At 33.5% G+C, this 72,089-nt stretch overlaps 1 protein-coding gene and 1 long non-coding RNA gene across 2 annotated transcripts; one reads left to right on the top strand and one right to left on the bottom strand.

Annotated features, from left to right (window-relative positions):
• Positions 1-37,913: 37,913 nt before the first annotated feature.
• Positions 37,914-69,968, bottom strand: NIP7;1 (NOD26-like intrinsic protein 7;1). The gene is made up of 5 exons (XM_020671574.2): positions 69,760-69,968; positions 39,364-39,570; positions 38,991-39,185; positions 38,364-38,425; positions 37,914-38,268 (listed from the first exon to the last, which is right to left on the bottom strand). The coding sequence occupies exons 1-5, from the start codon at positions 69,817-69,819 to the stop codon at positions 38,037-38,039; spliced, it is 756 nt and encodes a 251-aa protein (XP_020527233.1). The 5' UTR covers positions 69,820-69,968; the 3' UTR covers positions 37,914-38,036.
• Positions 45,733-48,506, top strand: LOC148781295 (uncharacterized). Its single transcript, XR_016058904.1, has 2 exons — positions 45,733-45,903; positions 48,101-48,506. It is a non-coding gene; the product is annotated as an uncharacterized LOC148781295 (long non-coding RNA).
• Positions 69,969-72,089: the final 2,121 nt, after the last annotated feature.

The raw sequence follows: 72,089 nt of genomic DNA, 5'->3' as shown, positions 1-72,089 counted from the left end.
GACAGGCAAAACGGAACTAGGAGACTTTTGCGAACCGAACAGTTCGGCTATAATAAATACTTTACCTATATCCAATAAACCTGAGAAAAGAAGATATAAAAATAAAAAATATAAGTCGAGCCAAAAAAGAAGTAATAAAGAAAATTTACTAGGAAGTTTGCGCCAAAACATAATTTTAAAAAATCAAAGGGCAAAAGGAGAATACCAGTATGTTATAATTGCGGAAAAGTAGAACACTACAAAAATAAATGTAAAATAAAAGCGAAAATCAATGCATTACAAGTAGAAGAAGAAATTAAAAATCAGTTATACCAAATATTACAAATAGAAGAAGAGTCTGATAGTAGCTCATCAGGCTCTGATACCGAACCCCTTGTTGGGGAAATAGAAGACAAAAATTTAATATTTAGTAGTTCAGACTCAAACGAGCAAATGGAAGAATGTTTCTGTAATACCCTTACTGAAAAAGAGAATTTGATAATAGAATTAATAGACAAAATAACAGAACCAAAAGCTAAAAAAGAAGCTTTAACCCAATATATTTACATAGCCAAAACAAAAAAGAAACCTTCTCCTCTAATAAAACCTCAAGGAGAATATAGCTTAGCAGAAATTCTTAAAAGAATCAATAAGAATAATGTCCAAAAAGAACCATCTATTGCTGACCTCAAGCACAAGATAACTGAGGCAAAAAATGAATTGATAATTCTTAAGAATAGAATACAAGTTTTGGAATTAGCATCTAATCTCCAAAATACTCCGGATAACACAGATGAGGAAGTAGAATTTGATAATATTATAAGAGACTATAAAAACCCTTTATCTCCGATAGAAGAAATACCCGAATCTTCTAGTTCTGAAGAGACTACTTCTAATCTACAAATTAATAATTATGTAAATACACTTGATAAAGTTATTACACAAAAATGGTTTACCGTAATAAGAATAATTGTTAATAAAGAATACAGTTTCTAGTCTTTAGCATTCATAGACTCTGGAGCAGATCTTAACTGTATAAATGAAGGACTAGTGCCTACAAAATATTTTAGCAAGACAACTCAAATATTAAATACAGCTGATGGTAGTAGATTAATAATAAATTATAAATTATCAAACGCAGCAGTATGTAATAATGGTAACTGTTTTGAAATGCCATTAATCATGGTCAAAGGTTTAAGCCAAGCAATAATACTAGGAACCCTATTTTTAAACCTATTAAATCCTTTAAAAATAGATAGTTCAAGAATTGAATCAAATACAGAAGGACACAATGTAAAGTTTGAGTTTATTGACAAACCAAAAATAAGAAAAGTAAATAATGTCAAACAAATTTTATCCAATAAAGAAAACTTCCTGTGTCATTAAAAGAAGAATAGAAATACAAAATAATAGAAGAAAACTCTCTCTACCACAAAATTTAAATAAAATTTTAGAAATTAAAAAGACAATAGAAAAAGAAATTTGTGCTGAGTTACCAAGTGCTTTTTGGAACAGAAAAAAGCATATAGTAACTTTGCCATACGAAGAAAACTTTAATGAAAATAAAATACCTACAAAAGCTAGGCCAATCCAAATGAACCCTCGATTACTTGAAATATGTAAAAAGGAAATTGATTATTTGTTACAGAAACAGCTAATTAGAAAAAGTTCATCTCCATGGAGCTATTCAGCATTTTACGTCAAGAAGCCCTCAGATAAAAAAAGAGGAGCACCCCGACTGGTAATAAACTATAAACCTCTCAATAAGGTATTAAAATGGATAAGATATCCAATCCCTAATAAAAAGGATTTATTGGAAACACTGGTAAATGCCTGTATATTTTCCAAGTTTAATTTAAAATCAGGTTATTGGCAAATACAAATTTCTGAAAAGGTTAGATATAAGACTGTTTTTAATGTCCCATTTGGACAATATGAATGGAACGTAATGCCTTTTGGGCTTAAAAACACTCCTTCAGAATTCCAAAATATTATGAATGATATCTTCAACGCTTATATGAAATTTATGATTGTCTACATAGATGATGTTTTAATAGTTTCCAACAACATTGAGCAACACTTTAAACACATAAATGTTTTTTATAAACGTAATAAAAGTTGCAAGCTTAGTAGTGTCAGCTAAGAAAATTAGTCTTTGCCAAACCAGAATAAGATTTTTGGATCACAATATCTACCGAGGCTGTATTATTCTAATAGATAGAGCAATAGAATTTGCTAACAAATTTCCAGACATCATATTAGACAAAACCGAACTACAAAGGTTTTTGGGCTGTCTAAATGATATTTTTGATTTTTATGAAAATCTGGCCATTGATGCTTATTTGATAAATTGAAAAAGAATCCACCAAGTGGGCTGAAGAACATACTATGGCAGTTAGAAAAATAAAGCTAAAAGTTAAATAATTACCTTGTCTTACACTTTCTAACCCCAATGCCTTTAAAATTATTGAATGTGATGCCACAGAATTAGGGTTAGGAGGAATTTTGAAACAACAAATATCCGATAAAGAACAATTAGCCCGCTTTACATCAAAAGCTTGGATCAAAACTCAGCAAAACTATTCAACGGTTAAAATAGAGATTTTAGCCATTGTCTACTGTGTTACAAAGTTCCAAAGTGATCTTCTAAATCAAAAATTTCTTATAAGAACTGATTGCAAAACTGCTAAAGATATTCAGCTAAAAGATGTTAAAAATCTTGTCTCTAAACAAATTTTTGCCCGATGGCAAGCAAATCTTACCCTCCACGTGAATATTATTATTATTATTATTATTATTATTATTATTATTATTATTATTATTATTATTGTTATTATTATTATTGTTATCATTGTGATTATTATTGTTATTATTATTGTTATTATTATTGTTATTATTACTGTTATTATTATTGTTATTATTACTATTATTATTATTGTTATTATTACTGTTATTATTACTTTTATAATTACAATTATTATTACTGCTATTATTACTGCTATTATTACTGCTATTATTAATGTTATTATTATTCTTATTATTATTCTTATAATTATTCCTATTATTATCTTATTATTATTGTTATTATTATTGTTATTAGGGATTGGATGTCTAATCCATTTAAGTACCTGATTCAAAGGCTTATAGTTTATTACCAATCATGGTGCTCCTCGCTCCTTTTCAGAGGCTTTTTCAACAAAAAAAGCTTAACAACTCCAAGGGGATGAAATTTTCCTAATTAGTTCTTTCTGGAGTAATTCATCAATTTCTTTCTTACATATTTCAAGGCGTCTAGTATTCATTTGAATTGGTCTAGGTTTAGTAGGTATTTTATTTTCATTAAATCCCTCCTCATAAGGTAAACTTACCACATGCTTTTTTCTATTCCAAAAAGCGTTTGGTAGATCATTAAAAATTTCTTCTTCTATTTTTCTTTGAACATTTTCAATATTCTTCTTATTCTCTGGTAATGAAAGTTTTTCACTTATTATCCTATGTTTTACTTCTTCTTTTAGATGACATAGAAACCTTTCTTTATTTTCTATAGTTTGCTTAATGTTATTAACTTCTCTTATTTTTGGTTTATCTATAAAATAAAACTTTACCTTATGTCCTTCTAAATTTGATTCAATTCTTGTGCTGTCTATTTTTAAAGGGTATAATAAATTTAAAAAAGGGGTGCCAAGAATAACAGCTTGGCTTAATTCTCTTACCATAATAAAAGGCATTTCAAAGCAATTGCCATTATTACATATTGCAGCATTGGACAATTTATATTTAATCATTAACCAGCTACCATCTGCTGTGTTAAGTATTTGGGTTGTCTTACTGAAATATTTAGTAGGAACTAGTCCTTCATTTATACAATTAAGATCTGCTCCTGAATATATTAATGCTAGAGATTGAAAGCTGTATTATTAATGTACTATATTTTTTATTAAAGTAAACTTTGTCTAATAAGTTTACCTAATTATTTTCTTGTATAGGTTTATCTGCTGAATTAGATGATTATGGGGTTTCAATTATTGGAGGTACTATGTTCTTATGAGATTTTAAAAGACTATCAAATTCTAATTCATCATTCGTATCATCTTCTAAAAAATCAACAGTCATTTCTAATATTCTTATTCTATTCTTAAGATGCTGGACTTCAGACTTTACCTCATTTATTTCGTGTCTTAATTCAGGTACAGAAGGTTCTTTATGAACAATATCTTTTTTATTAATTCTTTTAAGTATTTCTGCTAGGTTGTATTCCTCTTGTGTTCTAACTAGAGGGACAGGCAACTTTTTTGTTTTAGCCATTTGTATATTGTTTTAAAGCTTCCCTTTTGGCCTCTGGGTCAGATATCTTATCAATTACCTCTATGATTAAATTTTCTTCATTGCTAAGAGTATTAACAGTCTTACAGAAATAATCTTTTATTTCTTCATCAGTGTCTGAGCTACTAAGTATTAAATTTTCATCTTCTATTCTTCCAACAAGAGTCTCAGTTTGTGAGCTTGAGGTATCATTATCTGATTCTTCTTCTATCTAAAGTATATCATATATCTGATTTTTTATTTCTTCTTCAAGTTGTAGAGCATTGATTGTCTTTTCAACCCTACAATTACTTTTATAATGACCTACTTTTCCACAATTATAACATACTGGGATTTTTCTTTTTCCTTTTTTGAATTTGGTTTTTGGGGCAAAATTCTTAGTAAACTTGTCCTTTATGTCTTTCTTTTGACCAAATTTATATTTTTTATTTTATATGGTTTATCAGATGAAGGTACTATATTATAACCAAATTGTTCGCAATAATCTCCTAGTTCCTTCTTGCCAGTCATTCTCAGCTTATCAAGTTGTCTTTTTAACTTCAAGTCAGTGCACAGAACAAGACCTTCTGCGCCAATTTTCGCAGATAATTCTCTTATAGTATAAAGAGAACATGGGATTATTCTTCCATTTTTATTTTTCAGTCTATTTTTTACCTTCTCGGCAAAAAGGCAAGGTAATCCTGCTATAAATTTTTCTTTCCAATGGTCTGCACTACTGTCTTCTCGAGACAGAAGGCGAGAAAAGAATACATCTTTATACCATTTGTAGTAGGATAATGTCGGACATCTTAGATTATAAAGGAGGTCTTCTTATCTAGCGTCTAGTAAAGAAATACTTCCCACAAAATGGAGAGTTATTGTATAAATAAATGTATTGACTGCGTCCCTTTCACTATGAGGTATGTCTTGATTGAACTCATTTTTTACGGTCCATTGTCTTGTAGCATTTAAAATTTGGTGTTTAGAGGTTTCATTCATGTGAAAATCCCACCAACCTCTTAACCATCCTGCGAAACCACAGACAATAGCTTTGGCTACTTCTTGGTCATGATTTCCTGCTATTTTGCAGGCAGTAGCGTACATGGTTATGTGTTTCATGGTATCTAATATTTGATGGTCAGACATACCATCTATATTCCAATTGACAATAGTCCTACCTGAGTAGGATACAGTACTGGAGATTAAATCCTCTTCAAATTGTATATCTACTGGGGTTGGCCTAGTATGATACATCCTTGATTGGGCAGTAGGTTTCCATTTTCTTCCATAATCTATTCTATTAATATTTGAATTATCTTCCTTGAAGGCTTTTTCTATTTCGATTATTTCGTCATCATTTACTGAGTCTTTTTGGAGTACCATAGCTTCCGATTCGACAACTATTCCTTTACCCTTTTTATCTTTTATACTTAACTGCGATAGTTTTTCTATCAGTTCATCAACTAATTCTTTATTTTCCTCTTTCTTTTTTATTCCTTTTAGGTTGAATCTTTCTTCATTGATCTCAGGAGGGGGTTTGAATAGTACAACCTTCTTCTTTTCTTGTATTTTCTCATGGGGTCTTCCTATTATATTTTCTCTTGGGGTCTTCTTATTATATTTGTCAATGGATTGCAGATAAAGGTTGGTACAATTATTTTGCTCTATTATATGTGGAATCATTTCCATTTTATGGCCATGCTCATTAATGGTTTGTTTATATGGAGAGGCTTTTGTTTCAGGTCTCTCTTTTAATATTCCTTTTATCTGAAGACTTCTTTCAAGAGAATGTATACTTTGTACTTCCTCACCTTCTGTTGTATAGAAAGTTTGATATTGGTTTTCTAAGGTATTTATTTCAAAATTACGGATAGGAATATCTTTTTCTTTGAGGGTTGATCTCAACCAATCAAGGAATCCTATATTTTGTTTATTCTTTTTTATAAACTTATAGTATCTTTTATGAAAGGCGTCTAACAATTCTCTTGAGAATTCTGTTAGATGTTATTCTCTTATTTTTATATTAGCTTCAGACAGATAATCATTCTTTAATGATTCTATGTCAACCTTTTCTATTTTCTGAAGTGTTAGGACATGAAAATCAACATCTGAGAATATTGGCTCACTTTCTGAAGGACAGGGCTCATAAGGCTAGTATACAGGTATATGTATATTACTATTCATTCTTGTTAATCCTTGCATTAACGGTTTATCTTGTAATGATGAGGTAGAATGTCTAGATGGTACAGTTATTCGCCTAGGGGGTTTTATTATAGCATCAGGAAAATTCAATCTCGCCCTTCGACTAGAATTGAATTGGATTTCAATATTTCCATCAGGATGTTCAATTATTTGATCCGGCTCAATATGAAAAGGGGTTCTATACTGTTGGTTTTCATTATGGATAGACAAATTTTCAGGGAGATTTACTTGGGACCAATTTATTGATTTAGGAAAGACAGTGTTGGATTTTTCCATATTCGTCTGAAAAAATACTGTCTGTTCTTTAGTATCCATTTTCAAGAAATTTGGATTTAACGTGTTCATGACTTTATAACATATTCTATAAATTAAAGCTATGTTTTGAGAACCAGGATTCATATCGAACCCTTGAGTTTTCATATTAAGAATAAGAACTTTAAGGAGGTTTGGATCAGTTAAAGAAACTGAATAATTAGGGAAACAATTAAAATAAATAAGACCACTGCATAGGCTGGACTCTACAACTCCTAACAGGGAATCAGTAAACCTATTGTGTCTACTATCTCTAAGGCATAATAATATAGAATTATTTAGTCCTAACCTAGTAAGAGGTTTTACTGCTATTTTTATTAATCCTATGTGTAGATACGTATAGTCTTTATATTAATGTGTTTAAATCATTTTATTGGATAACAGTTGAAAACTTTCTTGTTCACTATTAACTGATAAATTTTGTTCTATGTTTTTATTGTATAACTGGTTTTAAATTCGAAAGTGCCCTGTTTATAAATATCTTTAATAGGAACTCTTGGGATGCTCCAATTGTGTATTTGTTTTTCTATATTGTCAATTATTATAAGTTCTTTATTTTTTATCCTTAGTGTGTTGTTAGATGATGAAAATGTCCTAATGGATAGCGCCCTAATAAAATTTTCCATTTAGGGTAACGGATGAGTACACGAGTCAACCTCTTACGTCCCTGGTGCCTTGACGGCTTTCCTGGCCTTAAGCAGTAATACGGGTCAGGGCGACTTTGGTCTCAACTCTGGGACTTACCTCTGAATGGTAGATTTTATTAAGTTGTTAACTTTTAGAATATTATTATCAGCTTTCAATTCACTATTGATAAAATTCTATGGCTCTGATACCAACAACAGCCAAGATCTATTTTTGCAAGCATATTAAGCTTATATCAATAGTTACTATATGAGAAGTCTAACAAATCCAAGATAAATAAGTAGAGCTATCAAAATAAACAGAGACAAAGGAGAAATATCAAGCACTATCCAATTAGTATAAGTGATATCCCTAATCTTGACGTTGAATATAAACTTTATTTGCATTTACAAAAAAAGCACTTACAGGCAAATATAAACACATTTGCAGGAAAGAAAGCATGAGCAGATAGTATTTGTAAGAAAAGAAAATACGGATAGCATGTAAAAAGACTTATATGTTACATATACAGAAACTGGTAAAGAGGTTCCACTCTTCAGGAGAATAAGTCGGCAAGCTATTAATATTACAATCACACACTCACTCGATTTTCCAAGTGGCTGAAGTTACACCACCGGATATACAGTGCACGTAGAAGGTAGAGAAAGAGACAGAGTAGAATGAGAGCAATAATGAAAGACAGAGGTTATCAAATAGAAGAGGAAAATCAAAGATTGATATTTGATGGGCTATATTGAGGAGCATGACCAGAAGGATTATAGAACTAAAAAGATTTTTAGGCAAGGATAATCAATTAAAGTATTTAGAGATTTACCCGAGATTGAAGTGGAGATTTCAGAGGTTCACCCAAGATTGGAGAATAAGTGTTGTGAGAGTTTTTTGAACTCAGGTTCTTGAGTCCAGATGGAAATAAAAAAGAGCGGAAGAAAGTAGAGAGCAGAGAAAGAAGAGAGTAGAGAGGAGGCTCCGTCTTCGGATGATAAACTGCTATCAGGTCCTTTCTTTTATAGCCTCGGATTTCAAAGGGCTATGAATTATCTTTTATTTCTGAATGCCACCTCAAAAGCTAGAATAGTACTCTGATTGGCCTAAGAGGTGTTGCACAGTGACATGAAAGGACTGAAGGGTCTGTCGGCAGCATCTCTGTACAGTGAAAGGGGTGTCGGCAGCACCTTGAATAGTGAAATATGTCGGTGTAGTTGGACAGGTGGCGTCGGCTAACTATTGGTGTACACAGGTGGAATCTCTCGGTGGCCAGGTGGTGTTGATTTGACTATTGGTGGCAGACAAGTGGAATCCTTTGATGGACAGGTGGCTAACAGTGACTATTGTATGACTATTGAGCCGGATGTTTTGCTTATTGACGGGCTTTTCTTCGGGCTTTTACTGAGAGAATTCAATTACTGGCTGTATTAGTTCACAATCTTTGTTTTCGACCGCATATTCTTCATCATTCTCTGACGATGTTGACATTGCTTCTTCTTCTCCTTCAAATATCTGAAGCAACTGTTTTTTCAATTCTTCCTTGGTTGCTTTAGGATTTTGCTTTCTCATTTTATTAATATATTCAGCAAAACTATTTGGGTTTTCTCCTGGTGTTTGATCTGGGGCTCTTTTGAGCCTAATATTCTCTGGATCAAGGGACTTATTCTCATAGACGTCCCACCATTTGATGTATATCTTTTTTCCTAGCCTTGGGATATATTCCTAGTCATTGGTCAAATTATCAGATATCGCAAAATTCCATTTCATAATTCAGGGAACTTGATATAATGCCCTGAAGTATAGATGGTGATCTATTTGGGGGTCTTTATGATTGTTTTCTGCAAACTTGGTCTGAGATTTTTGTATCTTATCAAGAAGAATCTTTGTTCCAAGTCCCCAGATCTGGAACCAATTTCTTAACCAGTTAGGAAGTTTTTCCACAATCGGCAATTTCATCTGTATGAACCAGGTGTGTGAGTTATTGCTATTTTGGAGGGCAAAACCTTATGCCAGGAATCCATGTATTCAAAATATTTGTAATATTTATTATTAAACTTTGAAGCCTATAACTTTCTGCTTCTCATAGGGTCTGATCCCCATTCTTTATATGATATTATTTTTCTTATTTGGAGCTTTGAATAAGCCACTATATTTGTATTTCTTTAGTAAAAATGTACCAAAGTGATAGAGCCTGTTTCCAATAGGATTGTTTCGTACCATTCCCTTGTTTTATTACCACTCGAGGGATTCAGATTATTTTCAAATAATGGTTGGCAATAATTATCGGGTCTAAAGCCCAGTGCTCATCTTCTATTATTGTATCTATTAAAAAGGTGGTTTCTATAAACAAAGATTTTTCTGACGGAGAAACTCTTATTGGACTAGGAGAAGAGACAAGTCCTTGAGCTTGTCTTTTTATGAGCTGGCTTGGGTTTCCTGGATGGTTTATAGGTTTTCCTGAAGATGGTGGATAGCTTATTATAGGTGGTCCAGAAGATGGTGATGGAACAATTTCCTTTCTATTCTTTCCTCTAGTTTGAGTATTAGTATTCATTATTGCCGGCCTTCTGTCCCTATCTCTGTCCCCCCTGCAAAAATTCTCGTGTTAAGAAATCAGGAAGAAAGTTGGTATTACCTTTGAGATGTTCTATATGAAAATCAATAGATGAAAGGATTGCTTGCCACCTGACAAAAATTTGTTTTGAGACTAGATTTTTGACATCTTTGAGTAAGATATTTTTTGCTACCTTACAATCAGTTCTTGTTAAAAATATTTGATTAAGAATATCACTCTGAAATTTTGTCACACAATAAACGATGGCTAAGATTTCTTTCTTAACCGTGGAATAATTTTGCTGAGTGTAATTCCAAGCTTTGGGAGTAAATCGAACAAGTTGGTCTTTTTCATTTATTCTTTGCCTTAAAATTCCTCCTAATCCTATTTCAAAAGAATCACATTCAATTATTTTAAAAGCATCAAGATTAGACAGTGTTAAAAATGGTAAAACCTTTGCTTTATTTTATATTTTCCTAACTGCCATCGTATGCTCATTAGTCCACCTAGGTGAATTCTTTTGAAACTATCAAATAAAGGCTTAGCATCAATGACAAGATTTTCATAAAAATCCGAAATATAATTTAGACAGCCTAAAAATCGTTGAAGTTCTGTTTTACTTAAAATAATATCTGGAAATTTATTTGCAAAGTCTATTGCCCTATCAATAGGGATAATACTTCCCCGGAAAATATTGTGACCTAGGAATCTAATTTTGGTTTGGCGAAGACTGATTTTCTTGGTCGAGATAATTAAACCCGAAGCTTTAATTGCATTTACAAATATATTTATATGCTTGAAATGTTGTTCAATGTTTTCTGAAAATATCAAAACATCATCTATGTAAACAATCATAAATTTCATATATGGATTGAAAATATCATTCATTACATTCTGATATTCTAAAGGAGCTTTTTTTAGCCCAAAAGGCATTACGTTCCATTCATATTGTCCGAAGGGGACATTAAAAGCAGTTTTATATTTATCTTTTTCAGATATTTGTATTTACCAATAGCCTGACTTCAAATCAAATTTAGAGAATATACAAGCATTGACAAGTCTATCAAGTAGATCTTTTTTATTAGGGATTGGATATCTAATCCATTTAAGTACCTGATTCAAAGGTTTGTTGTTTATTACCAATCTTGGTGCTCCTCGCTCTTTTTATGAGGCTTTTTCTACATAAAAAGCTGAACAACTCCAAGGGGATAAACTTTTCCTAATTAACTTTTTCTGGAGTAATTCATCAATTTCTTTCTTACATAATTCAAGGAGTTTAGTGTTCATTTTAATTGGTCTAGCTTTAGTTGTTATTTTATTTTCATTAAATCCTTCTTCATAAGGTAAACTTACCACATTCTTTTTTCTATTCCAAAAAGTGTTTCGTAGATCATTACAAATTTCTTCTTCTATTTTTCTTTGAACAGTTTCAATATTCTTCTTATTCTCTGGTAATGAAAGTTTTTCACTTATTATCCTATGTTTTACTTCTTCTTTTAGATGACATAGAAACCTTTCTTTATTTTCTATAGTTTGTTTATTGTTATTAACTTCTCTTATTTTTGGTTTATCTATAAAATCAAACTTTACCTTATGTCCTTCTAGATTTGATTCAATTCCTGTGCTGTCTATTTTTAAAGGGTATAATAAATTTAAAAAAGGAGTGCCAAGTATAACAGCTTGGCTTAATCCTCTTACCATAATAAAAGGCATTTCAAAGCAATTGCCATTATTACATATTGCAGCATTGGACAATTTATATTTAATCATTAACCTACTAGCATCTGTTGTGTTAAGTATTTGGGTTGTCTTACAGAAATATTTAGTAGGAACTAGTCCATCATTTATACAGTAAAGATCTGCACCTGAATCTATTAATGCTAGAGATTGAAAGTTGTATTCTTTATGTACTATAATTTTTATTAAAGTAAACCATTTTTTAGTTATAACTTTGTCTAATAAGTTTACATAATTATTTTCTTGTATAGGTTTATCTGTTGAATTAGATGATTATGGGCTCTCATTTATTGGAGGTACTATGTTCTTATGAGATTTTAAAAGTCTATCAAATTCTAATTCATCTTCTGAAAAATCAGCAGTCATTTCTAATATTCTTATTCTATGCTTAAGATGCTGGACTTCAGACTTTACCTCATTTATTTCCTGTCATAATTCAGAGATAGAAGGTTCTTTATGAACAATATCTTTTCTATAAATTCTTTTAAGTATTTCTGCTAGGCTGTATTCCTCTTGTGTTTTAACTAGAGGGACAGGCAACTTTTTTGTTTTAGCCATTTGTATATATTGTTTTAAAGGTTCCCTTTTGGCCTCTGGGTCAGATATCTTATCAATTACCTCTATGATTAAATTTTCTTCATTGCTAAGAGTATTAACAGTCTTACAAAAACAATCTTTTATTTCTTCATCAGTGTCTGAGCTACTAAGTATTAAATTTTCATCTTCTATTCTTCCAACCAGAGTCTCAGTTTGTGAGCTTGAGGTATCATTATCTGATTCTTCTTCTATCTGAAGTATATCATATATCTGATTTTTTATTTCTTCTTCAAGTTGTAGAGCATTGATTTTCTTTTTAACCCTACAATTACTTTTATAATGACCTACTTTTCCACAATTATAACATACTGAGAATTTTCTTTTTCCTTTTTTGAATTTGGTTTTTGGGGCAAATTTCTTAGTAAACTTGTCCTTTATGTCTTTCTTTTGACCAAATTTATATTTTTTATTTATTTTTTTTCTTTTATATGGTTTATCAGATGAAGATACTGTATTATAACCAAATTGTTCGCAAAAATCTCCTAGTTCCTTCTTGTCAGTCATTCTCTACTTATCATATTATCCGTTTAACTTCAAGTCAGTGCACAGAGCAAGACCTTCTGCGCAAATTTTCGCAAATAATTCTCCTAAAGTATAAAGAAAATATGGGATTATTCTTCAATTTTTTTTCTTCAGTCTATTTTTTACAATTTCGGCAAAAAGGTAAGGTAATCCTGCTATAAATTTTTCTTTCCAATGGTCTGTACTACTGTCTTCTTGAGACAGAAGGCGAGAAAAGAATACATCTTTATACCATTTGTAGTGGGATAATGTCGGACATCTTAGATTAGAAAGAAGGTCTTCTGATCTAGCGTTTAGTAAAGAAGTACTTCCCACAAAATGGAGAGTTATTGTATAAATAAGAGTATTGACTGCATCGCTTTCACTCATAAATATGAGGTATGTCTTGATTGAACTCATTTTTTACGGTCCATTGTCTTGTAGCATTTAAAATTTGATGTTTAGAGGTTTCATTCATGTTAAAATCCCACCAACCTCTTAACCATTCTGTGAAACGACAGGAAAGAGCTATGGCTACTTCTTGGCCATGATTTCCTTCTATTTTGCAGGCAGTAGCGCACATGGTTATGTGTTTCATGGTATCTAATATTTGATGGTCTGACATACCATCTATATTCCAATTGACAATAGTCCTACCTGAGTAGGATACAGTACTGGAGATTAAATCCTCTTCAAATTGTATACCGACTAGAGTTGGCCTAGTATGATACATCCTTGATTGAACAGTAGGTCTCCATTTTCTTCCATAATCTATTCTATTAATATTTGAATTAGCTTCCTTGAATTTCGATTATTTTGTCATTATTTTCTGAGTCTTCTTGGAGTACCATCGCATCTGATTTGACAACTATTCCTTTACCCGTTTTATCTTTTATTCTTAAATGGAATAGTTTTTTTATCAGTTCATCAACTAAGTCTTTATTTTCCTCTTTCTTTTTTATTCCTTTTAGGTTGAATCTTTTACATTGATCTCAGGAGGAGGTTTGAATAGTACAGCCTTCTCGTTTTCTTGTATTTTCTCTTGGGGTCTTCATATTATATTTTCAATTCAAGTAGTTTGTTTACCAATGGATTGTAGTTAGAGGTTGGTATAATTATTTTGTTCTATTATATGTGGAATCATTTCCATTTTATGCCCATGCTCACTAATGGTTAGTTTATATGGAGGGGCTTTTGTTTCTGGTCTTTCTTTTAGTATTCCTTTTATCTGAAGACTTCTTTCAAGAGGATGTATACTTTGTACTTCCTCACCTTCTATTGTATAGAAAGTTTGATATTGGATTTCTAAGGTATTTATTTCAAAATTAGGGATAGGAATATCTTTTTCTTTGAGGGTTGATCTCAACCAATCAAAGAATCCTATATTTTGTTTATTCTATTTTATAAACTTACTGTATCTTTTATGAAAGGCTTCTAACAATTCTTGTGAGAACTTTGTTAGATACCATTCTCTTATTTTTATTTTGGCTTCAGACAAATAATCATTCTTTAACGATTCTAGGTCAGCCTTTTCTATTTTATGAAGTGTTAGGACATGAAAATCAAGGTCTGAGAATGTTGGATCACTTCCTGAAGGACAAGGATCATAAGGCTTGTTTACAGGTATATGTATATTACTATTCATTTTTGTTAACCCTAGTATTAACAGTTTATCTTGTAAAGATGAGGTAGAATGTCTAGATGGTACAGTTATTCTCTTAAGGCGTTTTATTATATCATCCGGAAAATTCAATCTCGCCCTTCGACTAGAATTGAATTGGATTTCAATATTTCCATCAGGATGTTCAATTATTTGATTCAGCTCATTATGAATAGAGGTTCTATACTATTGGTTTTCATTATGGATAGACTAATTTTCTAGGAGATTTACTTAGGACCAATTTAATGATTTAGGAATGACAGTGTTGGATTTTTCCATATTCGTCAGAAAAAATATTGTCTGTCCTTTAGTAATCATGTGCAAGACATTTGAATTGAACGTGTTCATGACTTTATAACATATTCTATAAATTATAGCTATGTTTTGAGAACCAGGATTCATATCGAACCCTTGAGTTTTCATATTAAGAGTAAGAACTTTAAGGAAGTTTGGATCAGTTAAGGAAACTGAATAATTAGGGAAACAATTAAAAAAAACAGGACCACTTCATAAGCTGGACTCTACAACTCCTAACGAAGAATCAGTGAACCTATTGTGTCTACTATCTCTAAGGCATAATAATATAGAATTATTTAGTCCTAAACTAGTAAGAGGTTTTACTGCTATTTGTATAAGTCCTAAGTGTAGATACTTATAGTCTTTATTTTTATGTATTTGAATCATTTTATTGGATAACAGTTGAAAACTTTCTTGTTCACTATTAACTGATAAGTTTTGTTTTATGTTTTTTATTGCATAACTGGTTTTAAATTTGAAAGTGCCCTTTTTATAAATATTTGTAATATGAACTCTTGGGATGTTCCAATTGTGTATTTGTTTTTCTATATTGTCAATTATTATTTCTTCTTTATTTTTTATCCTTAGTGTATTGTTAGATGATGATAATGTCCTATTGGATAGCGTCCTAATAAAATTTTCCATTTAGGGTAACGGATGAGTACACGAGTCAACCTCTTATGTCCTTGGTACCTTGACAGCTCTCCTGGCCTTAAGCGGTAATACGGGTCAGAGCGACTTTGGTCTCAACTCTGGGACTTACCTCTGAATGGTAGATTTTATTAAGTTATTAACTTTTAGGATATTATTATCCGCTTTCAATTCACTATTGATAAAATTCTATGGCTCTTATACCAACAACAACCAAGATATATTTTTGCAAGCTTATTAAGCTTATATCAATAGTTATTATATGAGAAGTCTAACAAATCCAAGATAAATAAGTATAGCTATCCGAATAAACAGAGATAAAGGAGAAATATCAAGCACTATCCAATTAGTATAAGTGATATCCCTAATCTTGACGTTGAATATAAACTTTATTTGCATATTACAGAAAAAACACTTACAGGCAGATAACACCAGCAGGAAAGAAAGTACGAGCAGATAATATAAGAAAAGGGAGTACAAACAGAGTATAGAAAGCACGTAAAAAGACTTACATATTACTTATACAGAAACTGATAAAGAGCTGCCACTCTTCAGGACAATAAGTCGGCAAACTATTAATATTACAATCACACATTCACTCAATTTTCCTAGTGGCTAAAGATACACTACCGGATATACGGTGCACTTAGAAGGTAAAGAAAGAGACAGAGTAGAATGAGAGCAATAATGAAAGACTGAGGTTATCAAATAGAAGAGGAAGATCTAAGATTGATTTTTGCAGGGCTATATTGAAGAGCATGAAGGGAAAGATTATAGAACTAAAAAGGTTTTTAAGCAAGGATAATCTATTAAAGTATTTAGAGATTTACCCGAGATTGGAGAGGAGATTTCAGAGGTTCCCCCAAGAGTGGAGATGGGGTGTTCTGAGAGTTTTTTTAACTCAGGTTCTTGAGTCTGGATGGAAATAGAAAGGAGTGGAAGAAAGTAGAGAGTAGAGAAAGAAGAGAGTAGAGAGGAGGCTCCGTCTTCGGATGATAAACGGGTATCAAGTCCTCTTCTTTTATGGCCTCGGATTTCAAAGGGCTATGAATTATCTTCTATTTCTGAATGCCACCTCAAAAGCTAGAATAGTACTCTGATTGGCTTAAAAGGTGTTGCACAGTGACATGAGAGGACTAAATGGTCTGTCGACAACATCTCTGTACAGTGAAAGGGGTGTCAGCAGCATCTTGAATAGTAAAAGGTGGTGTCGACAGCATCTTGAATAGTGAAATATGTCGGTGTAGTTGGATAGGTGGCGTCGACTAACTATTGGTGTAGACAGGTGGAATCTCTCGGTGGCCAGGTGGTGTTGATTTGACTATTGGTTGCAGACAAGTGGAATCCTTTGGTGGACAAGTGGCTGACAGCAACTGTTGTACGGCTATTGGGCTAGATTGTTTGGATATTGACAAGCTTTTCTTCGGGCTTTTACTGGGAGAATTCAATTACTGGCTGTATTAGTTCACAATCTTCGTTTTCAATCGCATATTGTTCATCATTCTGTGACGATGTTGACATTGCTTCTCTTTATTCTTCAAATATCTGGAGCAACTATTTTTTCAATTCTTCCTTGGTTGCTTTAGGATTTTGCTTTCTCATTTTATTAATATATTCAGCAAAACTATTTGGGTTTTCTCCTGGTGTTTGATCTGTGACTCTTTTCAGCTTAATATTCTCATGATCAAGGGACTTATTCTCATAGACGTCCCACCATTTGATGTATATCTTTTTTCCTAGCCTTGGGATATATTCCCAGTCATTGGTCAAATTATCAGATATTGCAAAATTCCATTTCATAATCCAAGGAATTTGATATAATGCCATCTATTTGGGGGTCATTATTATTGTATTCTGCAAACTTGGTTTGAGATTTTTGTATCATATCAGGAAGAATCTATGTTCTAGATCCCCAGATCTAGAATCAGTTTCTAAACCAATTAGGAAGTTTTTCCACAATCGGCAATTTCATCTGTATAAACCAGGTGTGTGAGTTATTGCTATTTTGGAGGGCAAAAATGTTATGCCAAGCATCCATGTATTCAGAATATTTGTAATATTTATTATTAAACTCTGGAGCCTCTAACTTTCTGCTTCTCATAGGGTATGATCCCCATTTTTTATATGATATTATCTTTCATATTTCGAGCTTTGAATAGGCCACTATATTTGTATTTCTTTGGTAAAAATGTACCAAAGTGATAGAGCCCGTTTCCAGTAGGATTGCTTCGTACCATTCCCTCGTTTTCTTACCATTGGAGGGATTCAGATTATTTATCAAATAATGGTTGGCAATAATTATCGAGTCTAAAGCCCAGTGCTCATCTTCTATTATTGAATCTATTAAAAAGGTGGTTTCTATAAACAAAGATTTTTCTGAAGGAGAAACTCTTTTTGGATTAGGAGAAGAGACAAGTTCTTGAGCTTGTCTTTTTATGAGCTGGCTTGGGGTTCTTGGATGGTTTATAAATTTTCCTGAATATGGTGGATAGCTTATTATAGGTGGTCCAAGATGATGGTGATGGAACAATTTCCATTTTATTCTTTCCTCTGTTTTGAGTATTAGTATTCATTATTGCATGCCTTCTGTCCCCCCTGCAAAACTTCTCGTGTTAAGAAATCAAGAAGAAAGTTAGTATTAACTTTGAGATGTTCTATATGAAAATCAAAAGATGAAAGGATTGATTAATCTTGATGCTTTTAAAATAATTAATGTGATGCTTCTGAAATCGAATTAAGAGGAATTTTAAAGCAAAGAATAAATGAAAAAGACCAACTTGTCCGATTTACTTTCAAAGCTTGGAATTCCACCCTGCAAAATTATTCCACGGTTAAGAAAGAAATCTTTGCCATCGTTCATTGTGTGACAAAATATCAAACCCATAGAATTTTATCAATAGTGAATTTTATCAGAGCCATAGAATTTTATCAATAGTGAATTCAAAGCTGATAATAATATCTTAAAAGTTAACAACTTAATAAATTCCACCATTCAGAGGTAAGTCCGAGAGTTGTGACCAAAGTCGCCCTGACCCGTATTACCGCTTAAGGCCAAGAGAGCCGTCATAGTACCAGGGAAGTAAGAGGTTGACTCATGTACTCATCCATTGCCCTAAATGGAAAATTTTATTAGGACGCTATCCAATAGGACATTATCATCATCTAACAATACACTAAGGATAAAAAATAAAGAAGAAATAATAATTGACAATATAGAAAAACAAATACACAATTGGAACATCCCAAGAGTTCCTATTACAGATATTTATAAAAAGGGCACTTTCGAATTTAAACCCAGTTATGCAATAAAAACAGTAGAACAAAACTTATCAGTTAATAGTGAACAAGAAAGTTTTCAACTGTTATCCAAAAAAATGATTCAAATACATATAAATAAAGACTATAAGTATCTACACTTAGGACTTATACAAATAGCAGTAAAACCTCTTACTAGGTTAGGACTAAATAATTCTATATTATTATGCCTTAGAGATAGTAGACACAATAGGTTTGCTGATTCCCTGTTAGGAGTTGTAGAGTCCAGCCTATGAAGTGGTCATGTTTATTTTAATCGTTTCCCTAATTATTCAGTTTCCTTAACTGATCCAAACTTCCTTAAAGTTCTTACTCTTAATATGAAAACTCAAGGGTTCGATATGAATCCTGGTTCTCAAAACATAGCTTTAATTTATAGAATATGTTATAAAGTCATGAACACGTTAAATCCAAATGTCTTGCAAATGGATACTACAGGACAGATAGTTTTTTTTTCAGATGAATATGGAAAAATCCAACACTGTCATTCCTACATAAATAAATTGGTCCCAAGTGAATCTCCTTGAAAACTGGTCTATCCATAATGAAAACCAACAGTACAGAATCCTCATTCATAATGAGCCGGATCAAATAATTGAACATCCTGATGGAAATATTGAAATCCAATTCAATTCTAGTCGAAGGGCGAGATTGAATTTTCCTGATGATATAATAAAACCCCCTAGGAGAATAATTGTACCATCTAGACATTCTACCTCATCTTTACAGGATAAACCGTTAATACAAGGATTAACAAGGACGAATAGTAATATACATATACCTGTATACAAGCCTTATGATCCCTGTCCTTCAGGAAGTGAGCCACCATTCTCAGACCTTGATTTTCATGTCCTAACACTTCAAAAAATGGAAAAGGTTGACATAGAATCATCAAAGAATGATTATCTGTCAGAAGACAATATAAAAATCAGAGAATGGTATCTAGCAGAATTTTCAAAAGAACTGTTAGACACCTTTCATAAAAGATACAATAAGTTTATAAAATAGAATAAACAAAATATAGGATTTTTTGATGGGTTGAGATCAACCCTCAAAGAAAAAGATATTCCTATCCCTAATTTTGAAATAAATACCTTAGAAAACCAATATCAAACTTTCTATACAAAAGAAGGTGAGGAAGTACAAAGTATACATCCTCTTGAAAGAAGTCTTCAGATAAAAGAAATACTAAAAGGGACACCTGAAACAAAAGCCTCTCCATATAAACTAACCATTAATAAGCATGGCCATAAAATGGAAATGATTCCACATATAATAGAACAAAATAATTATACCAACCTTTATCTACAATCCATTAGTAAACAAACTACTAGAATTAAAAATGTAATAGAAAGACCCCAAGAGAAAATACAAGAAAAGAAGAAGGCTGTATTATTCAAACCTCCTCCTGAGATCAATGAAGAAAGATTCAATCTAAAAGGAATAAAAAAGAAAGAGGAAAATAAAGAATTAGTTGATGAACTGATAAAAAAACTATCCCAATTAAGAATAAAAGATAAAAAAGGTAAAGGAATAGTTGTCGAATAAGAAGTTATGGTACTTTAAGAACACTCAGTAAATAATGACGAAATAATAGAAATAGAAGAAGCCTTCAAGGAAGATAATTCAACTATTAATAGAATAGATTATGGAAGAAAATGGAGACCTACTGCCCAATCAAGAATGTATCATACTAGGCCAACCCCAGTAGATATACAATTTGGAGAGCATTTAATCTCCAGTACTGTATCCTACTCAGGTATGACTATTGTCAATTGGAACATAGAAGGTATGTCTGACCATCAAATATTAGATTCCATGAAACACATAACCATGTACGCTACTGCCTGCAAAATAGCAAGAAATCATGACCAAGAAGTAGCCAAAGCTATTGTCAGTGGTTTCACAGGATGGTTAAGAGGTTGATGGGATTTTCACATGAATGAAATCTCTAAACATCAAATTTTAAATGCTATAAGACAATGGACCGTAAAAAATCAGTGCGATCAAAACATACCTCATAGTGAAAGCGATGCAGTCAATACACTTATTTATACAATAACTTTTTATTTTGTGTGAAGTACTTCTTTACTAGACGCTTGATCGGAAGACCTTCTTTCTAATCTAAGATGTCCGACATTATCCCATTACAAATGGTATAATGCTGTATTCTTTTCTCGCCTTATGTCTCGAGAAGACAGTAGTGCGGACCATTGGAAAGAAAAATTTATAGCAGAAATACCTTACCTTTTTGCCGAAAAGGTAAAAAATAGAATGAAGAATAAAAATGAAGGAATAATCCCATATTCTCTTTATACTCTGGGAGAATTATCTGCGGAAATTTGCGCAGAAGGTCTTGCTCGATGCACTGACTTGAGGTTAAAATGACGACTTGATAAGCAGAGAATGAATGACAAGAAGGAACTAGGAGATTTTTGCGAACAATTTGGTTATAATACAGTACCTTCATCTGATAAACCATATAAAAGAAAAAATATAAATAAAAAATATAAATTTAGCCAAAAGAAAGACATAAAGGACAAGTTTATTAAGAAATTTGCCCAAAAAACCATATTCAAAAAAGGAAAAAGAAAAATCCTAGTATGTTATAATTGTGGAAAAGTAGGTCATTATAAAAGTAATTGTAGGGTTAAAAAGAAAATCAATGCTCTACAACTTGAAGAAGAAATCAAAAATCAGATATATGATATACTTCAAGTAGAAGAAGAATCAGATAATGATACCTCAAGCTCACAAACTGAGACCCTTGTTGGAAAAATAGAAGATGATAAGTTAATACTTAGTAGCTTAGACTCTGATGAAGAAATAAAAGTTTGTTTCTGTAAGACTGTTAATACTCTTACCAATGAAGAAAATTTAATCATAGAGCAAATAGATAAGATATCCGACCCAGAGGCCAAAAGGGAAGCTTTAAAACAATATATACAAATGGCTAAAACAAAAAAGAAGCATGTCCCTCTAGTTAAAACACAAGAGGAATACAGCCTAGCAGAAATACTTAAAAGAATTAACAAAAAAGATATTGTTCATAAACAACCTTCTATCTCTGAATTAAGACAAAAAATAAATGAGGTAAAGTTTGAAGTCCAGCATCTTAAGAATAGAATAAGAATATTAGAAATGACTGCTGATTTTTCAGAAGATGACACTAATGATGAATTAGAATTTGATAGTCTTTTAAAATCTCATAAGAGCATAGTACCTCTACTAATTGAAACCCCAGAATCATCTAATTCAGCAGATAAACCTATACAATAAATTAATTATGTAAACTTATTAGACAAAGTTATAACTTAAACATGGTCTACTTTAATAAAAATTATAGTACATAAAGAATACAGCTTTCAATCTCTAGCATTAATAGATTCAGAAGAAGATCTTAACTGTATAAATGAAGGACTAGTTCCTACTAACTATTTCAGTAAGACAACCCAAATACTTCACACAGCGGATGGTAGCGGGTTAATGATTAAATATAAATTGTCCAATACTGCAATATGTAATAATGACAATTGCTTTGAAATGCCTTTTATTATGGTAAGAGGATTAAGCCAAGCTGTTATACTTGGCACTTCTTTTTAAAATTTATTATACCCTTTAAGAATAGACAGCACAGGAATTGAATCAAATCTAGAAGGACATAAGGTAAAGTTTGATTTTATAGATAAAACCAAAAATAAGAGAAGCTAATAACATTAAGCAAACTATAGAAAATAAAGAAAGGTTTCTATGTCATCTAAAAGAAGAAGTAAAACATAGGATAATAAGTGAAAAACTTTCATTACCAGAGAATAAGAAGAATATTGAAAATGTTCAAAGAAATATAGAAGAAGAAATTTGTAATGATCTACCAAACGCTTTTTAGAATAGAAAAAAGCATGTGGTAAGTTTACCTTATGAAGAGGGATTTAATGAAAATAAAATACTAACTAAAGTTAGACCAATTCAAATGAATACTAGACTCCTTGAAATATGTAAGAAAGAAATTAATGAATTACTCCAGAAAAAGCTAATTAGGACCAGTTCATCCCCTTGGAGTTGTTCAGCATTTTATGTAGAAAAAGCCTCAGAAAAGGAGCAAGGAGCACCAAGATTGGTAATAAACTACAAGCCTTTGAAACAGGTACTTAAATGGATTAGATATGCAATCCCTAATAAAAAAGATCTACTTGAGAGAGTTGTCAATGCTTGTATATTCTCTAAATTTGATTTGATGTCAGGCTATTGGCAAATACAAATATCTGAAAAAGACAAATATAAAACTGCTTTTAATGTCCCCTTCGGACAATATGAATGGAACGTAATGCCTTTTGGGCTAAAAAACACTCCTTCAGAATTTCAGAATATAATGAATGATATTTTCAATCCATATATGAAATTTATGATTGTTTACATAGATGATGTTTTGATATTTTCAGAAAACATTGAACAACATTTCAAGCATATAAATATATTTGTAAATGCAATTAAAGCTTCGGGTTCAATTATCTCGGCCAAGAAAATCAGTCTTTGCCAAGCCAAAATTAGATTCCCAGGTCACAATATTTTTCAGGGAAGTATTGGCCCTATTGATAGGGCAATATACTTTGCAAAAAAATTTCCAGATATTATTTTAAATAAAACAGAACTCCAACAATTTTTAGGCTGTCTGAATTATATTTCAAATTTTTATGAAAATATTGCCATTGATGCTAAGCCTTTATTTGATAGATTAAAAAAGAATCGACCTAGGTGGACGGATGAGCATACAATGGCAGTTATGAAAATAAAAAATAAAGCAAAGGTTTTACCATGTTTAACACTGTCTAATCCTAATGCTTTTAAAATAATTGATATTATTTTGATTTTTGCTGTTGTATAAAACAACAGCCAAGATCTATTTTTGCAAGCTTACTAAGCTTATATCAATAGTTATTATATGAGAAGTCTAACAAATCCAAGATAAATAAGTATAGCTATCAAGATAAACAGAGACAAAGGAGAAATATCAAGCACTATCCAATTAGTATAAGTGATGTCCCTAATCTTGACGTTGATTATAAACTTTATTTGCATATTACAGAAAAAACACTTACAGGCAAATATAAACACATTTGCAGGAAAGAAAGTATGAGCAGATAGTATTTGTAAGAAAAGAAAATACAGACAGCATGTAAAAAGACTTACATGTTACATATACATAAACTGGTAAAGAGCTTCCACTCGTCAGGACAATAAGTCAGCAAGCTATTAATATTACAATCACACATTCACTCGATTTTCCGAGTGGCTGAAGGTACACCACCGGTTTTACAGTGCACTCAGAAGGTAGAGAAAGAGACAGAGTAGAATGCGAGCAATAATGAAAGACAGAGGTTATCAAATAGAAGAGGAAGATCTAAGATTGATTTTGGCTGGCCTATATTGAGGAGCATGAAGGGAAAGATTTTAGAACTAAAAAGATTTTTAAGCAAGGATAATCTATTAAAGTATTTAGAGATTTACCCGAGATTGGAGTGGAGATTTCAGAGGTTCACCTAAGATTGGAGAAGAAGTGTTCTGAGAGTTTTTTTGAACTCAGGTTCTTGAGTCTGGATGGAAATAGAAAGGAGTGGATGAAAGTAGAGAGTAAAGAAAGAAGAGAGTAGAGAGGAGGCTCCATCTTCGGATAATAATATGGTATCAGGTCCTCGCACTCTTAAGATTGGGCCGGTGGTCCAAATGGTCAGGTTTTATGTCATTGACATTGAACCTTCTTTCAATCTACTCATTGGCAAGCCATGGCTACCTGAAAATCTTGTTGCGGCCTCCACTTTGCACCAATGCTTGAAGTTCCCAACTGTTGAAGGAGTGGCTCGCGTCTGTTCAGATGCAATGAAAGCAGTAAAAGAGAAATTCTCTGAAAACTTGAAAATCCAAGATATCCCACTTCTAAGATATAAGGAAAAGTGCACTATGAACCATAAAATGCATGAAGTGTCTGAGAAATTGAAAATTTGTTACAGTCATTATGATTTCGGTTTATCCACAGCATGGAATATGTTATTGGCTCAAGGGTACTGCCCCGGCTCTAGACTTGGAAAAAATGGGCAAGGTGTGGATGAGGCAATTACTCATTCCCCTCATGCTAAAGTATACACCGACGATCGAAGAGGGTTGGGTTGCACACTTTCTAAGCTTCAATGAAAACTCAAATCTCCTCAGCGTCTAGGTTTTATTCTTGGAGGAATTCAAGGTGTTAACTACCGAAAGACCAAATCTATTCCAAAACCGAAGATCATAATTCCTCTAAAAGAAGAGTTGTTAGAACGACAACTTTCCCGGCTTACACTTGGAGGCCATATTGTGGCTACCACCTCCTCGGCTCCAAAGCAAACTGGGGCAATTACTGAAAATTGGAGCTTTACTCCCTTATCTATTGAATCCATCAAGGGGATACAACGACACTTTCAAGTCCATGTGCCAAAAAACAGGCATCTTGCGTGAAGCCTCTCTAACACCATTACCTTTTCTATTGTAGAAAATACAGTCAAGACCCTTTACAAACCCAGTGAAAACTTAAACGAAGTCAAGGAAGAAAATGAAAATGAAACAAATGAGGACTCACCTACCGATAAAAATTTCGAGGCAGATGAAGAACCTCCCACTGAGGAACTCATGATCCAAACTGAGCAGTTTAAGACAAGATTCGACGGTAGCCCTACTGCTATTGTCGAGGAGACCTTAGACATTAATCTAAGAATTGAGAAAGATACGATGATCACAAGAATTGAAAGCTCTCCATCATCAGAAGAACAAGGCAAGATGATCTCCCTCTTAAAAGAATACATTGACATATTTGCATGGTCCTATGAAGATATGCTTGGCTTAAATCTCAAATTGGTACGACACCATCTTGTACTCCATGAAGGGGCAAGAGCCATTAAACAGAAACTACGTCGACAAAAGCCTCACTTGGAGTTGAAGATAAAATAAGAGATTGACAAACTTTTAAAGGCAAAGTTCATCTTACCTGTGGACTATCCAGATTGCTTAGCCAATATCGTAGTAGTATCTAAGAAAGATAGGAGAATCAGAGTTTGTATCGACTATAGGGATTTGAACAAAGCATATCCTAAGGAAGACTTTCCTTTTCCAAGTATAGATGCCCTAGTTGACAACATTGCTGGACACCAAATGTTATCCTTTATGGATGGTTTCTCTGGCTACAATCAGATCCTCATGGTGAAAGAAGACCAAAAAAAGACTTCCTTCATCACGCAATAGGGGACATACTGCTATAGAGTCATGCCTTTCGATCTTAAAATGCTAGGGCAACCTACTAAAGGGCCATGACTGCTATATTTCATGACTTGATGCATGACATTATGGAAGACTATGTGGATGACATCCTCGTTAAATCGAAAACTCAAGATGCCCACCTTCCCAATTTGAAAAGAGTATTTGACCGACTTCGAGAACACCAATTAAAGTTGAATCCTCAGATATGTGGTTCATTCAATCATCTGTTAAAGGACACTCTAATTATCTGAGATGAGACATGTCAAAAAGCCTTTGACTGTATAAGGGAGTACCTTTCTAACCCACCGATCTTGAGTCCACCTGATCCCAACAAACTTAAGTTCCTTTACCTTGCTATGACAGATAAGACAATGGGGGCAATGTTAAGGCAATATAATGACCAAGGAAACGAGAAGACCATCTACTACATCAATAAGACAATGGTTGACTATGAAATACGATACTCGGATGTGGAAAAACATTGTCCTTAGTGTGGGAAACTCAAAAGTTGAAGCATTATGTGCTTTCTCATACCATCAAGATGATATCCAAGATGGATCCACTCAAGTATCTACTAGAAAGACATGTTCTAAATGAACGATTAGCCAAATGGAGAATGCTCCTAAGTGAATTTGATATCAAATACGTTATTCAGAAATCAGTCAAGGGGCAAGCAAGTGCCAATCACTTAGTTAAGCATTCCTTACCTAACTGTGTCCCCATCAAAACAGATTTCTCTGATGAGGACATCTTGGTCACAGAGGATCCCACTTAGGAGTTATACTTTTACGGGGCTAGGAATGAATACGGCACTAGTGTCGGAGTTATCCTATGCTCTCCAGACAAAATAATGTTTCCAACTGCTATAAGGCTCAATTTTCTTTGCACAAACAACATTGCAAAGTATGAAGCCTTAATAGCTGGTCTCGAGAATGCCCGTGAAATCCAAATTGAAAACTTACGGGTCGTGGGTAACTCTTTGCTTGTAATAAATCAAATCAAAAGAGAATGGAAGGTTAGAGACAAAAATTTCCAGCTCTACCAGGACTCAGTTGCAAAGTTGTCAAAATGCTTTAAAAGAGTAACCTTTCAACATGTGACTGGGGAAAACAACTGGTTCGTCGATACCTTAGCCACTCTGGCATCAATGGTGAGCATTCCTCCCCAAATGAGTGTCCAACCATTCTACAATAGACACAAGAGTAAACTTTCTCCTCCCAAGATGGAGTCGAAAGAAGAAGATCAATAATCAGATAGGGAAGAAGAATTATTCACCCTCGGGGCGAACCAGATAGTCAAAGCTAAGCCCTGGTATCATGATGTATCAATCTTACTCAAAGATGGAACGTATCCCGAAGGAGCCTCAAAGAGAGATAGGGATGCCTTAAGAAGATTCTCAATCAACTGCTTGATCAAGGACGATATCCTCTACAAGAAGTCCTTTGAAGGAATCCTCCTAAGGTGTATTGACCAACCAGAGGTCAACACGATACTCAAAGAAGTACACAACGAAAGAGGACACGCAGAGGCAACACTCCTAGCTCATAAAGTCAGAAGAAAAGAATCCTACTGGACTACTATGGCCGAAGATTGTTGGAAATATGTGAAGAGATGTTCTAAATGTCAAGTTTATGGGGATCTCATACATGCTTCTTCCATGCCACTCAATTCAATACCTCTACAAGAGTTAAAAGAAATCAAACCCCTAGAAATTCTAAAGGGACCACGTGGGCCACTTTCATAGGATTTTCTGAATAACCCACCTATATGGGATGAAGAACTAGACATTAAAGATAAAATCATACTATTCCCTACTGAGAAATGATCCAAAGAAAATGATAGGGCCAGAGGCATGATTCCACTACTTAGGGCACCCCACATTCAAAGAAAAGAAGAAGATCCAACAAAAGCAGACCTATCCACCAGTTTGATAAGGACCGCCCCATCTGATGAAAATATTGTAGAGGTGGTCTCATCCAAGATACTAATTGTCTCATCAAATGGAGAAAGCCCTATAAGGGTACCCTCACTTGATGATGAAAATAAAGCAGGGGCAATCGGTGAGGCCCACACCTTAACTGACGACTCCTAAAAATCCTTAAAGCGATATACTCCTCAAGAGCAACATGAAGTTGCAATTGAAAAAGATTACCGAAAAGGCATGGGATGATCACTTGCTCCTCCCTGTCAAATAAGCCAAGTAGAGCATCCATGCTCTGCTTAGGCAATCTACTCTATGGTATTGACAACCTAAGGAGTTAAAAAAAAAAAAACGGGAAAAAAGATGAGCTTAGCCAACCCCAACAAGAGATTGAAGGACTAGGAAGCTGAGAGTGACTCCGAATCTGAAGATCAAGGCTTGAGTAAAGCAATCCAAGGAGCAAAGACACTATAAAAATTCAATAACCTTTGTCAAGGAAGTATCAGATACCAACTAGGGGCAAGGAAAATAACAGGATAACCCAGACTAGGACCTCCCTGCCATTTGAAAGAAGTAAGGATGATCGAGCTCTTATCTATTTTTTTAGGACAAAGGCCCAAAAGAAGAAGAAAAAAAAAAAAAATGCCACCAACTTTTCTCCTCCTCCTCTATTTCCATCTTCTTTGAAAAGGAAAGAAAAAAAAAAAAATCCGTCTAGATGAAAATCAAAAAGAATCTCGAGTGTTGGAAAAAAAACTACTGGGCTGAACACCAGAAAGGGACCCTAGTGGCAGAGAGTAAAAAGAAAAAAAAAAATCCGCCGGGCAAAAAATCTGAAAGGAACCCCGAGCGTTGGAAAAGAAGCTATCGGGCTAAACTTCTCTATCTTTTCGTCTCTTCTCCAAAATCTCCAAAACATTTTCTCTTCTTGAGTCATAATGGCATCAAAAAGCAAAGGAAGGCATCAGTCCAAGTAAAAATTGAAGAGGCTCGACTATCTAAACTTTAAAAGAATGGTAGTGGAGAAACAAAATTGAAAGTCTAAGGATATTTTTAACACTCTGAGGCACATCTCGTATTATCTAAGACACCGACTTGCTCATAAAAATAAAAAAAAAATCTTCCTTGAATTGTGACATAAGACCCAAGATTGGAAGATGAGGAAGTACTTAGTGATTCCTCATTCTGAAAGTCCCAAGTAGAGGCTCAACAAGCTCATGAAAAAAAAAAACAAAAAAAGAAGAAGAAGAAGAAGAAGAGAGAGCTCCATGGTGGCATGAGCTTAAACTGCTTACCAAAACTTATTCTTCAAAATTTCCCATCTATCTTTAAAATTTCCACTGTGTTTTGTGAGTTTTCAAAAACCTTAATTTTTTTGGTTAAAACGTAGCCCGAAACTTTGTTTCTGTTTAAAAATTCAATCTATCTTCAAAACTTTCTAAAATATTTTAAAAAAACAAGGGAGTTTCATGGAGGCTTGGATATGATGTGTATGCTGCCACCAAATCTTGGATTGCCATGCTTGCAAACCCTTAGGAAAACAGAGACCAACTCATAGGTTCAACCAAAAAGCCTAAACTTGCCAACCCCAATAATCAGAATCAAAGGTGAACAAGAAGCTCAATTAGCCAGAAATTCATAATCTCGTCATTTCTTCTAAATCAAAATCCCATTCGATTGGAGAATCAGACTTTGAGAAAAGGTCTAAAATCAAAGATGACTACACTGATAGCTTCCCAGGTAGCATTAGAGTGAATACAATAAGGAGTGTCACCGGCTCAAAGATAACACGGTTTTTGTTGACTATCACTTCAGATCCAGATTGTCGAAGACCTCTCAACCACACTGAATCAAAGATAGCAGCGCCAGTTTGATGCCTTACGGATCAAAAGCATCCATCGGCGTACCACCTACCCAAAGGGTATTAGTCATTCAAAAGAATGATCCCCCAAAAAATGTATTCCTTCCCACCATGTCTTAGGTGTCTTCTTCTTTACCATTCATCTAGTGCCCCTGGTGAATGCTAAAGAGGGGCAACTATAGACACCCCCTCGAAATTCTGGCTATGGGATCTCCTAAAAACCTCGATTTTGTTCTTCAAGGACCACACAAGCCCTAATAGACTATAGGCAACCTAGACCCAATTTAATTAATCCAAAACTACCCAATCATATCCCAACTTGAAGTAGAGCTCAAGAGCTTTCTAACAGTCCAAGAATCGCCCGAATCGGACCTACAAATAAAAAGATAAAACAAATAACAATTTGGTCCCTGTGGGCTAAATGACGTAGTCAACGCATCTGATGACACAGTAAATGCATTTTCTTTAATTAGATAAGGCTAAAACTTCAAGATAAATCCAAAAAAATTCAAAACAAATCCAAAAAACTTAGAAAAAATTACCAATGGAGTTCTATAAATACCCCCTTCATATCCCAAAAAACAAAAAAGACCAGAAACTACAAAAAGACCAGAAATCACAAAGAAATCCCTTAGAAATTCTCAAAAATAGAAATATAGCCCAAAAATACCAAAAATAGAAAAGACCATTGGAAAATTCCTAAAATTTAAGAAAAATCCCAAAAAAATTAGAAAAAATCTCAGAAGTCATATTCACCCTATGGAGATCCCAAAAACCTTAGAAAACTAAGGAAATTCTCCTCTAATCTAAAGAAAAGGCCTAAGTAGACCCTACCTAAAATTCTTAGCTTTTTTTCCAGCCTTAGGAACCCTAGATCTAGGTAAAAGAATACTAGATCTACCAATTCCAGCAAGCAAAGGCATCCAAAAAAGGAGATGGTGGCACAAATCGGAAGAGCTGCCTGATCCAAGCCCGAAACTCCGGGTTTTGGGTCCCTAGAGGTAAGTATATCGTTCTTTGCTTAATTTAGTTTGTTTTCTTCATTTAATTATATGTTTTATTTTATTTTTTCTAAAAATTAGTTCTTCGTTAGATTTAATTAAGTTTAGAAACGTTTTTTGTCAAAATATGGATTTGGAGCTGGTGTAGCTAGTGGACTCAGAAAAAAAATGGATCTGTATAGATCTTGGATTTTTCTGAGTCTATAATTTAAGCGACCCCAGTTTCTTTACCTTTTCAAAACGTAATTCGGTTTTTGTTAAGATTTGAGCAGATTTCATCACAGAGATCGACGTACATCTGAACGTAAATAATAGTGTTGTGCAGAAAATTAGGAGATTGCAAGTCAAGGGAGGCCATTCCGAACCAGCTGAAGCAGCTGGAGGGATTTCCGTCGTGATCTAAGAAGGCGCCCGCGCGAGTCAACTCGAATAAGTCACGGACCCAAGTGAGGTTGGTCCCCATCTCACTTCCAAAATTCCTCTCCCACTAGTTGGATACCTGCCCTATTCTGTGAATGAGGTTCCCGATAGAGTGATCTCAGGTCCAGGGTCTCTCGAACCTGAGACACGTGTCACCCGATCACCTAGATCCGAAGAAGCGAGATCTAGGCACCTAACCAATGTTAATGTAATTAGGCATTTTATAAGAAAAAAAAGTCTTAGTGAATATCTTTTCTAAGATAATGGACCTTTTAAGTTTGAGAAAGTCATGCACAAACAATGTTTCTATATGTTTCCTACCCAATGCATACATTTTCCGTATAAATTACCATGACCTACCTCTAATTTGAGAGCCTCGTTTTTTTCAACAAATGCCCACCTATTTGGCTTTTACAACACTATACAGGAGGGAAATACACATGTTTTCAAATGTTTTCTATAACTATTCCTATTGGAGTATACTATCTATTTACCCCCTCCACCAAAATAGTGTTAGGGATACCTTTTAGATCTCAAACTAAACTTACAACACCGGACAGAAGGGAAATACACATGTTTTCAAATGTTTTCTTAATTATTACTATTGGATTATATTATCTATTTACCCTTTCCGCCAAAATAAAGCTAGGGATACGTTTTAGATGATCTCAAACTTCAAGGAAATAAACTCTACAACCTACAAAATAATCTCAGCAAAGACATTTTAGAAATAAAATCAATGGAAACAATAATGCCTCAAGATTGGACAATGACCGTCCAATTTTTTAATGGCTAGATCTAAGTGCCACAAAACTCAAATTTTAATTTTTTTTCTTTTAAAAATAATTTTCTAGTAATTGCTGCATGATTCACAAAACTTTAGACTAAAAAATTCAATATAGCTACCTGCTTTGACTGAGGAAGTAGATGCGTAGTAAGCTCAGTGGGAGTATAATATATGCAATGTATAAAGAACATTTGAGAACATGTGTATTTCCCCCTTGTACAGTGTTGTAATTGTTGGATAGACCAGTTATGGGGAGAAAATAAAGGGCAGTATAATAGGGGGTTCATGATAATTTACACAAAAAAATGTACCAATTTAGTAATAAACGATAGAAATCGTGTTCGTACATGAATTTCTCTTTAAATTTTTATTTTTGAGTTTAGCCTACCATGTCCACGTTGGCTTCTTTTAGATGCATAATGGGCCAATTTGCCCTTTCTTTTGTTGGGTGAAGTTCATGTAAGGTGTCAACTTTATACTATTGACGTAAGCTGCACCTCAAAACTATGCCAAAAATACAGTTTCGGTGCCACAAAGTCTTACAATGATATGAAAATATATCGTTTTTCCCAATTATGTAATTTAATGTTTCGAAAATGGTGATGATCAAACAGATCTATAAACACTTAAAAATATTGAAAATGGACTGTACAGAGAATGTGTTAAAAGATAAGCTATTCGGAGGACTAGAAGTCCCCTTTTTTCATGTTTATGAATCTCGAAGTTGATATGATCGATTGAGGGTTTTCCAGCATAGGAACAACCTTTTCTAGTGGGTTTTTTAGCTACACCGCACTCGTACAATATAAGGTTAGCACCTTATATAAACCTTTTCCAGTAAAAAATTAATCTTTGAAGGGTTTTTTCTTAAAGACCCCATATCATAATTACAAGGGAAAATTATGGATACCCCGTGGAATGTACTTTGTAGAAATTCTACCCCTCAATACTTTTATATCATACCCATAACTCAATTATTATTATTTCTTCCTGTTACCCCCATTCAAAAAGTTAAAATTTTAGAGACTAAAATATCCTTTTCAATCTCCATCTACCAGTTAAAAATCTCTCTTTCTTCTAAGAAGGAAGGAGGGCTGGGTATCTGGAAAGTCTGGGGCAGTAAATGAGTCACTTCTTACCAAATGGTGGCGGAGAATTAGCAAGCATAATGGGCAAGAATGGGATGTGGTTATTATTGACATGTATGAAGAAGATAAAAATGGACTTATTAGAAAGCATTTAGCTATTAATTCATCTGCCTCAGTAATTTGGAAGGGGATAGAATCAGTTAGGACCTTATTTGTAGCCTATAGTTGGCAATGGGAGCAGAACCTGCCTCAGTAATTTGGAAGGGGATAGAACCAGTTAGGACCATATTTGTAGCCTATAGTTGGCGATGGGAGCAGAACCAAGGTTTTGTCCTCCAAATGGATTGGAAGTTATCCCTTGAAAGATCACTTCCCTGAGTTCTACAAGAGATCAATGCAGAAGAATTCATCCATCAGGCCTTTAATAAGTGGAGAAGTGGGACATTAGGCTGGATGTAAGGAGGGTGAATACTTTGATTGAACAACAATACACCAACTTGATAGGAATGCTATATGGCTTCTTTTATTATCTTAGAAAACATGTTAAATTGGTTTGGGAAATAGAGCCTGGGGGAATGTTTTCAGTAAAATCTCTATATTCATATATTACAAGGGATAGGTACACTCAGGTACATGTGGCAGTGAACAAGATCTGGCCATGCAATTTACCACATGAAGTGAAAGCGTTTCATGGCTAGTAGCTCACGACTATTTGCTTGTTGTGTAAGAGAGATGGGGAAATCAACGAGTATGTATTTATACATTGCCCATTTGTAAGAGAATTGTGGGATTGGATCACGACCACTTCAGACTACAATTAGGTTCAACCTCAAGCTGTTGAGCATTTTCCAGCCCCCTCGCCCCCATTCACGAGTGTTGGGCTTAATCTTTTGAGCATTATATTGGCTGCAGTATTGTGGATTCTATGAAAAGAGAGAAATTACTGAACGTTCAAGGGAAAGTCTAGGGAGCGGACCCAAATTTGATCAACAATCATGGCCTCAGTTATCACGTGGACGCAAGCATTTCCTGCATTTAGGGACAACCTTAAGGAGTTCTTCGTGAATAACCTTGAGTCAAGGGTTAAACTCAATTTTGATGGCAGTGTGAGGAAATGGGTATGGAAGCCTATTAAGGGATTTTAATGAGGCGACCATTTAGTCTTGCTTTGGTCAGTTGCATCGATGTGGTAACAATGAGGTAGAATTGTGAGCACTAAAGTTTGCCATTACAAGGTTCGGTCCCCATAAATCTAAGGTGATTATTGTAAGGGCCACAATTTTCTCCCAAACTAGTATCACCGCGTGAGAAGATAGATGTGATGTCGAGCGAGAAGGCGTATGGAGTAATGTCGTCTGAGGCATTGCCATGCATGTTTAAAGAGCAGCACCAGTTGGAGCAACACCGGTTGGATGAGAAGAGAAGAGAGCAGTGCCAGTTGGAGCAGCACCAATTAGAGCAGCGCCGGTAGGAGCAGCACCGGTTGGATGAAATAGAATAGCGCAATGTTGGTTGGAGTAGCACTAGTTGACGTATCGTCAGTTGGAGCAAAGCTAGCTGCAGCAGCGTCAGTTGGATGTTTGATAGTGCAGCGTCGAGAGCATCTTAGTCAAATGTACAACCTCTGTAAATGTCAGAGCCGCCCCGTACGTGTCAAAGCAATGAGTGATTGCATCAGCCATAGTGTTTTCCAACCACCATCTCCTTTTAAGCCTTGGGCAACACGGGTCTCTTCCATTTTTTCTCAACTGTTCCCTCTCTCTTAAAGCTCACTGCTGCCCCAACAGCCCACTGGTGAAGCCAAGGAAAGCCCGTGAAGGCCATGAGTGAGGATTTGTGATACCGTGAGGAGTTAAGGTATGTGGGTTTAGCTTTATGCATCCTTGAGTGTTGTAAAAATGTTGAAATGAATTAGATGACATAAAGGAAAATATGAAGAATGAATGGGTTAACATGAGATTGAAGTTTTAGTTTGTGTTTCTCAATGCGATGATTGTGTCTATCACATGTTTGATCTTTTTATTTATAGAAACTCATGAAATCTCTCACTGTGAGACTCGTTATCACGAATAAGGTTCCAAGCCCAAAGTGTAGCTTGGCTAGGAAATATGAAGTGCTCTTTAAAAGTATATTAACTTGAGATTATGAATTTCCAGATCTGTGAATGTTTTTACATCTATATGCTCGATGACCAAATGGCGTCCAAATAGGACCAAATTAGTACCAAATGAAAGACGTATATATGATCTAAGTTAATTTTTTCATGAATACTTTACATGGATAAAAAGATATGGCCCGAATGTCGAGGCATGACACTGTTCACAGTCGCTGCTATTTCCAGCAACTGTGGCCCTCTTTGGGCGATTCTTTTGGCCTAGCTAATGGTATCCAAAAAACCTTGAAATTTTCGCCATTGGAAATGTTTATGAATGTATTTAAAGTTGCATATTTTGAGATGTTTGAAACTCCCCACGGATTTTGAGCTATAACCTGAAATGCGCGAACATGTCACTGCGCACTATTGCAGGGAAATTTCCAACGACTAAGGTTCACTTTGTACTGAGCTATTGGCCCATCAAATGGCACCAAAATTTCTTCAAATCACTGTTTTTGTAAATAAATGTGTATTAGCTTAAGGTTTCATGTTTGAGGCATCCTGAAACTCCCCCTACATCAGGAGCTACGCCCTCATTAAGAGGGGTATGTCACCGTCACTTGTCACTGCATCATTGTATGACCACGCGATGCTAAGTTATCTTGATATATAATAAATGTGAATACCATATGATAAATTCCATGAGAATGTCATAAAGATATGTGAATGGTGCCGTGTAAACTGCACTTTGTGAGAAAAAGAGGCCACGAGCGCGATTAAGAGGAAATGAATTAACAATGAATGCTAAATGCTACTGAGAAAGCTTATGTGTAAATGCCCTATGAAAGCTTATGAATGCATGTCTTTTGCTAAATGATGTTATGATGAAATATGATTCATCTGTTATGAAGCAATGAATGGCCACTGCTTATATTGATATTGGCCACTATGCGGTGGGACACTCACTGGGAGTGGATGTTGTTATGATATTGCCTGCTACGTGATGGGACTCTCATCGATAGTAACGAAAGAGATGTCGGCATATCCCCTAACTGCATAATAGTAGGAACGGGTTAAGGGAGAGGATGAAGGGTCGCACTCTAGATTTATGAAATGATATGTGATTGATGCTTTGCAATGTAAGGGCTTACCAAACCCCCAATTCGTGTTGGGGACAGTATGAGTGTGTTGAGTTTATTACGAAGTGGATTATCCCACTTGTCATTACCATCCCTCCTGTATGATGGTAGAAGTCTTAAGCAATAGGATTAGCTTAGCCTGATGGATAGGGCCTCTACTGCGGGAGTAGATGATTTAGGGAGAGCGTAGGTAATGATTGAAGTCCTTTATAAGGAATGTTTAGCATGAAAATGATGGAATGATTTATGATTTCATTAATTGAAGGCTCTGATCGCACTAATATAGTGATGACTCACAATTAGATGAAATGTTCATATTTGCTGTTTTGATTGATAGGCATTTGTGCTAAATTATTTATATTGATAAACTGTACTATTGTCACAGTTCGATAGAACCACCACAGATGCATAACACTAGACCTGCTTACTAGGCTGTATAACTCATCCCATTATTTATCCTCTCCTTGTAGATTGATAGCGGCAGGTACAGGACTGGAAGTTCGTGTTTGGCGGCTAGAAGACAAAGCTAGTGTTCTTGAAGAAGGTGCTTAGACCTTGTTTATGTCTGGGCTGTTTGGCCCTGGTTTTGTTTTGTTCTTGGTGGACATGTGTAATATTGGGCCTAGATGACCCAAGTTGAATGCAATATTTTGGAAGACTTTTGTATTATGAATTTTAATGTGTGGAGTTTTTCCTTACTCTTCTGCTAGTGAAGCTTGTCGTTTTAGCTCTCTGCTATGGTTTGCTTGATTTCTGAAGATAAAGGCGTTAGAGTCCACTTCTACCTGAGTGACAAACGTTACATTGAATCACAAACCCGTGCTTGATCGCCCGTCGCCGCGTAAGATATGGTGGTCGGGGGCAGGGTCGGGGTCGTGACAATCATAGCGGGAAATTCAACTAATGTGATTAACTAGTGTAAATCCATGGAGCAAACGCCATGGGCAGGGAGCCATATTACCCGTGAAATCTTGAAAGGTTTAGAAGGATGTACGGCACTATTCAAACATATTTACATGGAACAAACTGGGGAGGCAGATGTGTTTGCAAAGGGAGCTACTGGGGATTAAAAGGATTACGCCCATTCCTTGACACAACCGTCTTAGAGGTGGAGAGGCAGAAATGCACAGCCCCTTGTTTCAGTCCTTTTCTTTTTCTTTTTTTCTTTATCTTCCCTTTTTGTGCTTTTAGTTCCTTTCCTCTTTTGCTCCCTTTCTGCTTTTTCTACGTATTTGTAACTTTTATTTCCTCAATAAAATGTCATTAACATTAAAAAAACAAAAGAAAAGTGAACGGCATTAAAATGTATGCCAAATAAAATTGTAGGCTTAGCCTGAAGAGATAGTGAAGCACATTTTGATTGCAGACTGTCTTCCCATTTTCTAAACTATAATATCATGTATGATTACAGTTGAATCGAGCCCTTTTGCTAGTAATTTGTAAACTAAAATTTCCCCTCTTGTGTTGTTTGCTAACACATGCAATCAAAGCCAAAGATTGTTTCAAATGAGAAGAAAGAAAGAAAACATACATGCAAGGGCTAAATTTCTTCGATATCGGGCTATTAGACTTCTTCGTCATAATTTCTGATACTTTAATCGCTGGTGCATGCACATGTTTGCACAAGCATACTAGACACATACACAGGCACAGAGCAAGAGAGAGAAATGCTGATGGATCGAAGCTAGTGTGGGTAATCTCTTACACTATTGGATACCGGAGGAGGGCAGCTCGAATTGTTGATGTGGGAGAGAGGATGGATGAGTTGGAGAGGGATGAGGTGATGGTTGGGAAAATCGAAGCAGTTTGTAGAGGAATGCTCCTGCAACCGCTCCAGCAATAGGGGCGGCAATGTAGGCCCATTGATCCTTGAACCTCCAAGCAACCAGTGCTGGACCTAGTGACCTTGCAGGATTCATGGATCCTCCTGACACCGGCCTACACAAACAAGACCAATGCCCACGATCTTCAAACACCATTCCGTAGCTCGCCATGACTTAGAAGTTAGAATCAAGAAAAAGAAACACACGTACCCGATGGTCAGCACGGCAAGCGAAACTGCTGCTCCAATTGCAAAGCCCGGTGTTTGCCTCATCTGACCCAATATTATAACAAAAAAATAAAGAGTTATCTTAGCAGATGAGTAAACACTGCAGCACCTTAGGTCAAAGGTTAGAGCACGTATAAAGCTAGAAAGGAAAGGACCAGATATCGGAATGGAGACGGATCAGTTGCAGTTCATACCCGTGTGGTCTAACCAGTCAGACAGTTCAAAACTAATAAAAGAGAAAAATGACCAAAAAAAATAAACTGAAATTTAATAGGCTTTGTTTCTACGGTGGGTTGGACTTGTCTTAGATCTGGTTCTTGGTTTCGTTGGTAGGTCCTGTGACTAATCTTCATTTCTAATACTGCTGTTATGTTCACTGTCCATTTATTTTGTAGCACAAATATGTCACCGATTTTCAAGACTCTGTTTCAAGCAACCTGCTTAAGTTGCAGGTTGAAAGAAGGAAAAAGATATAATGTATTACAATGACCTGCAGAAGCCTATGTTTCTCAATTCTCACATTCATTTGAGGATTGTGCTTTGCTTTTAAACCAACAAAATGTGAGCATTATATGGATGGCAAATTAAGGTGGGAGGAGTAGTGTCTCACCGGGTAGACATCATAGGATAAAGAAGATGCAAGGAACATTATGACAGAGGTGGCAATAAGCTCGGCGAAGATGGCCTGTTCAAGTCCATGGAGAGGCGCAGTCATTATTAACTCTAATGGTATCTGATGCACATACTTACCCATGACAGTGCCCAGCATCGATCCCACTATCTGCGCAAAGACATATATTGACGCCTGCCATCAAACAACACTGAGATTTGCAATGAGCTAACAAAGCCATCAAACAACACAGTGATTTGCAATGAGCTAACAAATTTATAGAAATGCAGAAAAGAAAAGTATGTAGATATAGAAAGGCGGCGGGGAGTTGTTTTCTGTTGGCAACCACTAGCCCAGTGGAGAAGTGACTTACAAGGAACTTGGGGAAAGGAGTGGAGACTGTGAGCGCAATTGTGATAGCCGGGTTGATGTGCCCACCAGAGATGGGGTATGTTGCGATCACGACCACCACAGTTGCTAAACCCCCAACACATGCGCTCTCTAAGAACCCCTGCCCTGCCCCGACGGCACCGCACAGTGAAAACATGAGAACGAAAGTTCCGACCATCTCGGCACCTGCCTGCACAACCAATAAATAGTACAGAGCCTCAAAACAGAGGGCAGCACAATCACAAACACATGTTATGTAATGGCATGGTGTAGAATACTGTTGTACCATCTATTCCCAATGGTGGTGTGGCATTTCAGGATTTCTGTTCCTCATGCATACATGGGTTGAAGATTGCTATGATGAATGATTGTTTTGAATTACATGAGTAAATTAGTCAATTTTCTGAACATGATGAGTATGAATTTTGCCAAAATGGGTACGGGGGCAAGATAACCATTATTCACCAAATGTATGTCATGTGTTAACTCTTGGGAGATTCGATTTCAGAAATGCAGGTGGAAACAGTTAAATTTTGATTTCTAAAATTAATTAAGGAAAATTTACAAACATAACGGCAAGATATTTGCGGCCTTACCATAATTTTTTTTTTTTTGAAAGTATATAAAGAGACCATTTATTTTTAGTAAATGGAGGTCATTGTGAGAGAAGCTATTTCTCTGTATTCAATGAATTGATTAAGAATGTACAAGACCCGTATAAATATACAGCTAATAACAGTTCTAGATAAATACCAACAACAATTCTGGATAGATACCAACCGTTATTGATAATTACTAAATAAACACCTATACCCATACATATTCATAATGATGTGTATTGATATACACGATACATATGTATCCACTAACACTCCCCCTCAAACTCAAGATGATTTGAAATGAATCATTGAGAGTTTGGAAACAAACTATGAGAAAGGATGTGGAGGATGAGACTTAGTGAAGAAGTCGGCGAGTCGAGCTGCGGTAGGCACATATGGTAAGGAAATTGTGCCTATGAGATATTCTTGTCAAACATAGTGGCAATCGACTTCAATATGTTTTGTGCGCTCATAGAACTCTAGATTTTTAGAGATATAGATGGCACTCTTGTTGTCATAATAAAGTGAAGTAGGAGTTAAGATAGTGACACCCATGTCTTCGAGCAGCCAACATAGCCAAACAATCTCGATGGTAGTTTGTGTCATAGCTAAGTATTCAGCTTCCATAATTGATTGAATAATTCATTTTTGTTTCTTGCATTTCCAATAGATAAGTGAATCATCGAGAAAAATGCAAAATCCGGTGGTAGATTTTTTATCACTCGGATTTCTTGTAAAATCAGAGTCTGTGTAGGCCTGGAGCTCAAGTGACGTAGAAGAGGAGAAGAATAAGGCTTGGTCACGAGAATCCCTGATATAACGAATGATGCGCAAACAGCAGCGAAATGGATAGAACACGGGGCACTCAAAATCTGACTAATCACATGTACTGCATAAGCAATATCGGGATGTGAAATTGTCAAATATATTAGTTTCCCAACCAGTTACCTATAAAAGGTTGGGTCAGGAAGAGCTTCCTCATTGGTAGCCCGAAATTTGGCATTGACCTCAAGAGGGATATCAACTTTCTTTGAAGCATTCTAGAATCGAACTTGAGAAACAATCTCTGAAGCATATTTCAGTTGTGACAACAGATAGCCATGAGGAGAATAGGCAACTTCGAGTCCAAGAAAATACCGTAAGAAACACAAATCTTTCATTTCAAATGTGCTACTAAGCTTCTGTTTGATTTTATTAATTGTGCCCATATCATTACCAGATAAAATCATATCATCCATATATAGTAACAAGAGAAATCGTCCCACAAACGTTTCAGAAACAAAGAGGGCTGGGTCATGATGACTTTGTTGAAATCCAACCGAAAGGACTTCATTACGAAACTTCTCAAACCAAATACGAGGTGCTTGTTTGAGTCCATGTAAGGCCCGTCAAAGTTTACACATGTGGTGTTTAGAATCCACGATCAAGATCACCATTGAGAAAAGTCTAATTGATAGAGAGGTCATTGCTGAACAGAGGCTACTGAGATTAGTATACGAACTGTAGTAATATGAGCGACACGAGTAAAGGTTTCTACAAAGTCGATACCATATTGCTGATTATAACATTTTAACACTACGCGGGCTTTGTCTTATTCTAAACTTCCATTAGCGATAGTTTTAATTTTATATACCCATCGACAACCAACAACAGTTTTTTTCTTTTGGGAGAGTTTCAAGGTTCCAAGCATGCATACGCTCGAGAGTATATAACTCATCAGTCATTGCTTATTGCCACTCAAGTTGACTTGCAGCTTCTTGGTACGTCTGAGGTTCAAAAAAAGAATGAACAGAGGCAAGGAATATTTGATGCTGAGGTAAGAAGGTGTCATAGTCTGCAAGTCGGGGAGGTGGAATAGAGACTCGGGTGCTTCGTCTAAGAGCAGGGAGCAGAGGATCAACAGGTACAAGGTTCTAATTAGGACTGTCAGTATGAGTTGGTGAAGTTCCTTCCTGGACTTCATAAAGAGGAGTACTGGTGGAATAACTAGAGGAATGAGAAACAGAATCAGAGAAAGGAACCAAAAAAGAAAGGTGAAAGGGTAACGGAGTATTTGTGTTATTTTCAAAAAATGAAATGTGCTCAGAAAACACCACATGTCGGGATACCCAAAGTCTTTTAGTCACAGGATCATAACATCTATATCATGTTTTATGATTAGGGTAACCGATAAAGCAACATTTGACCGTCTTTTGAGATAACTTATCTCTCGTAGTTGGAGGTAAGAGATATAGAGCCCATTTTTTACACTTTCATAGTGGCTCCATCAGCAGTATGGAAAGTATCAGAAAAAGACTTACAATCAACTAGAATTGACTCATTGGAGGTCATATGATGAGAAGCTCCTGAGCCGAGCAACCAAGAAGTAGAAATAGAGTTACATGAACAAAAGGCAGTGGGCACAGAGGCGAGGTGTGACTGGGAAAGCATAGACTGTAGACTGCACTTGTTCCAATAGAAATGTCGCAGGTGGTGAAGCAGGAGTAGGACTGTGGGATCCAGTTTGAATTGGTGGGTACATGATCAATGGTGGACATGTATCAACAACAGTAACGAATATGGGTTTCTTCTTCTTTGGGCAGTTGTACTTGAAGTGTCCCAATTCTTTACAATAATTACATCGGATTGATGTCATGTTCTTGGGAGGCACATAGTATGAATTGCACTGATTTTGTTTAGGCACATTTGATCTCTGAGGTTGGGTTGCCGCAAAAACTGTCTCCTTTAAATACTAAATTAAGAGATTTAATCTTTGTTTCTTCTGCAATAAGCTCAAAAAGAGCTTGATTCAGAGTGGGGAGAGTACTTCTACGGATCAAACCATATCTAACACTCTCAAAATTTGGACAAAGTGCCATTAAAAATTAAATAACTTGAAATTCCGTTCAAGATTTGACAATTATTTCTGCACTAGGACCATCTTCAATCACAGGTTCTATAAATACTAGAACATCCCAATGTATCTTCAGGGTAGAGTAAAAATCCTGAATTGACTGCTCTCCCTATTTGAGGGAGCGAAGTTCCTGTACTAACTGATACTTTCGTGCCCAATTAGTCCGATTATAAATTTCCTCAAGAAATTTTCATGCTTCTCGAGAAGTTTTGAAAGTGTTGAGATTGATCCCTATATTACTTTCTCAGGATCTCATTAACCATGCTATAATTCGTGCATCATTTATGCCCCATTCTTCTATTTTTCCTGACTCATCAGGTTTCCTCTGGGTCCCATCTATGTGTCTGAGGAGGCCTTTTCCATGAATGACATTGCGCATAAATGAAGCCCAAAATGTATAGTTGGTGCCATTGAGTTTAATGGGAACAAGCTAGAAAGACTCAGATATTTCCATTGAAAGGGAAATAAATAAGAGAGAGAGAGAAAGAAAGAGATTATTATTGAGGTTTTGCAATTTGAACAAAACCCAATACACGAGATTGAGAGTGAGTAAATTCTTATCATGAAAAAGACGATTGAACTGCGCAACGAGTGGAAATTCTTGAGGTATGATATGAGGAGCGGGAAGCTAAATTATTTATCTAGAGAACCAACAGGGGATTGTGTGCCCTACAGACCTTCGCTCTTTTCTTGGAAGTGTCAGCCCAAAAAACAACATTTACTGCAGATGTTAGACTTTAGCAGAGGAGGGAGGGCATGGTGATAGGAAGAGGAGGATAAACTTTATCTGGTGAAAGGCGGAGGCAAAAATGTTTCACAATGCTTGGGAGGTAGGAGAAGTATGTTTCCGAAAGTGCTTGAAATGTGTTTTACTTTAAAATTTGTCAAAAATTATGTTGGTTGGGATCACAACGAAGGAAATGCCACGATTTGTGATTGAGAGTATTTATGAAATAATCTAAATTAAAAAGAAAAAATGTAAAAATTAGTATCATAGCCAAATTACTTTCTAATCTTTGCCAAACTAATGGAACACAGAAAAAAGAAAAAAAGGAAAATATAAAGAAAGAAAAAAAGAGTAAAAAATTGAGTATTTGGGTTATTTGAATGTCCAACTATAAAAAATAAGAGCAAATTTGCAGATATAGAACAATGGAAAGGTTTCTTTACTTCTCCTACATCATAGAAGATCTATGCTTCCCCTACCATCCAGCCATCCAATTTTTATCAAGAGAGCCACTCACCGTTTGATCTAAATCCGACATCTCAAAGTATTTTATTTTTAGTTTTTTTATACAAATTTTAAAAATATGAAATTTGGTGTGTATCATCTTCTCATTGGGGCGCACCTATAATGACCAAATGAGAAGATGATACATACCAAAATAACCCTTGAATATTTTGGTCATTTTATTTTATTAGAAATATTTTTTATATTTTTTGCTAGTGCAAGTTTAATAGAAGATTGGATATCCAAAATTTAGTATTAAAATAGTTTATAGGAAAAAAATTAAAAACACAATAGTGTAGAGACGTGATATTGTGATGGGCAATCTTAGCGCTCCATTCAGAATGGACGGTTGGATAAGGGTAAGTATATAAGTTTTATGTTGTAGGGGAAGCATAGAAAGCTTGCCCTAAAAATATTTGCATGAAAAGATTTTCATGTGAAAATTACATTGTGCACGTTTGGTATGCAATAAATGCATATGAACTTTTTTCTTATAATAAAAAATTGGGTGTGGTTTCTATAAAGTTGCAACTTTAAACAATCCAATTAAGGTGGAACTCCAAATTTTATCATAACACGTAATTTTGGTGCAAACAATTCTTAGGATTAACTAAAAATCTATTTTCGTGTCTAATTATAAAATTATATATTCCAAAAATGGTGAAAATCAAGTAGATCTATACACATGAAAATCTTGAAAATAGAAGGTCTAGATAATGTATTGCAAGATACACTATTTCTAGGACTCAAAACCTTTTTCTTTTTCATATTCATATAAATCAATGTCGAATATGAAACAACCTTTTCCGATGGATTTTTTAGGTGCATTTTTAATTCTACATTTTAAGGTTGCAACCTTATATAAACTTTAAGGACCTGGTTTCTATACGGCCAAGCCCGCATATGTAGAAATGGGGGCCTATTAATAAATCTATTTTGAGATGGATTTTTTGACTTAATTTTAAAGGATATATAATCTCTAACATAGAGATCATGAAAATGAGAAAATAAGTAAATTTTAAAAGCCAGAAATAATAATTCTAGCAAGAAAACATTTCGACCCTTAGTTTTCATTGTTTTTAGATGGAACAGCTACCTGCATCCATCTTTAAGGTAGATGTTTTACACTTTTTTGACCACATATATAGTCATGCGGTCCATCCTGCATGAAACAATTTGCCATTATATCCCAAAAACATTTACCACAAATTGGATCAATTCATGTGAACAAAGAAGCTGTTGAGAAAATCTAGAAAAATATGACGTCCATCCTGCATGAAACAATTTGCCATTATATCCCAAAAACATTTACCACAAATTGGATCAATTCATGTGAACAAAGAAGTTGTTGAGAAAATCTAGAAAAATATGAAAAATATAGCTGGCTTATCATATCTGCAGCACCTATATCTGCAACACCAGGATGGCTTACTATATTTGCAGTATGGTAAATGAGATATTACAATTTACCTTCTATCTTTATCAAATGTAAAAGTCTATGTATTTGAAAAAAACACCCTTGTAATCCTAATAAAATAAAGTGGTTTGCTTCCTTATCGTGGACGTGGACCACCTAGCCGAACTAGGTAAATCTTCTTCGTTATTGTTGTGAGTCTTTTTCTTTCCATCATTTTTCATGGTATTAGAGCACCGCTCCTCTAGCGAGAGAAAGTGGAGAGGCTCGCAGATCTCTGCATCAGTCACAAATCTGCTCTTCACTGGCAGATCAAATCTATGCTACAAGGGCAGGGCTTCAAGGTCTTCGTTGCCAACAGTTTTCGGCATCAAGGTCTACCACAGGTTATCTGCGTTTCCCCAAGATCTCGTTTTTTTTTTTTTTGCCCCAACTTTTCATTGGGCTGCAGCGTGCAGGCGGTCCATCAACTTGGACGGTCCACGTCTTTTACATATGTGAATGAGAGAGAGAGAAGAAAGAGGAAGAGAGAGAAAGGAGGAGAGAAAATTATTCAAACTGTAATCGCTTCTCTCTTGTCGGATTCCTTTCTATCTCGGACTTTAATTTGTCCGGGAAATTTTATTTTCTGGCGATTTGTGGTGGATTCTTCTCTCTTGTCAGATTCCTTTCTATCTCTGTTTTTTTCAGTAGCTTTTCCATCTCTTCTTTGTTGTTCTCCAACTGGTTTCCAGCTTCTCGTTGGCTTCAAATGTAGAAGACACCTGTTGAGAGAGAAACTTGAATTCGTCCTGAAGCTTCTCAGTCATACCGGCATTATTTCATTTGGTTTTCTTCAAGGTTTCTTATGCCCTTATGGCTCGCTTTTCCTGCTCAACCTTAGCACTTGTGAGTACAGCCAAATTAGCTTCGAAAGCCTAAGGTTCTTCTCTATATAAGCAACTTTGGCCAGGAAATTCTTCTTTTCCGGTGATTTTCTATGATTGCTGTCATCTTATGAGAGAGCTTTGATTCATAGTTTTAAGGCATGGCATCTTCTCTTTTTCAACCATATTTTCTCGCGCATGCGAACAAAGACCTCAGAGTCTTCCTTGTTGCATCCTTTCTGTCAATTTATTTTTGGTGGGCAGATCTTAGATCCATATTGCTCAGATCAGCTCTCTCTCTCTAGGCGTCTTGCTACTATTTTTTTTTCTCAACTCCTCTGGTTGAATATACCTTGCCTTCCATTCTTTTTTATATCATGGCTGATGAAAGTAAACACTCTGAATTTTCTCAAACTATTGTGCATGAATCGGAAGGAAACACTAGTATAAAACTTACCACTATTCATTTGAATGGCCTGAATTGTCGTATGTGGTCAAAGACTTCTTCAACGGCTTTAAATGGAAGATCAAAACTAGGATATATTACTAACAAAACAGGGCCTCCAAAAGCAGATGATCCTGGTTTTGAGGAGTGGGAATCCAAATGACCAACTTGTTATATCATGGCTTTTAAATTCTATAGAGCCTAATATAGCAAAAATTTTTGCAAATTCTAATAATGCCAAGTACTTGTGGGATTTTGTACTAGAAATATATGGCAGCAACATAATATATCTCGTGTTTTCCAATTAAAACAAGAAATTTCTCAAGTTAAACAAAAAGATATATCTATCACTGATTTGCTTGGAAAATTGAAACCTATGTGGGATGAGTTATCCATATATTGTCCCACTACCACTGACCATGCTATACTTTAGAAAAGGGTTGAACAAGACAAAGGTTTTCAGTTTTATGCTGCTCTTAAACTAGAATATGAACAAGTAAGAAGCCAGATTTTATTATCCTCTGCATTACCGAGTTTTTTTGATGTTGTGGCCACTCTTTTGAGAGAAGAAAGAAGGAAAAAGGTCATGAACTCAGTAACTAAGAATGAGATTGACAATTCTGAAAAATCCACCATGGTTGTTTCTAAAGATAAGCCCGAAAGTAATAACAAGACCTCAAATAACTTTGAAGGGTGAGGATATCGTGGTAGGGGACGTGGCAGTAGACCACTACCTAGATGTGACCACTATAAGGCTCTTGGACATATGAAAAACATGTGTTGGCTTCTTTACCCTCATTTGAAACCTCTTAGAGAAAAGCCAATTGATAGGCCTACTGCTCAAGCTGCTAATGCTGATTCGCACATTTCCATTGCACAATTATCCCAAGTTTTATAGCAACTGGCTAAGCATAGCTCATCTTCTACGCATGATTTTTCTCATGATCCAAGTAATCCCTTTGCCCATTTAAGTTCTGCAAATTTAGATACTTTTACATGGATTGTTGATTCTAGAGCCATTGACCACATGACTGGTAACTTGAAATATTTATCGAATTTTCAAAAAGTGGCCAATAAAATTCCAGTGTCAATTGCAAATGGCTCAATGGATCCTATCCGGGGAATTAGAAAAACAAATTTTTTTTTTTAGACTCCTGTAATTCTCAAGTTTTGTTTATGCCTTCCTTCCAATCCAACCTTATGTCAGTTAGTAAAATCACACAGAATCTTAACTGCAATGTCATTTTCTCTCCACAAACTGTTGTGTTTCAGGATTGGGTCACGGGGAAGAAGATTGGTGAAGGGAGAATGACACGAGGGTGATATTTTTTGGATCAGAAGAATAAAACTTTGGTTGCTAATCGCATCAATGATCGTACTGGTAAACTTTGGCGTTCACGACTTGGTCATCCATCAGAGCATTCTTTACAATGGTTGATGCCTAGTGTAGTTTTTTATTCTCATGGGTGTGAAGTGTGTCGTTTTTCAAAACAAACTAAATTGTCATTTTCCCAAGCCTCTCATTCATATGATGAACCTTTTTATTTGATTCTTTTCGATGTGTGGGGACCGGCCCCTGTTAGTCTTATACTGGTTACAAATATTTTGTTTCCTTTATAGATGAATACTCACGAACCACATGGATATATCTTTTGAAATCTAAAGGTGAAGTTTTTGATACCTTCAAAGCATTCTATAACCTTATCACTAATCAGTATAATGCCAAATTTTCGATCAGATAATGGCATCGAATATACTAATAAGAGTTTTAATAAGTTCTTACTTCTATTGGCATTATACATTAGACATCCTATGTAGGAATACCTCAACAGAATAGGGTAGCTGAGAGAAAAACAGGCATCTTTTTAAATTCACAAGATCTATAATGTTTGAAACTCATGTACCTAAGGTTTATTAGTTTGATGCCATGCTCACTGCATGTTATCTCATTAATAGACTTCCCAATATAGTTCTCCAAAATAAGTCTCCTCTTGAAGTTTTACTAGGAAAAAAAATTGATATTTCACATTTGCGAACTTTTGGATGTATCAGTTATGTTCATGTATCTAGACAAACTCATGATAAGCTTGATTAAAGGGCTATAAAATATGTTTTTCTTGGGTACTTGTCAACCAAAAAGGGTTACAAGTGTTACGATCCCAAACAAAAGAAACTATGCATTTCTCCAGATGTGACATTCAATGAAAATGAATCATTTTTTCAAGATAGTCCATCTGGAATTTTTGACAAAAGGATTTAGGGGGAGACTAGAGACACTAATAATGTGACAGTGCCTATTCCTGATGGAAATGTAAAGAGAATCATTAAATTAGATGTGAAGGAAAATACAAATGAGGGGGAGAACCAAAATAATGTTTTTGATAATGCTCAAAGGGAAAATGAAGCCCTTGAAGGACAAAGCCCCATTATTGAAAGCCATGAAGACCCCGTGACCCGGTCTCCTGACTTCTCCTGATCCTCCTTTGAGCAGGTCAACTCGTTTAACTCGTGCCCCTTCTAAATTAAATGATTTCTTTACTTATCATGCACTCACTTATCCTATTCAAAACCAAATTTGTTATGACAATATCTCTTCCAAACATTCAACCATTTTGAGTACCACTTCTGAAAACATTGAGCCTACTTCATTTCATGATGCAAATCTGAATCCTACATGGATAAGAGCCATGAAAGAGGAATTGCTTGCATTAGATAAAAATCAAACTTGGGATCTTGGTCATCTTCCTCTTGGAAAAAAACATGTTAGGTGCAAATGGCTTTTTAAGATTAAGTATAATAATGACGGGTCTGTTCAAAGGCATCAAGCAAGGCTGGTTGTAAAAGGTTTTACTCAAACTTATGGAATTGACTACAAAGAAACCTTTGCACCAGTTGCTAAGATGACTACTATTCGTGCTCTTCTTTCTGTTGTTGCAAACTGTGGATGGATGTTATAACAAATGGATGTTAAAAATGCATTTTTGCATGGTGATTTTGAGGAGGAAGTCTACATGGAACTTCCTCCCCATCATCCACAAAAGGAATTTCATTTAATATGTAAGTTAAACAAGTCTTTATATGGGTTAAAACAACCTACAAGAGCTTGGTATGCTAAGCTCAGTTCAGCGTTGCTTAATATCAGCTTTCATAGAAGTTCTTTTGATTTGTCTATGTTTTCAAAAAAGGGTAAAAGTGGAACAATGATTGTTTTCATTTATGTTGATGATATCGTCATCACTGGTGACGACAAGGAGGGAATTGCAAAGCTCAAAATTATCTTCACAAAAAGTTTAACATTAAGGATTTGGGATAACTCAGATATTTTCTTGGTATAGAAGTGGCCTACTCAAAGAAACGGATTTTTTTGTCTCAACGAAAATATGTTCTAGACCTACTGAAATAAACTGGAAAAATGGGAGTTAAACGTTTGGAACTTCCCATCGATTACAACTATAAGATCTCTTCTACTGATGGTGAATTATTACAGGACATTGGACGATATTAAAGACTGGTTGGAAGATTAATCTACCTAACCATAACCGGACTTGATATCGCACATGCAGTTGGATTGGTAAGCCAATTCATGCATGCCCTTAAGACCGTGTACTTCGAAGTTGTTGATAAGATCTTAAGATATTTAAAATCTTCCCTTGGAAGAGGAATATGGATGAAAAACAATAATAATGTTGATATTTATGGTTACTCTAATACTGATTGGGCTGGTAATTCAAATGATCAAAGATCCATTACAGGGCATTGTGGTATGGTGGGTGGAAATTTGGTGTCTTAGAAAAGCAAAAAACAATCTGTAGTTGCTCGTTCTAGTGCTGAAGCCGAATATAGAGCTATGGCCTCAACTGCCAGTGAGCTTGTATGGTTCAAGATATGGGATTTAACATATCTCTACCTATGAATATGTTTTGTAACAATAGGGTAGCAATACATATAGCATCTAATCCTGTATTTCATGAAAGGACAAAACATATAGAAGTGGATTGCCACTTCATTCATGAGAAAGTTCAAAAAAAACTTATTCAGACTCCATTTGTTCGCAATGAAGACCAATTGGCTGATATTTTAACTAAAGGTGCAACAAAGTCAAGGTTCTAACATATTTTGGACAAGTTGGGCTCAATAAACATTTTCGCACCAACTTGAGGGGGAGTATTGAGAGAATTCAGGAAAATATGGAAAATATGGCTGGCTTACCATATCTGCAGCACCAGGCTGGCTTACCATATTTGCAGTACGGTAAATAAGGGATTACAATTTACCTTCTATCTTTATCAAATGTAAAAGTCTATATATTTGAGGGAAACCCTCTTGTAATCCTAATAAAATATAGAGAGTCGTTTCCTTACCGTGTACATAAGCTACCTAGTCGAACCACGTAAATCTTCTTCTTTATTGTTGAGAGTCTTTTTCTTTCCATAACTTTTCAGAAGCACATCTCTTGAGGTGGGGAAGTGCTTGCGCACGTTTATTTTTTTCACACCAGAGCTGTCCACTTTATCAAATAAAATTAATTTTGCCAAAATAGTCCCATAAAATAGAGAGAGGAATTACTCAATTTTTAGGTTTTAGAGAGAGAAAGTATCTTATAATTTTAGAGAGAAAAATTATATCAAATCTTAGAGATAGCAATTACATAAACATTTTTAGAGAGAGAAACTATTTCAAAATTTTAAAGAGAGAAACGATATAAAATTTTTAAAGATTTAGAGAGTGAAATTTTTTTGAAATTTTAGAGAGAGAAACTATATTAAATTTTAGAGAGAAAAAGTACAAGAAAGTTTTAGAGAGAAACTATCTCAAAAAAAATTTAAGAGTGAAAGTACCTCAAATTTAAGTTTTAGAGAGACGAAGTATATTAAAATTATAGAGAGAGAAATTACCTGAAAATTTTAAAGAAAAACTAGCTCGAAATTTTTAAAGAGAAAATATCACAAATTTAAGTTTTAGAGAGAAATTATATTAAATTTTTAGAGAGAGAAGCTAAAAAAAAAATTAGAGAGAAATAGTAATGAAATTTTTTTAGAGAGAAACTGTATCAAAACATTTAGAGACGGAAATTATATAAAATTTTAAGTTTTAGAGTGAGAAAGCTTATTAAAATTCTAGAGAGAAATTATATCAAATTTTATAGATCGAAAGTACTCAAAATGTTTTAGAGAGAAACCATCTCAATATTTTTCGAGAGAGAAACCATATCAAATTTGAAAATTTAGAGAGATAATATATTAAAGTTTAGAAAGAGAAATTTTATCAGATTTTAGATAGAGAAATTGTATAAAAAATTTAAATAGAGAAACTAAATAAATTTTAGAGTGAGAAACTACCTGAAAAATTTTAGAGGGAGAAATTGCGAGAGAAACTATCTGTACTTTTAAGTCTTAGAGAAAGAAACCGTCTTGAAATTTTGCAGAGAGAAATTATATAAATTTAGAGAGAAATTACCTAAAAAATTTTAGGATAAACTATTTCAAAAATTTTAGTGAGAAACTATCTCAAATTTTTAGAGAGAGAAGCTATCTCAAATTTCTAATTTTTTAGAGATGTAAACTATCTCAAAATTCATAGAGAGTGAAACTATATCAAAACTTATATTTTAGCCACAGAAACTGTTTAAAATTTTTTTAGAGAGAACAACCATATCAAATTTTAAATTTTAGAGAAAAACTATTTCAACTATCTCAAAATTTCAAGTTTGCTATGTTTTCTTTCTATGTATTTCCAACTGTGTTTATGAAACACGAAAAAAAACATACTTGAGTATTTCTTTTTCCATAAATTGTTTTCATGTATAAATATTTTTCCTATAAATATTTTCCCGTCAACTTTTCACGCATACTCAACGACGTAGTTTTTGCATTTTGGGTAAAGATCCAACTTTCAAACTACCCAAAGACTTCTTTATACCTTCTGAGTGGTTTAAAAGTTGGACTATTAAAAGTTATTGGAATAAATAAATGTTTAGATTTTTTTTCTCATGGTTAAATGTCCCAAAAAATAAACTATTAGCAAATTCTAAACATTATACAATAGATTTGATAAAAGAGCCATGGATAATAAATGCGTTGGAGTAGTCTCCATATGGAATCAATGACTTAAATTGAGTACTCGGCCCATGCTCAGCTTATGAGTCAGAGTTACTCGGCTTGAGTTGGGCAAGTACTATAGTAGCAACAAAGAGTTAAAATATTAAAAATACAAAAAATAGAGAGGGATTGTATACAGTAAGACCATCTACCTTTGATACAAGGATGTCACAATTACTTACAACCATCTAATGTGAAATCCGATAGGTTGGTTGTGTCACAATGTTCGAGAAAATTTTATTTGAAGTTTGAGTTTGGCCAATAAAATAAATGCATACATCAAATTTAACATCCAAGGCTTAAGATGAATTGTTTACAACCTTGTACTAAAAATAAATGGTCTCATTGTATATGTTTCCAAACAGAAAATATATGTTGAAAGGAAGATTAAACAAGACGCACCTAAATAAATTTTAAATAAGTATCATGGCCCAATTGCTTTCTAATCTTTGCGAAAATAATGGAACAAAAATAAATAAATAAAAATAATTGTGTCTTTGGGCAATTTGAAAGTACAACTTTAAAAAATAAGGGCAAATTTGTTGGTATAAAAATATTTGAATGAAAATATTTTCATGTGAAAATTACATTTTGCACGTTTGGTATGCGACAAATGCATATGAATTTGTTTTTTATAATAAAAAATTGGGTGTCCTTAAACAATCCAATAAAGGTGTAACTCCAAATTTTATCATAACATATAATTTTGGTGTAAATAATTATTAAGATTATCTGAAAATCTATCCTCATGTCTAATTATAAAATTTTAAACTCCATAAATGGTTAAAATCAAGTAGATCTATACACCTATGAAAATCTTGAAAATGGAAAGTCTAGATAATGTGTTGCAAGATGCATTATTTTTGGGACTCAAAACTTTTTTTTTTTTTTTTTTTTTTTTCATATTCATACATCTCAATGTTGAATATGAAACAGCCCTTTCCGATGAATTTTGAGGTGCATTTTTAATTCTACATTTTAAGGTTGCAACCTTATATAAACATTAGGACATGGTTCATATGCGGCCAAGCCTGCACATGAAGAAATGGGGGGCCTATTAATAAATTTATTTTTGAGATGGAATTTTGGACTTAATTTTTAAGGATATGTAATCTCTAACATAGAGATCACAAGAATAAAAAAATAATTAAATTTTAAAAGCTAGAAATAATAATTCTAGTATGAAAACATTTGGACCGTCAGTTTCCATTGTATTTAGATGGAACATCTACCTGCATATGTTTAAGGTGGATGTTTAAAACTTTTTGGACCGCATATATAGTCATGCGGTCCAGCCCGCATGAAACAATTTTCCTTTATATCCCAAAAAAAATTACCATAAATTGGATCAATTCATGTTAACAAAGAAGAGCATCTCTTGAGGTTGAGAAGTACTTGCATAGGTCTATTTCTTTCACACCAGAGCTTCCCACTTTATCACATAAAATTAATTCTGCCAAAATAGTCCCATAAAATAGAGAGAGAAATTACTCAATTTTTAGGTTTTTGAGAGAGGAAGTAACTTATAATTTTAGGGACAAAAATTATATCAAATCTTAGAGATAGAAATTCCCCAAACATTTTTAGTGTGAGAAACTATTTCAAAAAATTTAAAGAGAGAAACTATATAAAATTTTAATGATTTAAAGAACAAAAATTTCAAGACAAACTATATCAAATTTTAGAGAGAGAGCGTACCACAAATTTGTAGAGAGAAACTATCTCAAAAACAATTTCAGAGTGAAATTATCTCAAATTTAAGTTTTAGAGTGAAGAAGTATATTAAAATTATAAATAGAGAAATTACCTACCAATTTTAAAGAGAAACCATCTCGAAATTTTTAAAGAGAAAATATCTCAAATTTAAGTTTCAGAGATAAACTATATTGAATTTTTAGAGAGAAAAACTAAAAAAAAAAATTAGAGAGGGAAAGTAAGTAAAACTTTTTATTGAGAAACTGCATCAGAAGTTTTAGAGGGAAAGTAAGTAAAATCTTTTATAAAGAAACTGCATCAGAAATTTTAGAGGGAAATTATATATAATTTTACGTTATAGGGTGAGAAATTAGATTAAAATTCTAGAGAGAGAAATTATATCAAATTTTATAGAGAGAAACTACATAAAATGTTTTAGAGAGAAACCATCTCAATATTTTTTAAGAGAGAAATCATATTAAATTTTAAGATTTAGGGAGAAAATATTAAAGTTTAGAAATTGAAAACTTAGCAGATTGTAGTGAGAGAAGTTATCTAAAAATTTTAAAAAGAGAAACCACCTAAAACTTTTTAAGTGAGAAACTACCTTAAAATTTTTAGAGGGAGAAATAGTGAGAGAAACTATCTTTAATTTTAAGTCTTAGAGAAAGAATGCATCTTGAAATTTTGAAGAGAGAAACTATAAAAAAAATTAGAGGGAGAAATTACCTAAAATTTTTAGGATAAACTATTTCAAAAATTTAGTGAGAAACTATTTCAAATTTTTAGAGAGGGAATCTATCTCAAATTTCTAATTTTTGAGAGAGAGATACTATCTCAAAATTCTTAGAGAGGCTATATCAAAAATTATATTTTAGAGAGAAAAACTATTTCAAAAATTTTTAGAGATAGAAACTATATCAAGTTTTAAATTTTTGAGAAAACCTATTTCAAAATTTTTGGAGAAACTATCTCAAAATTTCAAGTTTGCTATGTTCTCTTGCTATCTATTTCTAACTATGTTTATGAAACATGGAAAAAAAAAATGCTTGAGTAATTCTTTTTCCATAAATTGATTTCATGTATAAATATTTTTCCTTTAAATATTTTCCTGTCAACTTTTCACGCATACTCCAAACTTAGTTTTTGCATTTTGAGCAAAGGATCCAACTTTCAAACTACCCAAAGACTTCTTTATGTATTTTGAGTGGTTTGAAAGTTGTACTTTTAAAAGTTATTGGAATAAATAAAAATTTAGATTTTTTTTTCTCATGGTTAAATGTCCCAAATAATAGACTATTAGAAAATTCCAAAACTTATACAATAGATTTGATGAAAGAGCCATGGATAATAAATGTGTTGGAGTAGTGTCCGTATGGAATCAATAACTCGGATTGAGTACTCGGCCCATGCTCAGTCTATGAGTTGGAGTAACTCGACTTGAATTGGGCCAAGTACTGTAGTAGAAACAAAGAGTTAAAAAATAAAAAATACCAAAGATAGGAAGGGGTTGTATACAATGAGATCATTTACCTTTGATACGAGGAGGTTACAATTACTTACAATTATTCGATGTGAATCCCATAGGTTGGGTGTATCACAAAGTTCGAAAAACTTCTTTTGAAGTTTGAGTTTGGTCAATGAAATAAATGCAACCATCAAATTTCACATCCAATGGTTAAGATGAATTTTTTTACCACATTGTACCAAAGATAAATTGTCTCATTGTGTACTTCTCCAAATAGAAAATATATGTTTAAAGGAAGATTAAACAAAACACACCTAAAATTTTTTTAAAAAAATAATAAAAATATATTTTGAAAACTAAATTTGTGATTGAGTGTATGTATGAAATAATCTAAAAAATACAAAAAAATATAAAAATAAGTATCAAGGCCAAATGACTTTCTAATCTTTTGCCAAAATAATGGACAAAGAAAAAAAATAAAAAAAAATAAAAAAAAATAAAAATAAAAATAAAAATTTGAGTATTTGGACAATTTGAAAGTCCAACTTTTAAAAATAAAGGCAAATTTCTTGGTATAAAAATATTTGCATGAAAATATTTTCATATGAAAATTGCATTTTGCACGTTTGGTATGCAACAAATGCATATGAAATTTTTTCTTATAATAAAAAAATGGGTGTGGTTTCTATAAGGTTGTAACCTTAAACACTCCAATTAAGGTGCAACTCCAAATTTTATCATAACATATAATTTTGGTGTAAACAATTCTTAGGATTATGTCTAATTATAATATTTAAAACTCCAAAAATGGTTAAAATCAAGATAATGTGTAGATAATGGTTAAAATCTATTTACACATATGAAAATCTTGAAAATGAAAGGTCTAGATAATGTGTTTCAAGATGCACTATTTCTAGGACTCAAAACCTTTTATTTCTTTTCATATTCATACATCTCAATGTCGATTATGAAACAACCTTTCCTATGGATTTTTTAGGTGTATTTTTTATTCTATATTTTAAGGTTGCAAACTTATATAAATTTTAGGACGTGGATTCTATGCGGCCAAGCCCGCATATGTAGAAATGGGAGCCTATTAATAAATCTATTTTTTAGATGGATTTTTGGACTTAATTTTTAAGGATATGTAATCTCAAAGATAGAGATCATGAAAATGAAAAAATAAGTACATTTTAAAAGCTAAAAATAATAATTATAGTAAGAAAACATTTGGACCGTAAGTTTTAATTGTTTTTAGATGGTAAGTTTTAATTGTTTTTAGATGGAATACCTACCTGCATCCATCTTTAAGTTGGACGTTTTATACTTTTTGGACCGAATGCGGTCCAGTCCGCACGAAACAATTTTCCATTATATCCCCAAAAAATTTACCACAAATTGGATCAATTCTCGTGAACAAAGAAGCGCATATCTTGAGGTGGGGAAGTACTTGCACAGATTTATTTTTTTCACACTAGAGCTGCCCAGTTTATCAAATAAAATTAATTCTGTAAAAATAGTCCCATAAAATGGAGAGAGAAATTACTTAATTTTTAGGTTTTAGAGAGAGAAAGTATCTTATAATTTTCAAGAGAAAAATTATATCAAATCTTAGAGATAGAAATTACCTAAACATTTTTAGAGAGAGAAACTATTTCAAAAATTTTAAAGAGAGAAACTATATAGAATTTTAAGGGTGCAGTTTGTATAGAGCCTAGGCTCTAAACAATCAAATTAGAGCCTACCTTTAAATAGTGTCGAGAAATGTGGTGTCAATACTGGAAATCTTTGTGATAGCCTTAAAATATATTTTCATATTTATTTATAATGTTTAAAGCTTCAAAAATAGTGTAGATCGACAGATCTATAAATACTTAAAAATCTTGAAAATTGACGGTCCAAAAATTCATTACAAAGTACACTATTTCCAATACTTGAAATCCATTTTTTTTCTCATGTCCATTCATCTTGATGTTGAGATGATCAATTTGAAGATATTTGGGCATCAAAACAACCTCTTCTAGTGAAATTTTTGAGGTAGGCTCAAATTTGATTGTTTAGAGCCTCAGCTCTATATAAACTTTTCCCAAATTTTAAAAATTTAGAGAGCGAAAAATTCTTAAAATTTTAGAGAGATAAACTATATCAAATTTTAGAGAAAGAGCGTACCAGAAAGTTTTGGAGAGCAACTATCTCCAGATTTTGGACTTGCCCCAGTCATTTACTTTTTCCTTCATCTACGTTTACTGGGAGGCTAATGTTTTGTAAAAACGACACTTCTCTTTCTGAGATTTTAGTTTCTAATGATGTAATTTACGTTTAGCTCTTGAATAAAATTATCTGAATTTTATAAAAAAAAAGAGAGAAACTATGTCAAAAAAAATTTAAGAGTGAAAGTATCTCAAATTTAAATTTTAGAGAGAAGAAATATATTAAAATTATAGAGTGAGAAATTACTTGAAAATTTTAAAGAGAAACCATCTCGAAATTTTTAAATAGAAAATATCTCAAACTAAAGTTTTAGAGAGAAAGAATATTAAATTTTTAGAGAGAGAAACTAAAAAAAATTAGAGAGAGAAAGTAAGTAAATTATTTAGAGAGAAACAACATCAAAATTTTTAGAGGGAAATTATATTAAATTTTAATTTTTAAAGTGAGAGAGCATATCAAAATTCTAGAGAGATATATTATATCAAATTTTATAGAGAGAAACTACCTAAAATATTTTAGAGAGAAATCATCTCAATATTTTTAGAGAGAGAAACCATATCAAATTTTAAGATTTAGAGTGAAAATATATTAAAGTTTAGAAAGAGAAAATTTATCAAATTTTGGAGAGAGAAATTGTATAAAAACATTAAATAGAGAAACTACTTAAAAAACTATAGTGAGAAACTACTTGAAAACTTTTAGAGGGAAAAATAGCGAGAGAAACTATCTCTAATTTTAAGTCTTAGAGAAAAAAGTATCTTGAAATTTTGGAGAGAGAAACTATATTAAATTTTAGAGAGAGAAATTGCCTAAAACCTTTTAGCATAAACTATTTCAAAAAATTTAGTGAGAAACTATCTCAAATTTTTAGAGAGAGAAGCTATCTCAAATTTCTACATTTTTAGAGAGAGAAACTATCTCAAAATTCTTAGATAGTGAAACTGTATCAAAAATTATATTTTAGAGAGAGAAACTGTTTCAAAAAAATTTAAAGAGAGAAACTATATCAAATTTTAAATTTTAGAGAAAAATTATTTCAAAATTTTTAGAGAAACTATCTCAAAATTTCTACTTTGCAATGTAGTTTTTATATCTATTTCCAACAGTGTTTACGAAACATGGAAAACAATAAGCTTGAGTAATTTCTTTTATATAAATTGTTTTCATGTATAAATATTTTCCTTTAAATATTTTCGTGTGAACTTTTCATGCATACTCAACGACATAGATTTTGCACTTTGGGCAAAGATCCAACTTTCAAACTACCCAAAGACTTGATTATGTATTTTGAGTGGTTTTAAAGTTGGAATTTTAAAAGTTATTGGAATAAATAAATGTTTTGACTTTTTTTTTCTCATGGTTAAATGTCCCAAAAAATAGACTATTAGCAAATTCTAAAAATTATACAATAGATTTGATAAAAGAGCCGTGGATAGTAAATAGAAAGGGACCATTTACTTTTGACACAAAGAGGTCACAATTACTTACAACGATCCAATGTGAAATCCGATAGGTAGGGTATGTTACAAAGTTCAAGAAAATTTCTTTTGAAGTTTGATAAAAGCATTGTGGATAATAAATGTGTTGGAGTAGTGTCCCTATGGAATCAATGACTCAGATTGAGTACTCGGCCCATGCTCATCTTATGAGTCGGAGTAACTCGGCTTGAGTTGGGTCAAGTATTGTAGCAGCAACAAAGAGTTAAAAAATAAAAAATACAAAAAATAGAAAGGGATTGTGTACTACGAGACTATTTACCTTTAATACAAGGAGGTCACAATTACTTACAACCATCCGATGTGAAATCCGATAGATTGGGTTTGTCACAAAGTTCCAAAAAATTTCTCTTGAAATTTGAGTTTGGCCATTGAAATAAATGCAATCATCAAATTTCACATCCAATGGTGAAGATGAATTGTTTACCACCTTGTACCAGAGATAAATGTTCTCATTATATACTTTTCCAAATAGAAAATATACATTTAAAGGAAGATTAAACAAAACACACCTAAATAAATTTAAAAAAGTAATAAAAATATATTTTGAAAAATCAATTTTTGATTGAGAGTATTTATGAAATAATCTAATAAAAAAAGAAAAAATATAAAAATAAGTATCATGGTCAAATTATTTTTTGAATCTTGGCCAAAATAATGGAATACAGATAAATAAAAGAGTAAAAAATTGAGTATTTGGGCAATTTGAAAGTTTAACTTTTAAAAAATAAGGGCAAATTTGTAGGTATCAAAATATTTGCATGAAAAAATTTTCATGTGAAAATTACATTTTGCAGGTTTGGTATACAGCAAATGCATATGAACTTTTTTCTTATAATAAAAAATTGGGTGTGGTTTCTAAGGTTGCAACCTTAAACAATCCAATTAAGTTGCAACTCCAAATTTTATTATAACATATAATTTTGACGTAAATAATTCTTAGGATTATCTAAAAATCTATTTTCATGTCTAATTGTAAATTTTAAACTCCAAAAATGGTTAAAATCAAGTAGATCTATACACATATGAAAATCTTGAAAATGGAAGGTCTAGATAATGTGTTGCAAGATGCACCATTTTTGGGACTCAAAACCCTCCTGTTTGTTTTTTTTTTTTTTTTTCTTTTGCATATTCATATTTCTCAATGTCCAATAGGAAACAACCTTTTTCATATGGATTTTTGAGGCGCATCTTTATTTCTACATTTTAAGGTTGCAATTTTATATAAATTTTAGGACCTAGTTTCTGTGCAGCCAAGCCCGCATATGTACAAATGGGGCCCTATTAATAAATCTATTTTTTAGATGGATTTTTCGATTTAATTTTTAAAGATATGTAATCTCTAACATAGAGATATGAAAATGAAAAAATAAATAAATTTTAAAAGCAAGAAATAATAATTCTAGTAAGAAAACATTTGGAGAGTTGGTTTGCATTATTTTTTAGATGGAACACCTTTGCATCCATCTTGAAGATAGATGTTTTACACTTTTTAGACCGCATATATAGTCATGAGGTCCAGCCCGCATGAAACAATTTTCCATTATATCCAAAAAACATTTCCCTCAAATTGGATCGATTTGCATAGGTTTGTTTTTTTCACACCAATGCCCACTTTATTAAATAAAATCAATTACGCCAAAATAGTCCCATAAAATATAGAGAGAAATTACTCAATCTTTAGGTTTTAGAGAGAGAGTATCTTATAATTTTAGGGAGAAAAATTGTATCAAATCTTAGAGATGCAAATTACCTAAACATTTTAAGAGACAGAAACTATTTTAAAATTTTTAAAGAGAGAGAAACTACATAAAATTTTAATGATTTAGAGAGTGAAAAGTTTTAAAAATTTTAGAAAGAGAACGTACTTGACAGTTTTGGAGAGATACTATCTCAAACAAAATTGAAAAGTGATATTATCTCAAATTTAAGTTTTAGAGAGAAGAAGTATATTAAAATACAGAGAAAGAAATTATCTGAAATTTGTAAAGAGAAACCATCTCGAAATTTTTAAAGAGAAAATATCTCCAATTTAAGTTTTGGAGAGAAAGCATATTAAAATTTTAGAGAGAGAAACTAAAAAAAATTAAAGAGAGAAAATAACTAAAACTTTTTCAACTGAAACTGCATCAAAAATTTTAGAGGGGGAAATTGTAAAAAAAAATTATGTTTTTAGAATGAGAAAGCATATTAAAATTCTAGAGAGAGAAATTATATCAAATTTTATAGAGAGGAACTACCAAAAATATTTTAGAGAGAATATATTAAAGTTTAGAAAGAGAAAATTTACCAGATCTCAGAGAAAGAAATTATCTAAATATTTTAAATAGAGAAACCACGTAAAAAGTTTTAGAGTGAGAAACTACCTGAAAATTTTTAGAGGGAGTAACTATTTCAAAAATTTTAGCGAGAGACAGTATCTCTAATTTTAATTCTTAGAGAGAGAAAGCATCTTTAAATTTTGGAGAGAGAAACTATATAAAGATTTAGAGGGACAAATTACCTAAAAGTTTTTAGGATAAACTATTTAAAATTTTTAGTTAGAAACTATCTAAATTTTTTAGAGAGAGAAGTTATCTCAAATTTATAATTTTTTAGAGAGAGAAACTAACTCAAGATTTTTAGAGAGTGAAATTGTATCACAAATTATATTTTAGAGAAAGAGATTATGTCAAAATATTTTAGAAAGAGAAACTATATCAAATTTTAAATTTTAGGGAAAAACTTTCAAAATTTTTAGAGAAACAATCTCAAAATTTCAAGTTTTCTATGTTATCTTTTTATCTATTTATAATTGTGTTTATGAAACATAGAAAAAAACATGCTTGAGTAATTATTTTTCCATAATTTGTTTTCATGTATAAATATTTTTCCTACAAATATTTTTCTGTCAACTTTTCACGCATACTCAACAATGTAGTTTTTGCATTTTGGGCAAAGATCCAACTTTCAAACTACCCAAAGATTTCTTTATGTGTTCTGAGTAGTTTGAAAGTTGGACTTTTAAAAGTTATAGGAATAAATAAACATTTAGATTTTTTTGTTCTCATGGTTAAATGTCCCAAAAATAAACTATTAGCTAATTCTAAAAATTATACAATAGAATTGATAAAAGAGCCATGGATAATAAATGCGTTGGAGTAGTGTCTGTATGGAATCAATGATTCAGATTGAGTTCTCGGCCCATGCTCAACTTATGAGTCAGAGTAACTAGGCCTGACTTCGGATAAGCATTGTAGTAGCAACAAAGAGTTAAAAAATTAAAAATACAAAAATATTTAGGGATTTTATACAATGAGATCATTTACCTTTCATACAAGGAGGTCATAATTACTTACAACCATCCGATGTGAGATCCAATGGGTTGGGTGTGTTACAAAGTTTGAAAAAAATTCTTTTGAAGTGTGAGTTTGGCTAATGAAATAAATGCACCCATCAAATTTCTCGTTCAATGGTTGTTAGTGAAAATTGATGGAACGTGAATGAGAACAAACTCGAGAACAAACCAGATATCAGAGAGGAGTGTCGTGAGGCTGGTGATCGCAGAGCCAGGATTTTAGATCCTTTCACTTTTAAAGAGAGAAGAACTGTACACCTTTTTTTTTTGTATCTTCCTCTCTCTGGCTTCCCATTTTTATAAGGAGAAGAAGGGCTAATAGATATATTTCTCTAACGTGTCTTTGAGAAAAGGTCTTCCCTGATCTCAGGGATATTCATCCAACATTCATATGGACGTTGGACCCTATGAACGTTGGATATAATTCTTTTGGATACTTATAATGAACATTTGATTTCCACAATTGTAGGCTAAGACACGTATGACCGCGTAGCCATACGTGTCAACATCTCCCACTTGGTTATGATAGCCGAGCATAATAAATCACATGCATACTCTCACTTTTGAGCATGACCTTTAAGAAAATATCTTGTCATGAGGTTTTTCTAACGCTTTCGTGGATATACCTATCGTAACAAATGTCTATCATGAGGATTTTCAAGCTAATGTAGATTTGTCACTTATGAAAACTGATTGACTTAAACATTTTTAAATCTCATTAAGCTAGTGTGCTTAGACAATAGCTCAACACTTCGATTCTTTGTTAATTGATCAACGATCATATCTAATGAGGGTAAGTAACTAACAGCTACTTCACCTTTTCTCAACTACATCCTGAATTGAGTGATATTTGACATTTATATCTTTCTTTTGGAGCTATTTGCTCTACTTTAAATTAATTTAATTGCAACTTGATTATCACAAAATGTTTGAATCGGTCCATCGATTATTTGCAGCTTCAAGTCATCTATGAAGCACTTTATCTAGACGGCGAAAGTATAAGCAGTGCCACATGCAAGGTATTATGTTTCGTGTGTGTACCTAGCTACACACCCTTGTTTCTTGCTAGACCAAGAAACAGCTACCCCTCCAAAGAGAAAAATATGTCCTGAGGTGGACTTACTATTGTCTTTATCGATAGCAAAATCTGCATCTGAATATCCTATAACTTCAAGTTTATCTACTAGAAAACACAATTTTAGATACTTTGTTCCCTTAATGTACCGTAGAATTCTTTTTACTGCTTTCTAATGAGTTATGCTTGGATAACTTCGATCTCTACTAACAAGTCCTACGGAATAAATCAAATCTGGTCTTATACATCTTACTCTATATACCAAGCTACCAATAGCTTGTGCACAGGGAACGTTAGGCTTTTCTTATCCTTCTACTGGACAATCCTTCTTAGACAACTTTACTCCTTTTTCAACAAGAGTAGACAATGATTTACAATTTTCCATTCGAAATCTTTTGATAACAGAGTCAATATATCTCTTTTGGCTCAAGTATAACATTTTTTATTTTCTATCTCTAGTTATTTTTAGGCCTAGGATATAAGATGTTTCTCCCATATTTTTCATCTCAAACCGAGAATAAAGCCATGACCTAGTCTTATCAATCATTTCTAAATCATTTCTAGCTATTAGGATATCATCTACATATAATAAAAGTATTGTGAATTTACTTTCATTCTTCAAGACATACACACAATGATCCAATCTAGTTACTTCATATCTCATCTGTAGGATGACATCATGAAATATTAAGTACTATTGTCTTGAAGATTGTTTTAAACCATATAAAGAGTTATTTAATTTATATAGTTTATTTTCTTGACTTTTAATTATGAAGCCCTCAGGTTACTTCACGTAGATGGTTTCCTTTAATTCATCATTCAAGAATACAGTATTTACATCCATTTGGTAAAATTCTAAGTCATAGTATGCAACGATTGCCAAAAATATTTTAATGGATATAAACGTTGCAAGGGAATAAGTGTCGACGTAGTCAACTCCCTTTCTTTGGGTAAAACCCTTTGCTACTAATCTAGCTTTAAATTTATCAATTGATCCATCAGATTTTAACTTCCTTTTAAGTACCCATTTAGAACCTATAAGTTTTCTATCTGATGGTAAATCACATAGATCCCAAACTTTATTTTTCTCAATAGAATCTAATTCTTCTCTCATGACATTAAGCTAGTCTTGATATTCTTGTGATTTCATATCATCATTGAAGTCAAAAGGGTCATGGATTTCATCTAGGTCAATAAAGTTGTCTATCTCTTCATTCATATAAATATCGAAATCATCAAGGTATGATGGAGGAGCTCTAGACTTCTTTTGATCACTTAACATTAGGTGTGTGGGTACTTCAACATCATCATGTTGATAAGGACTATCCATATCTATTGTAAGTAGTGATTCTAAGTCATCTATGATATTAAGTGGATTATCATTATCCACTACATGTAGGTTTTCTTCAATAAAATCTTCTAGGAACTCAGCATCTCTGCTTTCAATGAGTCCCTTATCTTTATGATAAAATCGATATCCCTTTAATCCTTCCATGTACCCTATTAAATCACAAATTAGAGTTTTGTTTTCTAACTTATTTTTATGTTGACATAGAATTAAGAAATAGGCAGTTCATCTCCACTTCTTTAAGTTGGCTAGATCAGGTTTTCTACCCATCCACAGTTCATAAAGGGTAGAATCTATTGCCTTAGTTGGAACCATATTAAGAATATACATGGATATGCTTATAGCTTCTCCCCAAAATGTTTTGGGCAGATTAGCATGAGTCATCATGGATCTAGTCTTTTTTAAGAGGATTATATTACTCCTTTCAACTATTCCATTTTGTTGTAGCGTATAAGGTATAGTGGTATATGATTTTAATACCATATTATTGGTAATAAGTATTGAAAGCTTCAGATGTATATTTACTTCTCCTAGCATTTATAAGAACTTTGATGTTCCTACTTAATTGGTTTTCTACTTCTTTTTTATATATTTTAAATTTTTCTGAAGCTTTTATTTATGGTGGATTAGATAAACATATCCAAATCTAGAAAAATCATCACTAAAAGTGATGAAGTATGACATCCCTATATGAGTTTTAACATTGAGGGGTCCACAAAAGTTTGAGTGGACCACATTCAATAACTCATGAGCTCTCTCCCTTTTATTGAATGATTTTCTAGCCATTTTTTTTGACAAGCAGTGTTGACAGGTTAAAAATTCGACATTATTTAGATTTGGAATAATACATTTATTTATTAATCTATTTATTTTGTCTTTTCCTATGTGGCCAAGCCTAATATGCCCATCAACAATCATAACATAATCAATATAACCATAATAAGTTGAAGTTTTATTATCATTTTTCTCATTTACATGAAGAATGAACAAGTTATGGTCATCAACCAAATATCCCCAAGCCTAAATTTGTTCATGCTTTCAGATTGATACTTTCAATGAATGGAAGCAGACTTCAAAACCCTTTCTAATGAGCAAGGGGACAGATATAATATTTTGTCTCATACAAGGGACAAAATATACATCAGTTAATACAAGGTCAATTGTCCCTACATACAGCCTACAAGTTCCTACACCTAATTTATCAGAATAGGTATTGTTCCCTATGTAAATGTGTTTCTCCCTAGCTTTTATTTCTTTGAAGTCCTCGAAGAGACCTTTTGATATTGTGGTCTGCCATCAGGCACTCAAAAACCACACAAACAACTTCATGCCTCTTACTTCCATTTCCGTTATTCTTTGGATTTTGTGAGTTTTATTCTGTGGGCAGCGCGGTTCTTGAAGTGACTTGGCTGACCACATAAAAAGCATTTTGGCAGTCCTAGTTTAGATTCTAGGTTAGAGGGCTTAGTTCTTTTGTTTTTGAACCTATTGTCCCTCTTATTAAACTTCCTTTAAAATTTAGGCTTGGGTTGGCTCGTTTTGAGAGGTCCTTGAGCAAGCATGAGCTCACTCCTTTTATTTTTGTTCATGTGTGCTTGTTCTAAGGCTAGCTGCCTGGATAGGTCCCCTAATATAAGAGATTTGACATTCAACCCAAGTGCAATTGTTAACATCCTCCATGAAGGTGGAAGGCTATTTAAGATTGTGAAAACTTGCATGCACTCGGATACTTCATTCCTAGCAATGGGTAAGTCCTTAGTCATAACAAGCATTTTGTTTATATGTTCCACTACATTATTTCCCTCATTCATTTTAAATGAGTTATATTGCTCTAATAGCAAGTGGAGGTATGTTTCAGAGGTTGAGCATATTTAGTTTTTATTCCCTTCAGCATTTTCTTAAATGTTTCATAATGTTCGAAAACCTTAATAAGGTCATCTTGCATAAGGTTACCATAGATGTTTTCGCTATGAGATCATCTTCTAAAAAATTTTCTAACTTTTCTCTTTCTTCTTCAGTTGGTTTATCACCAACTACTGGTAGATCTTCTCTTAGTACATATATTATTTTATCTTAGATGAAGAGGTATTCCATCTTTCTCTTCCACATGCTAAAATTGTTTCTATTCAAATTCTCAATTCTAGAAAGTTCATCCATTACAGTTCTACTAGCTATTTGCTAAGTTATGTGTGAGCAGCCTACTACTTTCTAAGTTCTAAAGAAGCTAAATAAGCTACTAAAATATTTGTTATGTGGTCAATGCATGTGCAGAGAGAGTTGGTCTTGCTCGTGATTGACCAACCGAAAAGAACACCACGAAGATGAAACTTGGTCTTGCTTGTGATCAAACAACAGAAAAGAACACCACGAAGATGAAACCTAGTCTTGCTTGTGATCAACCAAAAGAAAAGAACACCTTGTTTGCTCTGATACCAGTGTTTGTGAAAATTGATGGAGCGTGAATGCGAACAAATTCGATATCTTTTAGTGAAAATTGATGGAGCGCGAATGAGAACAAACCCGATATCGGAGAGGAATGCCGTAAGGCAGCTGGGATTTTAGATCCCTTCACTTTTAGAGAGAGAGAAGAACTGTACACCTTTTTCTTTCTGTGTCTTCCTCTCTCTTGCTTCCCATTTTTAAAGGGTGAAGAAGGGAAAACAGATATATTTCTCTAACGGGTTTCTGAGAAAAGGTCTTCCCTGATCTCAGGGATATTCATCCAACGTTCATATGAACGTTGGATATAATTATTATTATTATTTGGATAATTATATTGAACATTGGATTTCCACAATTGTAGGCTAAGACACGTAAGGCCTCATAGCCATACGTGTCAACAATGGTCAAGATGAATTTGTGACCACCTTGTACCAAAGATAAATGGTCTCATTGTATACTTTTTCAAATAGAAAATTTATGTTTAAAGTAAGATTAAACAAACACACCTAAATAAATTTAAAAAAGTAATAAAAATATTTTTTTTAAAATCAATTTGTGATTGGAAGTATTTATGAAATAATCTAAAAAAAAAAAAATTGTAAAAATAAGTATCATGGTCAAATTACGTTCTAATCTTTACCAAAATAATGGAACACAAAAAAAAAAAAAAAAAAATGTTAATGATAAATTTTTTATTTTTTATATTTTTGTTAAGATCCCAGGACACCCAATTGAAAAATAAATTCGCCACGGTGACGACCCGGAGTAACCCAGTGAGATACGAACTAGCACGCATGGTCGATGCGTGATTTTAGAATGACGTACCCTCGTGCATGCCCTCGTTGATTTGGCCATTCAAAATGCCACAAATGTGACATGTAGACTTGAGTTGATGCACGCATGTGAACCATCATGGTTGATGCAAACGCATATACGGTGAATTGGTTGAGTCCAACTCGTTGTTTTTGGGCCCCACCCAGAAAATTGCGAAAGTCATCTATGTGGTAGTCTAGCTTCTATTGATGTGTGCATCTAATCTGGGATACAATCATTGAATAAGGGTGCGGTTTGTATATAACCGAGTTTCTAACCGATCAAAATAAAGCACGTTTTCAAATAGTATCGAGAAATATGGTTTCAATTATGGAAATCCTTTTGATAAGGTTAAAATATGTTTTCATATTCAATTATAAAATTTAAAGTTTCAAAAATAATGTAGATCAAGCAGATCTATGAAAACTTGAAAATCTTGAAAATTGATAGTCTAATAATGCATGACAAGATACATTATTTCCAAAACTTGAAATCCATTTTTTTCTCATGTCCATGCATCTTGATGTGGAGATGATCAATTTGAGGATATTTAGACATCAAAACAAGCTCTTATAGTGAAACTTTTGAGGTAGGCTCTAATTTGATTGTTTAGAGCCTCGGCTCTATATAAACTTTTTCTTTGGATGCATCTTAAATCACGGTATCTCCATCTCTACCTTAAACTCATGAATTTGAAGCTCAAAAAATAGTGCATATTTAATTACTATTGAAAACTTGAAGTGAGCAAGCTATGAAAAAGATTATTGTTAAGGTTCAATTTCTCTTTTGTTATGTTTTCCAAATTCCTGATAGTGGTGATTGAAATGATAGGCCTCCAAATATTTGGATCCAAATTTCATCTCCAAATTAGATTGTTTTAAGTGGACGTGTGTACAGAAACGTTAACATTCAATAAACAAGCTGAGGGCAAACTTAACAGGGTCTCACCATGCGAGCCAATGCTAAAGCCGGTAGATGAGAAGAACCACCTCTGCCTGTGGCATCCATCTCGTCTGTTAGTCGGACAACAAATTCTGCTCGAAGACTGGGTCCGAAAAAATTCTGTCTGACGACGGGGTCGCATATCGACAGTTGCTGCTTGCAGTTGAATTCCACAACCTGTCACAATTTGTTATCTCATCTCCTCTACCCTTGTTGAAGAGAAAGATGGCTTTGGCCTAAATTTATGTGGGGTTCGAGGGAAACAGATAACAATGGCATTTTCATGCACTTCTTGATTCCTGTGAAGACTCTCAACGAAAATTAGAAAGCGGTTTGGTTTAGCAGAAATTGTTGGTTCACACTATTGGTTTCCAATTAATTTATGGACTTGCATGCGTGCCTAACAGTCATGCTTTATGTGCCTAAGGCCTTGTACTGTGGCTTTCTTTGTGGCATAGGATGTTAGATTGGCTTGAGCTGACAAGAAGTGAACATTGAAGAATTAGGGAAAAGGAGAAAACTTGGGAAAATTGTGCTCAAAAGATGCATGATTGCATGGAGTGCATCTCATTAGCCAACCCATATGGTGCCAAAGTCAAAGTTCCACCATGACTAAGGCCAGGTCAGCCTTCCATGAGCCACCAAAAAGAATAACGAAGTAGAGCAAACACTGGTCACACAAATACAAGCAATAGACAAAGGGTACGGTTTGTATAGAGTCGACGCTTTAACCAATCAAAGTAAAATGTACCTTCAAATAGTATAGAGAAATGTGCTTTCAATACTAGAAATCTTTGTGATAGCCTTAAAATATGTTTTAATCTTTAATTATAAATTTAAAGTTTCAAAAATATTATAGATAGAGCTGATTTATGAATATTTAAAAATCTTGAAAATTGACAGTCCAAAAATGTGTTACAAGATGTACTATTTCCAAAACTTGAAATCTTTTTTTTTTTGTCACGTTCATGCAATTTGATGTTGAGATGATCAATTTGAGGATATTTAAGCATCAAAACAACTTCTTCTAGTGAATTTTTGAGGTTGGCTCTAGTCTGAATGTCTAGATTCTTGGCTCTATATAAACTTTTTCCATAGATAAAAGGCCACAACCAACCAGTTATTCGCTTTGTCCGAGTCCCCTAAGAGAAATATTTGATTATGTCAATTTTTTAAAAATCCACTCAAGACTTTTGAGTCCTTTGAGATTTGTTTACTTACTATGCAACCGGCTTCTCCCACACAGCTGATGCTAACAAAAAGGTCTAACAGAGTTCTTGACAACCATAAAAGCTTGTTTGTAGTATGTGGTTGCAGGAGCATGTTGTATATTCTGCTCCCTCGAGCAAAATACCCACTTCAAAGTATTTTGTCAATATGAATTTTGAAATCCAATTTAGAATCTTTAGATAAGTATTTAAGAATAAAATCATATTATATTTCCAGTTCCTAAGCATTTAAATTAGACCATTAAAAAAAATGGGTGCGGTTTGTATAGAGCCAAGCCTCTATACAATCAATGTAAAGCACACTTTCAAAAAGTGTTGAGAAATGTGATTTCAATACTAGAAATCTTTTAGCTAGCTTTAAAATATATTTTCATCTTTAATTATAAATTTTAAAGCTTAAATAGTGTAGATCGAGCAGATCTATGAAAACTTGAAAATCTTGAAAATTGACGGTCCAAAAATGTGTTACAAGATGGACTATTTCCCAATCTTGAAATCCAATTTTTTCTCATGTCCATGCATCATGATGTCGAGATGATCAATTTGAAGATATTTGGATATCAAAACAACCTCTTATAGTGAAATTTTTTTGGTGGGCTCTAATTTGATTGTTTAGAGCCTCGGCTCTATACAAAATTTTTCCTAAAAAAAATTGGATGACAAGAATTTTTCTTTTTCTCTTTTTTTTTCAGCTCTCATGTAGGGCATATGAGAATATTTCACCTTTATCTTTCTGCTAGTTCATATTCTTTTAAGGTTGGTTACTAAGTCGAGGAGTAATGCCGCCAAAATTTGTGTTCCAAAAAAGACTTTAGAATAGGGTTTTACTTGAGGGAATGAATCTAGGATATGCTCTATAGGTCCAAAAAGATGCGGGAAATATGTAAACCCCTCTCCCCTAACTTATGGTCCCATAAAACCCTTGTCTACGAGAAGCTCATAACACCCTCTAGTTCTAAGAAAGGGGACATTGATCCCCTTCCATACCTTTATCTCTGTTTTTCTCACTAATGAATATTGCCTTTTCCTTTCACATAATAACAAATTATTCCATGATTAAATTAAGCTCTCCCTATCACCTAGCCCTCTCCCTCACTTTCCATACAA

The sequence above is a fragment of the Amborella trichopoda genome, chromosome 7 (assembly GCF_054954075.1).
Source record: "Amborella trichopoda isolate Santa Cruz 75 chromosome 7, AtrichopodaSantaCruz75HAP2 v2.0, whole genome shotgun sequence".
Lineage (NCBI taxonomy): Eukaryota > Viridiplantae > Streptophyta > Magnoliopsida > Amborellales > Amborellaceae > Amborella > Amborella trichopoda.
This window is presented reverse-complemented; position numbering and strand designations above follow the sequence as displayed.